The following is a 71,094-nucleotide window of genomic DNA, read 5'->3' as shown; positions in this document are numbered from 1 at the left end:
CCTTTCACCCACCGCCTCACAGCCGCTGCATGCACTCAACAGACACCCGCCACACTCGACACATACCTGCCGCCACACACACCTGCTGCCTCCCGCCCCTACGCACCGACATCACTGACCCGCCGCCTCACACCCTAGCAGGACACACGCCTCACATTTTTACATCTGTTATGTCACCAAAATATACATTGTACTGTGGTGTGTTTACAATAAACCATTTTTAAACAACATTGTATTACATTTTCGTCCATCTTTCTTTTCAACATTATTATCCAACCTTTACAACAAATAGTCATCTATTGTTCCACGATTTATAAATAATACTACCTATTACGCATTTACATCCCGGGCAATGCCGGGTCTCTCAGCTAGTTCCAAATAAATGTCATAATGTGTGACTGTAGGGAGAGGATGTCCGCATTTACTATAGGTATAGGCAGACTCTGGAATAGATAGAACATCCTTGGGAGGAGGTTCATTTTCACGCTATGTATCCTCCCAATCCACAAGATGCTACCCCTCCTCCATGTCCTGAGATCCTCCCCCAACGTCTTAATCATTCTGGGGTAATTTGCTTTGTACAATGTTTTATAGTCCCTGGTGATACCCCTAAATATTTGATAGCGGAGGGTTGCCATTTGAAATTAAAATTTATGTCTATCAATGTTTCCACCTCTTTGGGTAGATTTATGTTGAGGGATTCTGATTTGGTCTGATTAATTTTAAATCCCGAAATTTGGTTGAATTTTCCCAAAATCCCAAAGGTGTTGGGCAGAGATGTGAGGGGTTTTGACAATGTTAAAATCACATCGTCCGCGTAAAGTGCCACCTTGTGTGGCTGATCTCCTACCAATATTCATGCTATGTCTGGACTGAGTCTAATATGTGCCGCTAGGGGTTGAATACAGAGGGCGAACAACAATGGGGACAGAGGGCAACCCTGTCTCGTACCGCTACGGATGTTAAACTGTTCCGAAGGGCAGCCCTGATGTCGCACCCTTGCCGTCGGGCCCTCATATAGAGCCAGTATGGCTTTTAACAGGCGTCCCCCGAACCCAAATTCCCTCAAAGTTTCTCTTAAGTAGGGCCAGTCTATCCTATCGAAGGCTTTCTCCGCGTCTAGACTTAATACCATGGACTGGATGTTTTTCTTTTTGGCTAAATTGATCAGATCTATTATCCTCCTGGTATTGTCCGCCGCCTGCCTGCCTTCGATAACCCCCACCTGATCCGTGTGGACTAACCCGGGAAGGACGCTACCCATCCTGTTTGCTATAAGTTTGGAAAAAAATTTAACATCCGAATTGATCAGTGAAATGGGCCGGTTAGTCTTGGAGTCTGCCGGATCTTTGCCAGGTTTATGGATCAGTGAGATTGAGGCCTGAAACATTTGAGTTGGGAAGGATGCCCCTGCTAAAATTTCGTTAAACAATTTTAATAAATGAGGTGCTAGTAATTTCAGGTATTTCTTGTAATATAGATTAGAGAAGCCCCGGTGCTTTAGCGGGTTTCAGTGCATTTATTACCTCTGCTAATTCTTTTTGTAACACCTCCCTTTCATCCCTGCCCAATCTGGGCAGTTTTGTCTCTTTCAGAAATGCTTTTAGCATCTCTCCATTTTTTTTGATTGCGGGTGACCTTATGTCCATCATATAGTTTTTCGTAATAAGCTTTAAACTCTTCTACTATTTTTCTAGGATTGGATGTAAGGTCGCCCCCCGTCCCCCCCCCCCGAGTTCGGATGGCGTGAATGTGATCATTTGGAAGCTTGTTTTTGAGCTTGTTGGCAAGTAAAGTATCTGTCTTGTTTGCTTTTTCGTAAAACTTACGCCTAGACCAGGCCATCTCCCTCTCCGCCTGGGAGGATAGAAGGAGATTTAGCTTTGTTTTAGTGTCCAATAATTCGTTCAGAATACGCTCTTGTTTATTGTCTTTATGGAAGTGTGAGAGGTCCGCGAGCTTCTTCTCCAACTCTCTAATCTTACTCTCTCTTTCCCTCTTGCGTTTAGCGGACAGATTCATTAAAATTCCCCTGAGGGTAGCCTTATGAGCCTCCCACAGCATGGTTTGTGCGGACACACTCCCCTCATTCTCCCTAAAATAATCCTCAATCTTTTCTCCCACCTCCCGCTCTAGATCGGGGATTTTCAATAATAGCTCATTGAGCTTCCAATTCACTCTAGGTCTGTCTAGTGGTGTTAGTATGCATCACAGCTCAATAGATGCATGGTCGGACCATGAAATATCATGTATCTCTGTGCGGGAGACTCCTGGGACCATTCTATTTGACCCAAGAAAGTAACATATCCTGCTGTATCTGCTGTGGGGATGTGAGAAAAAGGTGTACTCCTTCACCCCCTCATGTTGTTCCCTCCAAATGTCCAACAGCTGACATTCTCTCAACCCCCGTGTTATTGTTAGTAGGTCCTGTCTGTGGGCCGTGTTAGTCTTAGTACATCTGTCAAGATCATTATTGTCCTATTCAGGTCCCCTGCTAGAATGACGTTTCCTTTCGCTACTTTGTGAGGTTTATTGAAAAAGTGGTTGAAGAAGTCCGCCGCCTGTTCGCTGCCAACGTGTTGAGGTGACCCCGAATGGATCCAGTCACTATTATGTACCTCCCATCTTTGTCTGTGTGTGTTCTGTCTGTTACTAGAGGTACTCTGTAATGCACCAGAATGGCTACTCCACGTTTTTTTAATCGGCGCTGATGCCAAAAAGCTCAATCTGACGTCTTTATCTAAACATTTTGGGAAACTATTCCTAGAAAAATGTGTTTCTTGCAGAAACAAAATCCCTTTACGTTTGTAATCTCTAAATGCCAATTTTCTTTTAGTTGGACTGTTGAACCCTTTTACGTTGTGTGAGATTAACACTAATTCATTACTCATCTTTAATCCTGTGACCTCCTTTCTGATCATTTCTGCTGTTTCCTTTGTTGTCGTCTACATTCCTGGAACCACTGCCAATCTTTCCGTGACCCCTCTTTGGGTGCAGACCTGTGGGTATTGGGGAGAGGGGGGGCACAGGGTGGAAAACATAGGGGGACAAAAACACAATATAACATGCAACATTAAACATCAGTACTCGGCGCCAGATCTCCACCCCCCTGGCCTCGAGTCCATCGCCTTCGGGCTCTCCCCGTTCGTGGTGGTCTTCTTGTGTCTTCTTGCAGCTCTTGAGCTCTTTCCCACGAACTATGACCCCAAGGACTACGCCGGGAGTCCGAAGAGCCCCTCTCTCCGTACCCAGCCTTCGGCCCATAAGAACTCTGGAGCAGGTCCCTTCCCCTCAACTCCTGCCCCGCTCATGCAACTGCCTTTTAATCAAAACCGTTGTATAACTTTTGTGTTAACCCGAGCTCCTTCTTATAACTTTTATTGTCCATAACCGCGCCTATCCCTTTAGTTCTATCTTGTCCCTTCCTTAGGACTCTCCTTTCTCTCCTGTCTGACCTTCCAATTACGAGCTATCTTATGTGTCGCTTCTGCTGTATGTTACCTCCATCTCTACGGGGATTTCCCTCACTCGGCCTCTGCTCTCTCTTATTCCTCTTCGTTTCCTCCTCCCCCCTTGTCATTCAGGCTATCCGGGTGTCTTTGTAGCCTTCCGACTCTATTACTCTTCTTTTCTCCCCTAATGCTCTCCTAATCTTCCCTGATGCCCGTTACCTCCCAAGCTCTCTTTGATTTAAATTTTTCTCCTCCTGTGCTCTCGCTGTCTTTTTGTCTTTCCCTGAAGACCCATAACCTACCCTGTTTCCTACCTCCGCTCCCTTGAGACCCGTCCCTCCCCTCTGCTTCCCATCTTCCGCTCCCCCTCTTTCTCTACTTCTATAACCCCCCTACTCCCTGTCCCCCCTTCCTTTCCTTTACCGCGCCTGTACTTGCCGCATCCTATTACTCTACTTGCTGCACTTCCACTATCCTTAACCCCTCTTTCTCATGCCATGTCCCCTCTGCGACCCTTCCCCCCTTCTTCCTGTCTTCCGGTGCTCCCTGTGTGTCCTCCGTCTCTTTCGTCACTTTCTTATGTCGTCCTCCGCTCCAACTTCCGGTACACTTGCCTCCTCCAAGATGGCGCCCGCTAATTCGCCTCCAAAAGATGACGCAGTTCCGGTCCGCCGCCATCTTGGATTTCACTGCGCGCCTACACGGAGGTTCGCGCTCTCACTCCTGTTTCCCGCCAGCTTGTACCTTCCTGGTCCTGCATTTCAGCTTGGTTCCAGATGGATTCCGATTCCCACGCCATCTTCCCTGTATGACCAGGACTTCGGATCCAGGTAAGAAAAAGTCACTTTCACCGGCTTTTCATCCGGATTCGGTCCGCGACTCCTCTTTAGTCCCTCTTTAAACGGGTGGCTGCGGCCAACGTCCTGAAGCTCTGGGAACTATTCAAACTTAGTCCCAACACCTGAACTGTGAAAACTTGTATGTTCTAATAACTGGCGAGTTTAAACTTTATCTCTGGCCATAACTTAGCTTTTCTCTCCTCCTATTCCGGCAGACTTTGTGCTATTAGACCATGTGGGGTCTAGGGACGCCTCCTCGGGGCCTGCGACTGCGGGAGCTTCCCCCAGACCTAGTTTATGTAGGAAGGAGGGTCCCTCCTCCGGCTCCATCATGGTGAAGGATCTTCCATTCCGGATCCCCATCAGGCCAAAAGGAAAAGTCCACCTATACCGTTGTCTCGTAGCTTTCTGGTGATTGGAAGCAGGTTCCTTCTTCTTGCCAACGTGGCCGGTGCCAGATCTTGAAAGACCATTAGCCGGGTGCCTTCGAATTCCACCGTTGGTAAGGGTCTTGTTTTTAACAGTACAGCCTCCCTGGCCTTGTAGTGGTGCATCCTCACTATGATGTCCCGTGGCTGCTCCGATTGAAGGGGTTTAGCCCGCAAGGCTCTGTGGCACCTATCTAGCGTTAGATAATCCTTTGGGGTATCTGGGAGCACACTCTCCAGCCGCCGGTTTATAAAATCTTCACAATCCAATACTGTCTCCGGTACCCCCCTGATCCGAGTATTCTTTCTCCGGTCCTGGTTTTCAGCGTCTTCTTGTCTGTCCTTTAAATCCTTTATTTGGTCTTGTAAGTCTGCCGGTTTTTTGTCATTTCTCTTGATTGTTTTTATGGATTGGTCTACTTTTGTTTCTAGAGCTCCGGTTCTCCCCCCCAGCCCCGTGACCTCTTTTTAAAATTCCTTTATTTCTGCTCGTAGTGGTGTTCTCAAGTCTTTATAGAGCCGGGTAAAGTCACATTGTCGTACTGGCAACTGTGCCTGGCTGTCCATCTCCTCTTCCTCTCCATCCTGCTCCGTTTCTGAGCCAGTATTCGAAATGGGCGCCATTTTTGTGTCAGCGCCGGACGAACGGGCTCTCCCGAAGTACTCTGGCAGCCCCTTCCTCTTCGGCGTTTTTACTCCCCTCTTTGACATCCTGAGAACGTTATCTCTCTTAGGTGGTGTTTGGTGTTCGGGTACTCTTGTTTTCACGGTTTTTATTAACTTATATTGTAGAGCGGGGCACAGAGCCGCTAGGCTATGCTACCATGCTCTTTGCCGTCGCACATGTGCCTCCAGCCATGTGGTTTTAAGGATGTGACGTACCTCCCTTGGAGATGACGTCACATCCTTAATTTTTTTTTTTAAAAGCTTGTCACATGGTACAGCAGCCAATCGGATTGGAGCTGTACTATCTGACTCTAACATGTGACGTCACAGGGCTTATATAAGGCCTTCTCCGTCTCATTTTAGCTTAAGATGCCGCCCGAGTCAACATCTGTTTTGGATTTAACATGGGGTGCGATTGGATAACAAAGACAGAAGATTCAAGATGGAAAAAAAGAAGATAGAAGATTTCTTTACCTGATTGTCGGAGGATGCCGTCTTTGGTCGAGAGCTTCCAGATACGCCGGGATTCGGAGGGCGAAGACATCTAAAAGGTAAGAAAAATATTGAATGTATGTCATTTTAATTTTTCAGGTTTTTTAATGTCTTTTTTTATGTTTTTGATTGCCATTTGACTGCTAATGTATATCTCTGTGCCCCTTTAGGGTATAGATCAATACAGTGACAGACAATGTATTTTTTGGCAAATGCTTGTTTTGAATTAATGGTTATGTTTTCTATTTCTGTTTATTGTTTTGAGTTAATTGTTGTGTATTTTTGGTCCTGTTGATTTTTTATTTTTTTTATTTTTATGTTGCCCATTGAGTGCTATAGTGGCTTATGCCCATATTATATGGGTATGATGTACCACTGTTCCAATCAATAGGTAGAGGGTGGGGGTACTTGTCCTGGGATCCTTATGAAGCATGTACAATGTTTAGAATATAACACATATATGATATAAATGTGTGTTGCCACTCCTCATATCCCCTGTTGAGTAATAGCATGTATATTAAGGCAGTAAGTTCAAAGGCAACTGGTTAATCCGTCATAGCACCATCATGTTGCAGCATTTTACTCACGGTTACCGAGTTGAGATGATGAAAGCGAAGGGGAGGAGGAGGGAAGTATCAGCCCGCAGTTCCAGACTGTATTCCCAGCTGTTAGGAAGGTAACATGTGCAGTATGATCTTCTTCCATGGGCTGTAGGATATCCCAGCTCCGACTAAGGTTCCGTCTGCGTCAGCTGTAGCGCTGTACTAGCGACGACGTGGTGACTGGAACCGGCGGGTGAATCACCTGGACACCGCACAGCCGTGCTAACAGGTAAGCTCACTGCAGCGTCAACGAAGAGCAGGAGATTTGAAATCCATGAAGTGATCTCCAACACAGTGTGCATCCAGGTGTATCCAGGTGTATCCAGGTGCATCCAGGTGCATCCAGGTGCATGCTCAGTAATAGAACAAATCGTAAAGGAAAAAGCCGAAGCACAGCTGGCAAAAATGAACTGGTAGAATCAAAGACCAAAATTAAAAATTTATTAAATGAAAAACATATACACAAAAGTCCTGGCAGATCCTCTAACGCGTTTCACACACAGGGCGCTTTGACAAAGCACTTCTCCTCTCCTACTGCAAGAGTGTCTGGGGGTAGAGGGATTGGGTGAAGGGGGTAGTTGCCCCAAGGGTGGGTGTTTATACCTACCTGGTGGGTAGCGGGAGTGGTTAACCCCTTCATTACCATAGCGGTTCCCACCACTATGGTAGTGAAGGGGTTAACCACTCCCGCAACCTTCCCACAAGGCCTAAACACCCACCGTGGGCCAAATACCACCTTCACCCACAAGAAATCTGGCACTGGTAGTTAACCCCTTCATTGCCTTAGCAGTTATCCGCTAAGGTAATGAAGCTGCCTGTAAATGTATTTTTATTACGTAGGATAGAAGCCGGGGGTCCCCGTAGCTGGTATTAATGTGTATCAGCTCCAGAGACCCCCGGCTTCAATCCCATGCAGGAAAAATGCATTTTTTTGTCTAAGTCCTGCTCGCAGATCCCATCGCACCCCCCATGGGCTGGCGAGAAGGGATCTGTGATAAACTCGCAATCCAAGAGCTCCGATTATCTCAGCGGAGATACTATAATAGCGTGATTTCAGTACAAATGCGACGTGCAGATGTTTTGCTGTTGCGATATTTGGCCAGGAGTGAGAAATCGCCCAAAAATGCCCCCGGTGCGATTTAACCAACTCATCGGGGCTTTAAGAATAGCAAACTAGTAACATTTTGCGATAGCTGCTCAAAATCCTCAATAACTCGCTTATCGAAGCTCCCTGAATGAGGCCCTTTGTTGTTACGAGCGCTGGTATCGCCTCCGCACACCCCTCTGGCAGAGCAGGGGTTAATACATGGAACCTGTCGCATTTAATTTTCCGCCGTGGTAACTATTCCGAATAACCAGCGATTATTTGGGATATAATGGGGATTTGCAGCGCGGGGCAGAAACACGACGTGGCTCTCGCACACACAATCCTAGTGTCACATAGTATCGCAGCAGGGGCCGCCTATCACGCTCGTCTCGGTGTCACACCTGTTTATCATGTTTCCTACATGTTACACAGATGGTGAGGGGGATAACACAATATATATAACACAATATATATAACACATTCCCAAATGCACTTTACTCTCTGTATCTCCTTCCTAAGCAGACTTATCGCTCCTTGTAACGCCTCCTATTACCCCATCCTATAACTCCTCCTATTACCCCATCCTATAACTCCTCCTATTACCCCATCCTATAACGCCTCCTATTACCCCATCCTAGAACGCCTCCTATTACCCCATCCTATAACTCCTCCTATTACCCTATCCTATAACTCCTCCTATTACCCCATATAACTCCTTCTATTACCCCATCCTATAACTCCTCCTATTACCCCATCCTATAACTCCTCCTATTACCCCATCCTATAACTCCTCCTATTACCCCATATAACTCCTTCTATTACCCCATATAACTCCTTCATTTACCCCATCCTATAACTCCTCCTATTACCCCATCCTATAACTCCTCCTATTACCCCATCCTATAACTCCTCCTATTACCCCATCCTATAACTCCTCCTATTACCCCATCCTATAACTCCTCCTATTACCCCATCCTATAACTCCTCCTATTACCCTATCCTATAACTCCTCCTATTACCCCATATAACTCCTTCTATTACCCCATCCTATAACTCCTCCTATTACCCCATCCTATAACTCCTCCTATTACCCCATCCTATAACTCCTCCTATTACCCCATATAACTCCTTCTATTACCCCATATAACTCCTTCATTTACCCCATCCTATAACTCCTCCTATTACCCCATCCTATAACTCCTCCTATTACCCCATCCTATAACTCTTCCTATTACCCCATCCTATAACTCCTCCTATTACCCCATCCTATAACTCCTCCTATTACCCCATCCTATAACTCCTCCTATTACCCCATATAACTCCTCCTATTACCCCATCCTATAACTCCTCCTATTACCCCATCCTATAACTCCTCCTATTACCCCATATAACTCCTTCTATTACCCCATCCTATAACTCCTCCTATTACCCCATATAACTCCTTCTATTACCCCATCCTATAACTCCTCCTATTACCCCATCCTATAATTCCTCCTATTACCCCATCCTATAACTCCTCCTATTACCCCATATAACTCCTTCTATTACCCCATCCTATAACTCCTATTACCCCATCCTATAACTCCTCCTATTACCCCATATAACTGCTCCTATTACCCCATATAACTGCTCCCTATTACCCCATCCTATAACTCCTCCTATTACCCCATCCTATAACTCCTCCTATTACCCCATCCTATAACTCCTCCTATTACCCCATATAACTCCTTCTATTACCCCATCCTATAACTCCTCCTATTACCCCATATAACTCCTTCTATTACCCCATATAACTCCTTCATTTACCCCATCCTATAACTCCTCCTATTACCCCATCCTATAACTCCTCCTATTACCCCATCCTATAACTCCTCCTATTACCCCATCCTATAACTCCTCCTATTACCCCATCCTATAACTCCTCCTATTACCCCATCCTATAACTCCTCCTATTACCCCATATAACTCCTCCTATTACCCCATCCTATAACTCCTCCTATTACCCCATCCTATAATTCCTCCTATTACCCCATCCTATAACTCCTCCTATTACCCCATATAACTCCTTCTATTACCCCATCCTATAACTCCTATTACCCCATCCTATAACTCCTCCTATTACCCCATATAACTGCTCCTATTACCCCATATAACTGCTCCCTATAACCCCATCCTATAACTCCTCCTATTACCCCATCCTATAACTCCTCCTATTACCCTATCCTATAACTCCTCCTATAACTCCTCCTATTACCCCATATAACTCCTTCTATTACCCCATCCTATAACTCCTCCTATTACCCCATCCTATAACTCCTCCTATTACCCCATATAACTCCTTCTATTACCCCATATAACTCCTTCATTTACCCCATCCTATAACTCCTCCTATTACCCCATATAACTCCTTCTATTACCCCATATAACTTCTTCTATTACCCCATCCTATAACTCCTCCTATTACCCCATATAACTGCTCCCTATAACTCCTCCTATTACCCCATCCTATAACCCCTCCTATTACCCCATCCTATAACTCCTCCTATTACTCCATCCTATAACTCCTTCTATTACCCCATATAACTCCTTCTATTACCCCATTTAACTCCTTCTATTACACCATCCTATAACTCCTCCTATTACCCCATATAACTGCTCCCTATAACTCCTCCTATTACCCCATCCTATAACTCCTCCTATTACCCATCCTATAACTCCTCCTATTACCCCATCCTATAACTCCTCCTATTACCCCATCCTATAACTCCTCCTATTACCCCATCCTATAACTCCTCCTATTACCCCATCCTATAACGCCTCCTATTACCCCATCCTATAACTCCTTCTATTACCCCATCCTATAACTCCTCCTATTACCCCATCCTATAACTCCTCCTATTACCCCGTATAACTCCTTCTATTACCCCATCCTATAACTCCTCCTATTACCCCATCATATAACTCCTCCTATTACCCCATATAACTCCTTCTATTACCCCATCCTATAACTCCTCCTATTACCCCATATAACTCCTTCTATTACCCCATCCTATAACTCCTCCTATTACCCCATCCTATAATTCCTCCTATTACCCCATCCTATAACTCCTCCTATTACCCCATATAACTCCTTCTATTACCCCATCCTATAACTCCTATTACCCCATCCTATAACTCCTCCTATTACCCCATATAACTGCTCCTATTACCCCATATAACTGCTCCCTATAACCCCATCCTATAACTCCTCCTATTACCCCATCCTATAACTCCTCCTATTACCCCATCCTATAACTCCTCCTATTACCCCATCCTATAACTCCTCCTATTACCCCATATAACTCCTTCTATTACCCCATCCTATAACTCCTCCTATTACCCCATCCTATAACTCCTCCTATTACCCCATATAACTCCTTCTATTACCCCATCCTATAACTCCTCCTATTACCCCATATAACTCCTTCTATTACCCCATCCTATAACTCCTCCTATTACCCCATCCTATAACTCCTCCTATTACCCCATATAACTCCTTCTATTACCCCATATAACTCCTTCATTTACCCCATCCTATAACTCCTCCTATTACCCCATCCTATAACTCCTCCTATTACCCCATCCTATAACTCCTCCTATTACCCCATCCTATAACTCCTCATATTACCCCATCCTATAACTCCTCCTATTACCCCATCCTATAACTCCTCCTATTACCCCATATAACTCCTCCTATTACCCCATCCTATAACTCCTCCTATTACCCCATCCTATAACTCCTATTACCCCATATAACTCCTTCTACTACCCCATCCTATAACTCCTCCTATTACCCCATATAACTCCTTCTATTACCCCATATAACTCCTTCTATTACCCCATCCTATAACTCCTCCTATTACCCCATCCTATAATTCCTCCTATTACCCCATCCTATAACTCCTCCTATTACCCCATATAACTCCTTATATTACCCCATATAACTCCTTCTATTACCCCATCCTATAACTCCTATTACCCCATCCTATAACTCCTCCTATTACCCCATATAACTGCTCCTATTACCCCATATAACTGCTCCCTATAACTCATCCTATTACCCATCCTATAACTCCTCCTATTACCCCATCCTATAACTCCTCCTATTACCCCATATAACTCCTTCTATAACTCCTCCTATTACCCCATATAACTCCTTCTATTACCCCATATAACTTCTTCTATTACCCCATCCTATAACTCCTCCTATTACCCCATATAACTGCTCCCTATAACTCCTCCTATTACCCCATCCTATAACCCCTCCTATTACCCCATCCTATAACTCCTCCTATTACTCCATCCTATAACTCCTTCTATTACCCCATATAACTCCTTCTATTACCCCATATAACTCCTTCTATTACCCCATCCTATAACTCCTCCTATTACCCCATATAACTGCTCCCTATAACTCCTCCTATTACCCCATCCTATAACTCCTCCTATTACCCCATCCTATAACTCCTCCTATTACCCCATCCTATAACTCCTCCTATTACCCCATCCTATAACTCCTCCTATTACCCCATCCTATAACTCCTCCTATTACCCCATCCTATAACGCCTCCTATTACCCCATCCTATAACTCCTTCTATTACCCCATCCTATAACTCCTCCTATTACCCCATCCTATAACTCCTATTACCCCATATAACTCCTTCTATTACCCCATCCTATAACTCCTCCTATTACCCCATATAACTCCTTCTATTACCCCATATAACTCCTTCTATTACCCCATCCTATAACTCCTCCTATTACCCCATCCTATAATTCCTCCTATTACCCCATCCTATAACTCCTCCTATTACCCCATATAACTCCTTATATTACCCCATATAACTCCTTCTATTACCCCATCCTATAACTCCTATTACCCCATCCTATAACTCCTTCTATTACCCCATATAACTGCTCCTATTACCCCATATAACTGCTCCCTATAACTCATCCTATAACTCCTCCTATTACCCCATCCTATAACTCCTCCTATTACCCCATATAACTCCTTCTATTACCCCATCCTATAACTCCTCCTATTACCCCATATAACTCCTTCTATTACCCCATCCTATAACTCCTCCTATTACCCCATATAACTCCTCCTATTACCCCATATAACTGCTCCCTATAACTCCTCCTATTACCCCATCCTATAACCCCATCCTATAACTCCTCCTATTACTCCATCCTATAACTCCTTCTATTACCCCATATAACTCCTTCTATTACCCCATATAACTCCTTCTATTACCCCATCCTATAACTCCTCCTATTACCCCATATAACTGCTCCCTATAACTCCTCCTATTACCCCATCCTATAACTCCTCCTATTACCCCATCCTATAACTCCTCCTATTACCCCATCCTATAACTCCTCCTATTACCCCGTATAACTCCTTCTATTACCCCATCCTATAACTCCTCCTATTACCCCGTATAACTCCTTCTATTACCCCATCCTATAACTCCTCCTATTACCCCATCCTATAACTCCTCCTATTACCCTGTATAACTCCTTCTATTACCCCATCCTATAACTCCTCCTATTACCCCGTATAACTCCTTCTATTACCCCATCCTATAACTCCTCCTATTACCCCGTATAACTCCTTCTATTACCCCATCCTATAACTCCTCCTATTACACCATCCTATAACTCCTCCTATTACCCCATCCTATAACGCCTCCTATTACCCCATCCTATAACTCCTTCTATTACCCCATCCTATAACTCCTCCTATTACCCCATCCTATAACTCCTCCTATTACCCCGTATAACTCCTATTACCCCATCCTATAACTCCTCCTATTACCCCGTATAACTCCTTCTATTACCCCATCCTATAACTCCTCCTATTACACCATCCTATAACTCCTCCTATTACCCCATCCTATAACTCCTCCTATTACCCCGTATAACTCCTTCTATTACCCCATCCTATAACTCCTCCTATTACCCCGTATAACTCCTTCTATTACCCCATCCTATAACTCCTCCTATTACACCATCCTATAACTCCTCCTATTACACCATCCTATAACTCCTCCTATTACCCCATCCTATAACGCCTCCTATTACCCCATCCTATAACTCCTTCTATTACCCCATCCTATAACTCCTCCTATTACCCCATCCTATAACTCCTCCTATTACCCCGTATAACTCCTTCTATTACCCCATCCTATAACTCCTCCTATTACCCCGTATAACTCCTCCTATTACCCCATCCTATAACTCCTCCTATTACCCCATCCTATAACTCCTCCTATTACCCCATCCTATAACTACTCCTATTACCCCATATAACTCCTTCTATTACCCCATCCTATAACTCCTCCTATTACCCCATCCTATAACTACTCCTATTACCCCATATAACTCCTTCTATTACCCCATCCTATAACTCCTCCTATTACCCCATCCTATAACTCCTCCTATTACCCCGTATAACTCCTCCTATTACCCCATCCTATAACTCCTCCTATTACCCCATCCTATAACTCCTCCTATTACCCCATCCTATAACGCCTCCTATTACCCCATCCTATAACTCCTCCTATTACCCCATCCTATAACTCCTCCTATTACCCCATCCTATAACGCCTCCTATTACCCCATCCTATAACGCCTCCTATTACCCCATCCTATAACTCCTTCTATTACCCCATCCTATAACTACTCCTATTACCCCATCCTATAACGCCTCCTATTACCCCATCCTATAACTCCTTCTATTACCCCATCCTATAACTCCTCCTATTACCCCGTATAACCGCTCACTATTATTATATTTAGATTGCAAGCTCCTTGGACCAGGAACCCCCCCCCCTCTCCCTGTGAATAACCCGGAATAAGATAAGTAACCCCCGTTCTAGGAATGGGAACCGGGATAACGGGACACGTTAACCCCTGCGCTGCCAGGCCGCCTCGCCGAAAAAAGGGGCTGAACAGTCTCCTGTGTTACACAACGCGGCCCCTCCCCCTCCCCCTGCCCCGCCCCCTTCCTCTGCCCCTACCTCTGCCCCGCCTCTGCCCCTGCCCCGCCCCCTCTGCCCCGCCCCTCCCCCGCCCCGCCCCCTCCCCTGTATACCGGCAGCTGCAGCCCAGGGAGCGCATGCAAACACCCTGCCCGCCCCTCCCATTAGCCCCGCCCCCTCCCGTGGCCCCTCCCCCTGCCCTGCCCCAGCCAGGGAGCGTGGGCAAACACCCTGCCCGCACCTCCCACTAGCCCCGCCCCCTCCCGTGGCCCCTCCCCCAGCCCCGCCCCCTCCCGCAGGGGGATGCAGATTATTGCGATGTCTCGCGCTGCCCTCAGGTCCTGCAGCTCATCGCGCCCGCGCTGCGCGCGCCCCCGCAGAGCATCGCACGGTGAGTGTCACCCTCCGGGGCTCCCCGGGGCGGGCGCTAACATAGCGCCGGTATTAGTGACGCTCGGCGGGGGCTGCGGGATGATTGCGCTGAAGCTGCGAGCGCGGAGCCCACTGAGGTGCAAACAGGGGCCGAGCGGCAAGGCACCCGGGAGTTAGGTTACCAGTAGGGCTAATTACTGCTTTGCCAGCCGGGCACTGAGGAGTATTGGCTGAAGTTATAACTGGTGCAGTGCCTGCTGTCCGGGGGGGTGCAGTGCCTGCTGTCCGGGGGGGGGGTGCAGTGCCTGCTGTCCGGGGGGGGGGGTGCAGTGCCTGCTTTCCAAGGGGGGGGGGGTGCAGTGCCTGCTGTCTGGGGGGGGGGGGGTGCAGTGCCTGCTTTCCAAGGGGGGGGGTGCAGTGCCTGCTTTCCAAGGGGGGGGGGTGCAGTGCCGGCTGTCTGGGGGGGGGGGGGGTGCAGTGCCGGCTGTCTGGGGGGGGGGGGGTGCAGTGCCTGCTGTCTGGGGGGGGGGGGTGCAGTGCCTGCTGTCTGGGGGGGGGGGGTGCAGTGCCTGCTGTCTGGGGGGGGGGGGGGTGCAGTGCCTGCTGTCGGGGGGGGGGGGGGGGGGGCTGGAGGGCCTGCTGTCCGGGGGGGTGGGGGTGCAGTGCCTGCTTTCCAAGGGGGGGGGGGGTGCAGTGCCTGCTTTCCAATGGGGGGGGGTGCAGTGCCTGCTGTCTGGGGGGTGCAGTGCCTGCTGTCTGGGGGGGGGGTGCAGTGCCTGCTGGCTGGGGGGGGGGCACGGTGTCCGGGGGGCATGGTGTCCGGGGGGGGGGTCCAGGGGGGGGTGCCTGCTGTCCGGGGGGGGGGCACGGTGCCTGCTGTCTGGGGGGGGGGGGGCTGGGGGGGCACAGTGCCTGCTGTCGGGGGGGGGGGCTGGGGGCCTGCTGTCCGGGGGGGGCTGGGGGGGCACGGTGTCCGGGGGGGGGGGGCTGGGGGGGGCACGGTGTCCGGGGGGGGGGGGTTGTAGGAAAGAGTGGCAGGAGCCTTGAGAACAGAAATAATCCTTTGTATATCTGTATCTATACAGCGCCCACAGTGTGCACAGCACTTTACAAGAGAGAGAATAAGCAAGATCGGACACCAGGAAAGCAAATCCCTGACCGCAGAGCTTACACTCTAAGCGGTATGTTGGGAGAGTTACAGAGGCAGCAGGTGAGGGGATAAGTGCAGGAGATGCCGGCTACGATGGTTTGTCAGCGCGTGTGTGGGTGTGCGTGTGTGCGTGTGCGTATATGTGTGCGTGTGCGTATATGTGTGCGTGTGCGTGTGTGGGTGTATTTCAGCTTTTAATAAATGTGCTAAGCATTCCTCCTTCTCTGGCTGGCCGTATGCCCCCCGATCCTGATCCTTTAAAAAACGGTTCCTGTGTCGTAGTTTCCCCCCCACCTCATAAAAAGGCCCCAGGACTATGATTTTTGTCTTTAGATTAGATGCAGGTAGTGATACCTTTTAGCGGACCAGTATTAAGCGTTCTTGGTAGATAACATGGCGGCTTTCCTCCCACGTTTCCTATTCCTATGTTCTTTTCAACGCTCCGCACACCGTCATCTTATCTCACATGTATCGCACATTCATTCTGCTTCTCTCCCCGTCCGATACAAACCGCAAGAGAATCACTATTTACTGTACCAAACCCTGGGGATACCACATACAGTGCTAGGGATACCACATACAGTAATAGGTATACCACATACAGTGCTAGGGATACCACATACAGTGCTAGGGATACCACATACAGTGCTAGGGATACCACATACAGTGCTAGGGATACCACATACAGTGCTAGGGATACCACATACAGTGCTAGGGATACCACATACAGTGCTAGGGATACCACATACAGTGCTAGGGATACCACATACAGTGCTAGGGATACCACATACAGTGCTAGGGATACCACATACAGTGCTAGGGATACCACATACAGTGCTAGGGATACCACATACAGTGCTAGGGATACCACATACAGTGCTAGGGATACCACATACAGTGCTAGGGATACCACATACAGTGCTAGGGATACCACATACAGTGCTAGGGATACCACATACAGTGCTAGGGATACCACATACAGTGCTAGGGATACCACATACAGTGCTAGGGATACCACATACAGTGCTAGGGATACCACATACTAGGGATAACACATACAGTACTAGGGATACCACATACAGTACTAGGGATACCACATACAGTACTAGGGATACCACAAATTGTATTAACTAGCCAAGAGTAACACTTCTATTCAATGAAATCACCAGTTTTATATTTACACACCCACACAGCACCGCTGCTTGTTATTTACACACCCACAGAGTACCGCTGCTTGTTATTTACACACCCACAGTACCGCTGCTTGTTATTTACACACCCACACAGTACCGCTGCTTGTTATTTACACACCCACACAGTACCGCTGCTTTTTATTTACACACCCACACAGCACCGCTGCTTGTTATTTACACACCCACACAGTACCGCTGCTTGTTATTTACAAACCCACACAGTACCGCTGCTTGTTATTTACACACCCACACAGCACCGCTGCTTGTTATTTACACACCCACACAGTGCCGCTGCTTGTTATTTACACACCCACACAGTGCCGCTGCTTGTTATTTACACACCCACACAGTGCCGCTGCTTGTTATTTACACACCTACACAGCGCCGCTGCTTGTTATTTACACACCCACACAGCGCCGCTGCTTGTTATTTACACACCCACACAGTTCCGCTGCTTGTTATTTACACACACACACATTGCCGCTGCTTGTTATTTACACACCCACACAGTACCGCTGCTTGTTATTTACACACCCACACAGTACCGCTGCTTGTTATTTACACACACAGTTCCGCTGCTTGTTATTTACACACCCACACAGTGCCGCTGCTTGTTATTTACACACCCACACAGTGCCGCTGCTTGTTATTTACACACCCACACAGTGCCGCTGCTTGTTATTTACACACCCACACAGTGCCGCTGCTTGTTATTTACACACCCACACCGTGCCGCTGCTTGTTATTTACACCCACACACAGTACCGCTGCTTGTTATTTACACACCCACACACACAGTACCGCTGCTTGTTATTTACACACACACACACACAGTGCCGCTGCTTGTTATTTACACACACACACAGTGCCGCTGCTTGTTATTTACACACACACACACACACAGTGCCGCTGCTTGTTATTTACACACACACACACACAGTTCCGCTGCTTGTTATTTACGTTCTTCGCACCGTTCATACTATAATATACGCACCGTTCATACTATAATATACGCAATGTTATTATATTGTATGTTATTATATTACGATATAATAATATGCAAAGTAATAGGCAGAGCGCCATAACGAGCACGCGCAGAGCGCCATAACGAGCACGCGCAGAGCGCCATAACGAGCACGCGCAGAGCGCCATAACGAGCACGCGCAGAGCGCCATAACGAGCACGCGCAGAGCGCCATAACGAGCACGCGCAGAGCGCCATAACGAGCACGCGCAGAGCGCCATAACGAGCACGCGCAGAGCGCCATAACGAGCACGCGCAGAGCGCCATAACGAGCACGCGCAGAGCGCCATAACGAGCACGCGCAGAGCGCCATAACGAGCACGCGCAGAGCGCCATAACGAGCACGCGCAGAGCGCCATAACGAGCACGCGCAGAGCGCCATAACGAGCACGCGCAGAGCGCCATAACGAGCACGCGCAGCGCGACCTAACGAGCACGCGCAGCGCGACCTAACGAGCACGCGCAGAGCGCCCTAACGAGCACGCGCAGAGCGCCCTAACGAGCACGCGCAGAGCGCCCTAACGAGCACGCGCAGAGCGCCATAACGAGCACGCGCAGAGCGCCATAACGAGCACGCGCAGAGCGCCATAACGAGCACGCGCAGAGCGCCATAACGAGCACGCGCAGAGCGCCATAACGAGCACGCGCAGAGCGCCATAACGAGCACGCGCAGAGCGCCATAACGAGCACGCGCAGCGCGACCTAACGAGCACGCGCAGCGCGACCTAACGAGCACGCGCAGAGCGCCCTAACGAGCACGCGCAGAGCGCCCTAACGAGCACGCGCAGAGCGCCCTAACGAGCACGCGCAGAGCGCCATAACGAGCACGCGCAGAGCGCCATAACGAGCACGCGCAGAGCGCCATAACGAGCACGCGCAGAGCGCCATAACGAGCACGCGCAGAGCGACATAACGAGCACGCGCAGAGCGCCCTAACGAGCACGCGCAGAGCGCCCTAACGAGCACGCGCAGAGCGCCCTAACGAGCACGCGCAGAGCGCCCTAACGAGCACGCGCAGAGCGCCATAACGAGCACGCGCAGAGCGCCATAACGAGCACGCGCAGAGCGCCATAACGAGCACGCGCAGAGCGCCATAACGAGCACGCGCAGAGTGACATAACGAGCACGCGCAGAGCGCCATAACGAGCACGCGCAGAGCGCCATAACGAGCACGCGCAGAGCGCCATAACGAGCACGCGCAGAGTGACATAACGAGCACGCGCAGAGCGACACAACTGATGTACAGACTGTAAATGATTGTGTCACATTCTGCGTGTGTTATTCTCTGTTCCTTCACATCTATGGGCTCCGAAGTGGCACAAACACCCGGTGCATGCGCCCCGCGTCGGAGAACCGGGGCGCGATTATAAAACTGCTTCAAGGCAACATTGTGTCTGTGTGTCTGTGTGTCTGTGTGTGTCGGCCCGTGTGACTGTGTGTGTGTGTGTGGCGGCCCGTGTGACTGTGTGTGTGTGTGTGTGTGTGGCGGCCCGTGTGACTGTGTGTGTGTGTGTGGCGGCCCGTGTGACTGTGTGTGTGTGTGTGTGTGGCGGCCCGTGTGACTGTGTGTGTGGCGGCCCGTGTGACTGTGTGTGTGTGTGTGTGTGTGGCGGCCCGTGTGACTGTGTGTGTGTGTGTGTGTGTGTGTGTGTGTGTGTGTGTGTGTGTGTGTGTGTGTGTGTGTGTGTGTGTGTGTGTGGCGGCCCGTGTGACTGTGTGTGTGTGGCGGCCCGTGTGACTGCGTGTGTGTGTGTGTGTGTGTGTGTGTGTGTGTGGCGGCCCGTGTGACTGTGTGTACAATGACACTGTGTGGCGGTATGTGTGCCCGTCACGTGTGTGTGTGGCATTTAACGTGTGGTGCCTGTGTGGAGTGGCACAGGTGCCTAATTCCTGTATAACGTGGGTGCCTGTGTGGAGTGGCACAGGTGCCTAATTCCTGTATAACGTGGGTGTCTGTGTGGAGTGGCACAGGTGCCTAATTCCTGTATAACGTGGGTGCCTGTGTGGAGTGGCACAGGTGCCTAATTCCTGTATAACGTGGGTGCCTGTGTGGAGTGGCACAGGTGCCTAATTCCTGTATAACGTGGGTGTCTGTGTGGAGTGGCACAGGTGCCTAATTCCTGTATAACGTGGGTGCCTGTGTGGAGTGGCACAGGTGCCTAATTCCTGTATAACGTGGGTGTCTGTGTGGAGTGGCACAGGTGCCTAATTCCTGTATAACGTGGGTGTCTGTGCCTCTGCTGAGTAGGATAGAGTAAGACACGCCCATCCCCAGTGGCTTTTGACCTAAAGTTAGTTGAGAGCAAATTGGAACTTGGACCCCAATAGGGTCAGAATCCTGAACAGGGAGAGAGCAGGAAGAAAGAGAGAGGGGGAAGGGTGGGGGGGGGGGGGGAGAGAGCAGGAAGAAAGAGGGAGGGGAGAGCAGGAAGAAATGGAGGGGAGAGGGGAGGGGAGAGAGGAGGGGGTGAGCAGGAAGAAAGAGGGAGGGGAGAGCAGGAAGAAAGGGAGGGGAGAGAGGAGGGGGGAGAGCAGGAAGACAGAGGGAGGGGAGAGCATGAAGAAAGAGTGGAGAGGGGGGGAGAGAGGAGGGGGGGGAGAGAGGAGGGGGGAGAGAGGAGGGGGGAGAGCAGGAAGAAAGAGGGAGGGGGAGAGCAGGAAGAAAGAGAGGGGAGTGGGGGGAGGGGAGAGAGAGGAGGGGGGAGAGCAGGAAGAAAGAGAGAGAGGGGGGAGAGAGAGGGGGGGGAGAGAGAGGAGAGCAGGAAGAGGAGGGGAGAGAGGAGGAGGGGGAGGGTGTTGGGGATAGCAGGAAGAGAATCCCACAGCGTGGTGTGAAAAGTAAGCAAGGAGACCTCTGCACAGGTGTGAGGAAGAGTCATTTGGGGCCGAAGCTTTGTCCCGGGGACCGGCTGTGACATGCAGATCTCACCTGAGAAGGTAACGGCCACCTTAGGACTACAGGTGGGCAAACACGTTACACCTATTGGCGAACCGTGCGAATGTCGCCCTTTTTTGGTTCGGTGTAAACGTTTGCTGAATGCTGGACTAGCGCGGACGCTGCATGTTCAGTCAATTCCCAATTCCCATCGCTTTCCGCTTCGCCCAATTCTTTAACAATTTGGGTGCAAAGAGGGGTGGGGAGCGGTGCTGGGTGGGGAGCGGTGCTGGGTGGGGAGCGGCGCTGGGTGGGGAGCGGCGCTGGGTGGGGAGCGGCGCTGGGTGGGGAGCGGCGCTGGTCCTGCCTTCCATGTAGTAACAGAGGAGGGAGAGGGGGTATGATACCTTTTATTGGCCCAACAAGTAGTTGTGTGATATTCCGGGCTGGAAAACGGCAGGTATCCTTTACAAAAACGCAGAGGTTGCGACGCAGAACCAAGAATGAAGGAGGAGGGGGGCAGCTTGGATACAAAAATATCTTTAATAGGTCACAGGCGTGCAGACCGACATGTTTCGGGCTTACGGCGCTTTCTCAGGGTCTCTTCTGAGCTCGCCTCCGTCGGGACTTTAAATACCCTGCTTTCCCGGTCTCGGCGTCCTCACGCATCAGCTGGCATGCTGGTGCGTCATCACGCATGGTAGGAACGCATAACCAATCTAAAACAACTTTATTAACAAAATACGTGGACAAAGAGACAGGGGTTGCTAAATCCTTCCATATAACACTTTTGCTACATTTTCATTTAATAATGAAAATAAAGCAGCTACAGAAATAAACTCACTGTCTCTGGACAAATAAAAACAAAGTATCCAGAAAAGCATCGCTTCTTAGAAAGACCGCCTTTCAGCGCACAAGCCCATATTCATGTAACACAGACCAGTCGAAAAAACTGTGTGATGATTGTCAATCATTATCTAAAGAAAGAGTTATCAGATATTAATTAACTCACTTGTAAAGCAATACATATCTAAAAAGTAATAACACTCAATCAATCTGTTAATAACACAATGTAATGCTGACATGGTAGGAATTATATGCAAAATGATAAATGCAAATATATCAATCAAATTTCAAATGATCACAAACCTATTTCACATATTTTTGTATCTATCTTAAATTTTACATGTTATAAACTTATAACAAGCTTTGGCACATATTCTCTCTCTCTCTCTCTCCTCTCCTCTCTCCTCAAAATTTGTACACACGATGTTTGAAACCCATATCGCAGAGAAATGCAAAATTAACATTTCTAATGAATAAGTTAAATAAACCCAAGATTAAAAAAAAAAAAACCCAAAAAAAGGGGGAGGGGGGCAGAAATGGAACGTGGCATTATATTGCAACAAACTTGCAGCTGTGCCTCATACGTTTTGGATAAGCTTTAATATAACAGCCTCTGAAGTGGGATTAACCTTGTTTGACACCCAGTCACACTGGGAAATGTAGGATAGCTCCTAGTCGTCATTGTAAAGTGGTACAGACAAAATACCTATTCTGATCTGAGAGATTTCCCAGGACTTATTTCAGGAAAGGGCAACTTTTATCAGGGAGAAAATAGAAGCACGATACATATATTCCTGATAATTATGAGGGAATCTTCCTGATGAATAAGGGTGGTTGTTTTTATTTACTCTGTGTCCTCGGCCAATGCATTGGGCGCTAAACATGTAATCCTAAACTCGTTAAAAGATGCTGTAAATTAGGTATTCCGCGCTGCGTCCCCCTTAGCGCTACGTACAAAATATGCTGCACTTTGCTAATCAATTCCCAGTGAATCTGATCATAGTATTGATGGCTTTTCTCCTGTTATTGCAGGGTTGGTACCTCCAGATGTGTCAAGCCCAGGCTCCGACTGCCCCCCACCCATTACCCAAAGGGAAGCAATACTCCAGCTCAGTCTTCCTATACACTGACCCCTCGTTCCCTGGGAGCAGCCAGGGGGCCTCCCGCCCCCTCTTGTTGCTCCTCCCCTGGCTGGGCTCGAACCGACGTTCGTACAGGAAGTACATCCAGCTCTACTTTCAGCTGGGCTTCGACGTGCTGGTGGCAGAGAGCTCCTTGTCTCACTTCCTGTGGCCCAGGAGAGGGTTGGACTACGCTGGGCAGCTTCTGGACATCCTGATGGGAGAGGACCTCTCCTCCCGCCACCTCTACGTCCATGCCTTTTCCATAGGGGGCTACACCTTCGCCCAAATGTTGGTGTGGGCATCCAATGGTCAACAAGAGCATCGGGAGGCGCTGGGGAGGATACGCGGCCAGGTGTTTGACAGCCTTGTGGTGGGAAGCATGGAGAAGATGGCATCAGGTGAGTGTGGATAACCCTTCCATAGTAACATGGCAGGTGTAGTGTATGTTAATTCAGTGCCGGATTTGGGGATTACCTCATCATCAAATTCTTATTCCTTCATTGTTCTTCAACGGTGAAGAAGTAGCACAGGACCTTTATAAGCAGGCGAACTTGGTTCGAGCCCTGGTACCACCTCTTTGGGGAACTCACTTTAAGTCCGTGTCCCAGGTAGCACAAATAGATTGTAAGCTCTTCATACAATGTACAGCTCCTACACTATAACCTCAAATCTTTACCATGTCTCCCAAGCTGGGTGTCTCCCACCTTCCTGCCGTTACAGAGAAGGACCCTCTGCAATCATTCTGTAAGGAAAAGGAATTAGTTACAGACTTGCATGAGAAAATAATAATAGTTTGTATTTGTATAGCAGCGCTGCACATAGATTTATTCCAGAGACACAGGTCCCTGCCCCGTGGAGCTTACAATCTATGATTTTGGTGCCTGAGGCACAGGGAGATAAAGTGACTTTGCCCAAGGTCACAAGGTGCCGACCTCGGGAATGGAACCAGGTTCCCCTGCTTCTCACTCCGTGTCCTTGTTCTCAGAGTTTGTTCCTTTACTCACTGAGCTGCCCCCAATGCACTTAATTGTATTCACTCTGTCCTTTTAGTTTTGCATCTCTGCTTTGTATCCCCTACTAGAAATCAGTTTTTACGCCCGTGTGTCCTTCCTGGTGAAAGTATTTTGTAGAAGTATACATGAAATCATGGTGCATGGAGGTTGACATTGGTGCTGACTGACAAACATGAGCTGCTAATCATGCACCAACAGAATGGATTGGAACATATAATAGCTGTTGCAGGGCCTGGTTCTCTAGTTTTGCCCCTCTTTGCTGCATAGCTAATCCCCCCCCCCTTTGTGTTCCCCCAGGTGTAGCTAGCATGGTCAGCCCCCCTCTCCTGCAGCAGCTCGTTCTCCGGGGGACGTTACTCTACTTCGCCCTCCTCAAAGCTCAGACCGCGGACTACTACGAGAAAGGGATCCGCGTTTTCTGGGACACCCCCCTCACCTGCCCGGCTCTCTTCTTCTACTGCATGGACGACCCCTTGAGTGACCCCACCGCGGTGGGGCAGCTTCTGACGGACTGGGAGAGACGGGGGATAAGGGTGCAGGGCAAGAGGTGGGACAGCTCCGTGCACTCTGGGCACCTCCACAGGCACCCGCAGGAGTACACAGACACCTTGAACTGCTTCATCAGGGGTCTGCAACCCAACTCCCCCAAATGCAAACTATAGATCGGGAAGAAACTCGTGTTTTTATCCCAACCGGAGAATAATTCAGTCTATAACCATATTATATTACTACAGAAAAGAGACAACAATACATTTTGGTGGCGACCGATGAAATGTTTCTTGGTTGCAATAAAATCAATCACACAAACTAATTGTGGAATGGAATCCAACAGCCGAGCGAGATGCTCACTACTCTTGTACAAGGAAACACCCAAAACCTGGAACCTCCCTGATGGAACATGCAGAGGAAGGAAGAACGACGATTCCAAGCTACTACAGGCAACAAGCGGGATCGTGGAACGAATTCCCAGCCACGGCGGGAAGCAGTGCGAAACGCGCGAGTATTTACAAGTAATTGTAAAGGTAACGAGACTGAATTTAAACTGTCTGTACTAGAGGTTTGTCTAGGGCAGGAGTGGCCAACTCGTCCTCAAGGGCCACGAACAGGTGAGGTTTTTAGGTTACCCTGCTTCAGCACAGGTGGCTCAATCATTGACTGAACCACCTGTGCTGAAGCAGGGATATCCTGAAAACCTGATCTGTTGGTAGCCCTTCTGGACTGGAGTTGGCCACTCCAGGACGATGAGATGGGACCAGCAAAGCAATGTATAGCCAGGGGATAAGGGGCCGAAAATATTGATTTAGTTTATTGGTAATATCAGATTAAAGACTAAAGGCGTCACACATAGTGGGGTCAAAAAGACAGAGTTTTGTTTAAAACCAAAAAAGTTGATAAAATATTTTTAAGAAATCACTGTTTCCTGTGTACATTTGAGTACATTTCTATTTTCTTCTAATATACTGGGTGAGTGTTGCTCTTCCCCTTTATCTCTTTGGCTAATAGCAGAAGGCTTAAGAAAAATATAAGGTGTGGATGAACTGTATGTATGTATGTATGTATGTATGTATGTATGTATGTATGTATACATACGGGGTTACAGTCTGAATACAAAAGATCAGGTTCTAATAAAGCTTGTGGGTACTATAGAAACAATACCTTTGGAAAAGCTGCCTGTCCCCCCCTGGATTTACCTGCTCCCCGTTCCTCCGCCGTTAGCTCACTTGGGGCCTGGAAGGGACGGACGGAGATTCCCCTTTCTGTGCGGTGCTGGCTGGGGTCTGCTTTCCCATGTCCTGGCCGAGGGTTATCCGTGTGGGACCGGTATAATTGCAGCAATAGATGAGTGTTTCAGTGACCCAGAGCAAACCAATAACCGCACCCTCATTTCTGATAGCGGCACCCCCTCCCAAATGTATCAAAGGTGTAATGTCTCCTAGGGGCAAAGTGTACTAATGGCAGTGACAGGGTTAAGGGGTCAGTCCCTCCTAGGGGCAACGTGTACTAATGGCAGTGACAGGGTTAAGGGGTCAGTCTCTCCTAAGGGAAAAGTGTACTAATGGCAGTGACAGGGTTAAGGGGTCAGTCCCCCCAGGGGCAAAGTGTACTAATGGCAGTGACAGGGTTAAGGGGTCAGTCCCCCTTAGGGGCAAAGTGTACTACTGCCAGTGACATGGTTAAGGGGTCAGTCCCTCTTAGGGGCAAAGTGTACTAATGGCAGTGACAGGGTTAAGGGGTCAGTCCCTCCTAGGGGCAAAGTGTACTAATGGCAGTGACAGGGTTAAGGGGTTACATCTGGGGGATTAAGAAAGGTTAGATCGTGCTAAAAGACTTGTACCCAAAAATCAATAGAGTATATAAAAGCAATGAATTAATATTAGTAGGGTGTAATACACATAATCCCAAAGTACAATGTACAAAGTACAAAGTAAATTATCAAATAGCATTAGTACTAACACACAGTGGTCCGTTAAATAATTATACAAAAAGGAGTGCAGAGAAACAACTGTGTTAGAGAAAATCACTTTATAACATATAGTGTCAAATTACAAACGTACATATAGTAAAATTACATTGGGGGGGCGTGCTTCCCCCACCCCACTGATGGATGTAAGGACGGGACCCAAAACGTGCCCTCTAGGTCAGCTCCTACCAGAACATCAATCGTCCACCAGACCGAAAGAAGCTGGACCAAACTCTCCCAGAGTACACCGCGAGTCACATAAGAGCAGCGCTCTCTCAATTCACAGGGGGGAGGAAACAGCGCAGTGTCCTGATGTGTGATCTCACAACGTCCTACGCTTGGACAAGGATCCCTGTTTCGCGTTACGCACGCGTCTTCAGGAGATGACTCTCCATTCTCTAATTTTTTGGGCACGGCTGTCACCCAGAAGGTCCAGCAATGTCTGGGAAACTTAAGAAGCAAACAACCCAGGATGTATCCCGATATTTTGGTGGAAACTCAGCGCTCCGCGGGGCCGAGTACAGACATCTAAGATGGCGACGGAATACGTGCGCCTCCCGACACAGAACGAGAACAATCGCAACAGTGGCCTGCAGCCAGCACCCACAGGGACAGCCACTACCTAGACCTGGTTGTCACTGAAAACTTTTTTCTCTCTAATTTCTCCATTTCCCTTTCCTCTCTCTGACCATCACCTCATCTCATTCTCTCTCTCTTGCTCTCGCTTCTCCCCCTCTCCATCTACCCCTCGGTTATGCAGAAACCTGTGCTCTATTAACCTACCAGCTTTTGATTCCACTTTACGCTCCTCCCTCTCCTCTCTCAGTTCTGCTGTTCAGACCCTGACAACCTGGTCAGGAACTACAACTCTGCCTTATCCTCCTCTCTTGATCTACATGCAGCGCTTTCTCTCTGCCGTCCTCGCCCTTCTAACCCCAGACCCTGGCTAAATTCCCACACGCACATGCTGCGTTCCTGCACTCGTTCCTCTGAACGCCTCTGGAGGAAATCTCACACTCTCGCAGACTTCCTTCACTACAAATTTATGCTATCCTGTTTCAGCTCTGCCCTCTCAGGCTAAACAAGCCTACTTTTCTTCACTAATCAACACACACAAGTCTAACCCACGCCGACTCTTCCCTGTCTGTGACTCCGTACTCAGACCACCCTCTGCTGCCTCTTCTTCTTCCTCCATCACACCTCAGGACTTTGCCAACTACAGGCATACCCCGGTTTAAGGACACTCATTTTAAGTACACTCCCGAGTAAGGACATATCGCCCAATAGGCAAACGGCAGCTCACGCATGCGCCTGTCAGCAAGTCCTGAACAGCAATACCGGCTCCCTACCTGTACCGAAGCTGTGCGCAAGCGGGGAGACTATAGAGCCTGTTACAAATACGCTATTTACATCAGTTATGCTCGTATATGACGATTGCAGTACAGCACATGCATCGATAAGTGGGAAAAAGGGGGTGCTTCACTTTAAGTACATTTTCGCTTTACATACATGCTCCGGTCCCATTGCGTACGTTAATGCGGGGTATGCCTGTGTTACATAGTTACATACATGCTCCGGTCCCATTGCGTACGTTAATGCGGGTATGCCTGTGTTACATAGTTACATACATTCTCCGGTCCCATTGCGTACGTTAATGCGGGGTATGCCTGTGTTACATAGTTACATACATGTTCCGGTCCCATTGCGTACGTTAATGTGGGGTATGCCTGTGTTACATAGTTACATACATTCTCCGGTCCCATTGCGTACGTTAATGCGGGTATGCCTGTGTTACATAGTTACATACATGTTCCGGTCCCATTGCGTACGTTAATGCGGGTATGCCTGTGTTACATAGTTACATACATTCTCCGGTCCCATTGCGTACGTTAATGCGGGGTATGCCTGTGTTACATAGTTACATACATGCTCCGGTCCCATTGCGTACGTTAATGCGGGGTATGCCTGTGTTACATAGTTACATACATGCTCCGGTCCCATTGCGTACGTTAATGCGGGTATGCCTGTGTTACATAGTTACATACATTCTCCGGTCCCATTGCGTACGTTAATGCGGGGTATGCCTGTGTTACATAGTTACATACATGTTCCGGTCCCATTGCGTACGTTAATGTGGGGTATGCCTGTAGTTACATACATTCTCCGGTCCCATTGCGTACGGTAATGCGGGGTATGCCTGTGTTACATAGTTACATACATGCTCCGGTCCCATTGCGTACGTTAATGCGGGGTATGCCTGTATTTCACGGAAAATTACTATATACAAATACCTACCTATGGCTCACTATTCTTCTTTACCAGCATAGGGGACTTTTCCCATACACACACTGTGTGCTGTTTCCAGAGATGGATTTATCTACTCTTGAAACAAATGTTGCCATTGAAGTAACCATTTTACCCAGAGTGTGTGTGCCGGTTAGAGCTGCTACTAAAGGTTCAGACGGGACACTAATTACTCCCGCGAGTAGTTACAGGGATGTGGTTTTTATTGCAACAATAATGTCGAGTGAGTAATCATCTGACAATGACATATTTTAGCAGACCACTTGCTCAGGCTGATTACCAACAGCTTGTGCTAATATTATCCCTTTAGGGGCTGCCCTCTTTCCCACACAGGGTTAAGTGTGGGCTGTGTGTGGGGTGGATACAATCCAAAACTGGTGCTACAAAATGATAAGCAGTAGTACTGCAACAATAAAGGATAATTGTATCAGTCCTGCCGCTGAACACAGTCCAATGAAACCATAGGCATATAAGGGGTTAGCAGTGTGCCAGCAAGGTGTCAAAACTCAGGAAGAGGGCAAGTCGTGTGGTAGGGAGCAGGAGACCTATGCACGGAACTCCATAATGAAAGCTCCGCCACTAACCCTGGCGTCCCAAGCACAACTCGTAAGCCTCTGGGGGGCGCGGTACTCACGAACTTGACCCGTCGATATCGCCCCTCAGATGCCGCAATGTGAAGACTTGTTTCAGTAGCAGTGTCGGCGTGCTCCAGCCTCCGGAAATGAATGAAGAAAGGTGAGTATGGCGACTCACAGCTGCCGCAGGGTAAGCAGAATGCGCAATCAAAATGATGTAAAAAACGTTAATATGCACTAGGCATAACAAATGCCACAAGAATACTCTTGTCAAAGAGCAGACAAAGTCCTTACACAGGACGAAACGCGTCAGAGTATTCTTGTGGCATTTGTTATGTTAGTGCATATTAAAGTTTTTTACATCATTTTCTGATTGCGCATCCTAATTACCCTGCGGGCGGCTGTGAGCCGCCATACTCGCCTTTCTTAAGTGTGGGCTATCCTGCTCCCCCCCCATTATTTTATATCACAGTGTATATATACCCTTCACCCTTTTATATATTTTTTTGTGTTACTAATAAAGTTTAATTTTTAACTGCAACTTTATTCAATTGAATAGCCTATGAGGGGACACTGTTACCCTTGGATTAAAATTTTCCAGCCTAATCTATGTTCCCAGTGAGTGCAAAATAAGGGATCCTTTTGGTTGAATCTCATCAACCACTTTTACACGCATATATTTCAAGGAAAAGGCGGAATCCATACGTCAGGACATGCCCTCTGTATCCTCCTCCCATCCTACACCTCTTCCCAACTCTCCTCCTGCCTTCCTTGAATCTTTTTCCGCTGTCACAGAGGAGGATGTGTCACTGCTGATCTCCTCTTCTCCCTCTACCACTTGCCCTCTTGACCCCATTCGCTCTAATCTCCTAAAACCTCTTCCTACTATAATCCCTACGCTTACACACATTTTTAACTCCTCCCTCTAATCTGGTACCTTTCCCTTCCCCTTCAAACATGCAACAGTTATACCATTACTCGAACACAGCAAGCTTGACCCTACCTGTCTTTCTAACTATCGACCTGTCTCCCTCCTGCCATTTGCCTCTAAACTCCTTGAACGTCTTGTGTTCTCTCGCTTGCTCCATTTTCTCAACACCTATTCTCTCGTAGACCCTCTACAATCTGGCTTCCGCACTGCTCACTCCACGGAAACAGCCCTCACTAAAATAACTGATGACCTCCATGCTGCCAAAGACAGAGGTCATTACACTCTGCTCATATTACTGACCTCTCTGCAGCATTTGACACCGTGGACCACCCTCTTCTCCTTCACATTCTCCATACTCTTGATATCCATAACAAAGCTCTATCCTGGATCTCCTCTTACCTCTCCCATCGTACTTTCAGTGTCTCTTTTGCTAACACCTCCTCCTCCTCCTCTATCGATCTCTCTGTGGGGGTTCCCTAGGGCTCTGTCCTGGGACCCCTTCTCTTTTCACACTCACTCTAGGTGACCTAATCACATCTCTTGGGTTCAAATATCTCCTCTATGCTGATGACACAAAATGTACATTTCAACCCCCGACCTTACACCTGCTGTACAGACCAAAGTTTCTGAATGTCTCTGCTCTATCATCCTGGATGGCCCTCCGACGCCTTAAACTCAACATGTCAAAAACCGAACTCCTCATACTTCCTCCCAAACCTGGCCCTACTACCTCCTTCCACATTACTGTTGGAAGTACTATCATTCACCCAGTAGCATAACCATTTCTGCTACAATTTGTGGCAGGAAGGCCCCTCCCCCCACACCAGCACAGGCCCCTCCCCCCACACCAGCACAGCCTCTCCTCCCATGCCCCGGGACCTGGTCTGCGTGCTGTACATTTGACAGCCCTGCGCTATATAATTGGTAGGTGAAACTGAACGATCTGTACTACGTGTCTGCCGTGAATGTGCCGCAGTCGGCATGTAATTGCTATACTAAATCGAACAATCTCTGGTGTATTGATCAGATGGGAGTATGGTTTCCTGTGGGGGGGATAACATTTAGACTGTGCCCAGGGGCGGATTTCAGACAGACATCGCCCCGCTGCCCTTTCAGCATCGTGACATGTTTCCATGACAACACGATGCCATGTGATGTTGCGGCGTCATTGGATGTGGAGACTCTGCTGGAGAAGGTAACAGACCTTTACAGAGGCCCCACGCGCTCCTTCCGTGACCAGATGTCCCGGTTTTGCCGGGACAGTCCCGGTTTAGTGTCCTCTGTCCCGGTGTCCCGAGATCTGACAATATAAAATATGAAAATATGGTCACCCTACTTACACCTTCTGTACAGATCAAAGTCTCTGAATGTGTCTCCACTATATCATCCTGGATGGCCCTCCACCGACTCAAACTTAGAATGTCCAGGACGGAGCTCCTCATACTTCCTCCCAAACCTTGCGCTATAGTCTCCTTCTACATTACTGTTGGTAGTACTATAATACACCTAGTATCACAAACACGTTGCCTAAGCCCTGGGACATAGTGCTTTGATCCTGGCGGAAGCGCGCTGAGGCTCAGGGAAAGCGGGTGCTTTCCCTGGCCTTACACAGCGTGCCGTCCGTGGGCGTGTCTGGGGGCGGGCCAGTGACGTCACGGAGCTGATGGCGAACCGCTCACGTGAGCGGCCCTGCGCTCCGGCGAGCGCCAAATTTCAAAACTCTGTCAGACACACGCTTCCCCAAGCGTGCGGACGCGTGCGCGAGCCCCTGCTAAAGCCGCTCTCATTGCGGCTGCAGGGGCTCAGTGCCGAGCAACAGCACGGCTCAGCACGGGTCAGCGCATAAGTGCTGACCATGCCCGAGGCCCAAGGGTCACATTTGTCTCCTGCCTCCCATTCACAATGTTGCTAAAACCTGTTGTTTTTTCCTCCATAACATTACAAAGATACGCCCTTTCATCTATCGCTTTACTGCTAAAACTCTGACTCAGGCCCTCATTCTCTCCTGTAACCTCTTGCTGTCATATTGAAGTGAGTTGCAGGGGGAAGATGCCAGGAGGACGCCAGAGGATGTCGGGAGGGCGGCAGAGGATGTCGGGAGGATGACAGAAGTGCTATATTAAATAAACAATAATAATAAATCAGGCGCACTTATCAGAACACCTTCCTAATGTCTCTGTAAGTTCTCCCTACTTACCAATTAGATTGTAAGCTCTTCAGAGCAGGGACTCCTTTTCATATTGTTGCTTTCATGTCTAAAACGCTTATTCGCATTATGTGTTATATTATTATATCACATGTATCACTGCTGTAAAGCGCTATATGAATAAAGAAATACATAATATGTCACTAATATATTATACATATTAATATTATACCGCTAATATACATATTTATATTGTACTATTAATCTATTATACATATGATATAAATCACTAATATATACACATATTTATATAATATCACCAGTATATACACATTCACATTGCTGTACATGACTGATATATACATATATGTGCATTATAATATAGAATATAACTCATGGGGATAAGCAGGGCTCCTGTTACATCTGTGTGCAATGCTTCCCCAGCAGCGGAACCACAGTGTGCGGGGGCGAGGTGCGCGTCGGAGCTGTTTCATGAGAGGACTTCCGGGTTAGGCAAAATGGCGGCGCCCAGAGAGTAGCGTGGTACCTAGTCAAGCGCAGAGACGGACCGGAGCAGCAGAGCTCCCCCTCCCCTCTATCCCCGGAGCAGTAGAGACCCCCCTCCCATTTATCCTCGGAGCAGCAGAGACCCCCCCTCCCCCCTTAGCAGCAGCGATCCCACCTCACCCCCCATCTCTATCCCCGGAGCAGCAGAGCACCACATCTCTGTCTCTGGACATCCCCCCCTTCCCCCGGAGCAGCAAAGACCACCCCCCTCTCTATCCCCGAAGCAGCAGAGACCCCCCCCCATCTCTGTCCCCAGAGCAGCAGAGACCCCCCCCCCACCCTCCTCTATTTCCAGAGCAGCAGAGACCCCCCCACCCTCCTCTATTCCCAGAGCAGACCCCTACCTCTCAGCACTGTGATGTCCGGATTGACGCTGTTTGTGCGCGGTCTCCCGCAGAGTGCGAGCAGTGAGCGGCTGGAGCAGATCTTCAGTGAGAAAGGCCCCGTCAGACAGAGTTTCGTGGTGCGGGAGAAAGGTCAGAGCGGGGGGGATATATAGATGTCTGTGCCGAATCGCCGCCTGTCTGCACTGCATTTCCGCCTGTCTCTGTGTCTGTCTGTGCTGCATCGCTGAATATCTGCGCCGCATCACGGCCTGTCTCTGCGCTGCATCGCTAACTGTCTCTCTCGTCTGTGTGAGACGCTGGGGGTGCTGTATGTTCACATCAAGGTGTGCGTTTTGCTAATTGCAGACACCTGTCGTGTATAAATCTGCTGCCTGCCTATAATAATCCTTCTTGTGTCTGCCAGAAATATGTTGTGAATGTGATCAGTTACAGCACCTCAACTGACCGTGCCACCCGCGCTCTCCCTCAGGTGCAGAGAAATGCAGAGGCTTCGGCTACGTCACGTTCTCCATGCTGGAGGACGCGCAGCGAGCAGTGAAGGAAGTCAAGGAGTACGACGGGAGCAAGATCGAGGTCGTGGTGGCGAAAAAGAAGCAGCGGGATAAAGGCAAGAAGACAAAAAACGAGGGTAAGATTATGGTGTCGAGGGCAAAGTGGAGCAATCCTGGGGCAAAACATTTGCACCAACTGTATCAGACACAATTCCTATTGATCCCATTCACATTTCCTCCGTTAAAATATCTGGTGCAGTTTTTCTGCCCCCGGATTGCACCGCTTCATACATAGACTGATAGATTGCTAGCTCCTTGTGACAGGAACTCCTTCCCATTGTCGCTTTGTCTTCACACACCGTGGCAAGAAAACGTTTGTGAACCCCTCAGGATTTTCACATATTTCAAACCTAAAATGTCATTACATCTTAATCTAAGTCCTAATAACAGATGAAGATAACCTCATCAAACAAATGACACAAACTATGATACTTTATCAACATTTATTTATCTACAAATGATTCAACATTCAATATTCACGTGTGGACAAAGTCTGTGGCCCTTGTGGCCGCGGATATAGTAGGTGCGCGCATGGCGTTGTGCGATCCGTGGCCTGAGCCACAGCGACCGGGAGGCGTGGCCGTGACGTCACTTGCGCAGATCGCCCTCATTGGCTGAACTGCCCACGTGACTCGGCCGTCGTGCGACAAACACAAAATTGTTTCTCTTGTGAAAATTCAGCCGCGTGGTCGCACGCTCTGTGGCCTTCCTCCGAGGTACGGACTTCTGTTTGTGCGGTCGCGCTCTCTATGGCCTGCATCAGCGGTACAGGGGTGGTGGGGGACGGCTGACATGTGGCACTGGACAGTCCGCAGGGATGAGGAGGGGGGGAGGCGTGCGGGAGGGGGTGTGCAGGTAAAATGGGAAGGGGAGGGGTGTGTGGGGTAAAAAACTTCTATGTCTTGACTCAAGACTTCAGTTCTGTGAGTTGACCTGTAACATTTATGGTAAGAATAGTTTTCATTGTTGAACCGTTAGAGGGGGGGTGACGGGGGGCGGGGTAGGGCTGACACACAGCAGCGGTCGGTACCTCAGAGGTGAGAGCAGGTGTAGAGGCGGGAAAATGTCCTTGGGTGAGAGTCAGAGGTGAGAGCAGGCTGCAGTCCCAAATCTCCAAGCTAAGCGTACTCCCAAAGCTTAGTGAGTGTGCTGGTGTCCGTGACGTTAGTGTGGTAATTGGTGTCCGTGACGTCGGCGAACCCCGCAGGCCAATGACAGCCCCGGGGGGCGGGCCGTGGCCAGACAGACCAATCAGATTGTCCAGAGACACGGACAAACAAACTTTTCAGTTTTATATATATAGATAGATGAATTACAGTGTACCTGAATATAAGAGTTTACAGTGTGAGCAGAATAATCTAACGTGAATATAACACCCGAGATCACCTCTTGATATAATGTAACCCTCTTCTCTCTGTTACTTTCCTGCAGACCCCAGTGAAGCCCCCAAGAAAGTGCAGAAGCCTAAAGATGTGAAAAGCCCATATAGGAAGGCCAGGCTGATTGTCCGGAACCTGAGCTTTAAGGTACGGTATACGTGCCGTTACACGGGCAGCCACCCATGTGATCTAAAGACAGGGACGTGTGTAATAGGTTAAATACAGGCGGCGGACATCCATAAGTATTTATCATTTCTAAAAAAAACTTTCATGATAAAGCAGAGTCGGAGGATTTTTACAAACTTTATGTAATATTTTTTAGCGATGAGACTGTTTGTCATTTGTTAACCACAGGTAAATAGCGCTGTCATTTGTTTGCAAATGAATTCCGAGACCGTCGTTAGTCAGACAGATAAATATACGCAGCTTATTTGCTTGAATTCTGTGTCCTCGGAGAAATTCATGAGCGCCTTTATTTTGGGGCCAAATAAGTAAAACGGGGACTTTAATGCGGATCGGGTGTTTCTAAGCACGCAATGAGACTGCGTCCGCAGTGCGAGCAACGGGGCGAACAAAATATAGTAGCTCTATCGGGCCGGCCATAGTGCAGGTGAATGCGCGCACTACTTTTGAACAGACACAAATTATTTCAGTTTTTTTCGTGCGACGGCCGCATCACGCGAGCGGTTTAGCCAATGAGAACGAGCCAGCCTCGTGACGCCACGGCCTCCCCGTCCACAGATCACTCAGACGACAGGCGCTGTATCCGAGGCCGCGCACTATAAATGGGTTAAACCCCTCTCCGGACCCTCTCTGTGGGTTTGACCCTTTAACCGTCTCCTCTCTATAAAGGGCTCTCTGATTTCTCCTGTATTGTGGCACCCGGGGGGGTAGATCCCAGGGTCGCACACTGCTGCAGCGGCCTTCACATTGGCAGAAGATAGTCTGTGTATTTAGTGCCCCTCTGGCAGACGGCGATCATGTGACCTCGGCGACCCTTGACATGGAAATGGTAGCGAAGGAAACCGCCTCTTCCCTGGGAACCCGGGACAGGATCTCTCCTGGGGCCAGACGCCACGACGTGGCCACGAACGTCACGCGGCCCCTGCTGGGCCGGACCCCAGGATGTAGTTGCTACGTCTTAGGGCACCCAAAGGGTTAACGATGAAACGAGTCCGCCCTGTGCGCCCCGGAGGCCGCGCGGCGGCGGGTGTCCTCCCGACGCCTGTTATTTCTCGTGTTCTTCCATTCGGGGCAGTTTGAGAAACGATGTATTTCTATGTACAACAAACAAATAAATATACCACGTTGGGCGCGCAGTCACGTGTCGGAGAGGCCCGCAAACCTGCCCTTCCCCATTATCTCTTAGTATACAGTGCTTACACTGCACACCCGGGGATTCTGGGTAATGACATGCAAATGAGCCCTCACAGTGTGTCACTTTTTGCTTATTGACCATTTTAACATGGGACCCCTAAAAGATTCTGCTTATCGCAATAAACACCTTTTCAGCACAGCATGGGTTAAAGAAGTGCAGAGCCAGTAACCCTGCTCACAGACAGCAGTTTCATCCTGTGAGGCTGGTTCGTGGCTACAAGCAGACACACAATAACACACAATAACACACAATAAGTGGGACCCTTTGCTGTATTTCTCAGTGCTCTGAAGATGATCTTAAGAAACATTTCTCTACCTTTGGATCTGTGCAGGAGGTTAATATCCCCACAAAGCCAGGTATGTCTGCTCCTATTCCCCCCCCCCCTGCTCCTATTTCCCCCCCACCCCCCGTGCTGCTCCTACCGTGTGACGGTAAGACCCCCTCCTCTCCCCCTGCAACCCCCCCCCGGTGCTGCTCCTACCGTGTAATAGGGAGACCCCCTCCTAAAAACCTCTCCCACCCACCCTCCCGGTACCTCTCCTACCATGTAATAGTGAGACCCCCCCTCGCCCTAACTCCTATGCTGCTCCTAACGTGTAATAGTGAGCCCCCCCTCCTCCCCCCGTGCTGCTCCTAACGTGTAATAGTGAGCCCCCCCCCCCCCCCGTACTGCTCCTGACGTGTAATAGTGAGACACCCTCCTCCCCCCGTGCTGCTCCTGACATGTAATAGTGACACCCTCCTCCCCCCCCGTGTAGATGGGAAGCTGCGAGGTTTCGCCTTCGTGCAGTATAAGAACATGCTGGAGGCCGGCAAAGCGCTGACCGGCACCAACATGAAGAGTATAAAAGGTGAGGCCATGTCGCTGCTCCCTCCTGCCGGTGCCGTGCCGCTGCTCCCCCCCCCCCTGCCGGTGCCGTGTCGCCCCTCCTCCCCCGTACCGTGCCGCTGCTCCTCCCCCCCCATCTGCCATGCCGGTGCTCCTCCCCCCCCATCTGCCATGCCGGTGCTCCTCCCCCCCATCTGCCATGCCGGTGCTCCTCCCCCCCATCTGCCATGCCTGCCGGTGCCGTGCTACTGTTCCCTCCCCCCCCCCTGCCGGTGCCGTGCTGCTGTTCCACTCCTGCCGGTGCCGTGCTGCTGCTCCCCCCCCCCCCCTGCTGGTGCCGTGCTGCTGTTCCCCCCCCCCCCCCTGCCGGTGCCGTGCTGCTGTTCCCCCCCCCCCCTGCCGGTGCCGTGCTGCTGTTCCACTCCTGCCGGTGCCATGCTGCTGCTTCCCCCCCCCTCCCTGCCGGTGCCGTGCTGCTGTTCCGCCCCCCCCTCCCCCTCTGCCGGTGCCGTGCTGCTGTTCCCCCCCCCCCCCCCCCTGCCGTGGACTGGGCAGTGGCCAAGGATAAGTACACAGCCACGCAGGGAGCTGCCACCACCGGTACGTGCTGCTGTTCCCCCCCTGCCGGTGCCGTGCTGCTGTTCCCCCCCTGCCGGTGCCGTGCTGCTGTTCCCCCCGTGCCGGTGCCGTGCTGCTGTTCCACTCCTGCCGGTGCCGTGCTGCTGCCTCCCCCCCCCCCCCCCCCTGCCGGTGCCGTGCTGCTGTTCCCCCCCCCCCCTGCCGGTGCCGTGCTGCTGTTCCACTCCTGCCGGTGCCGTGCTGCTGCTCCCCCCCCCCTGCCGGTGCCGTGCTGCTGTTCCCCCCCCCCCCCTGCCGGTGCCGTGCTGCTGTTCCCCCCCCCCCCCCTGCCAGTGCCGTGCTGCTGCTCCCCCCCCGGCCGGTGCCGTGCTGCGGTTCCGCCCCCCCCTCCCCCCTGCCGGTGCCGTGCTGCTGTTACCCCCCCCTGCCGGTGTCGTGCTGCTGTTCCCCCCCCCCCTGCCGGTGCCGTGCTGCTGTTCCCCCCCCCCCCCCCCCCTGCCGGTGCCGTGCTGCTGTTCCCCCCCCCCCCCCTGCCGGTGCCGTGCTGCTGTTCCCCCCCCCCCCCCCCCCCCTCTGCCGGTGCCGTGCTGCTGTTCCCCCCCCCCCCCCTCTGCCGGTGCCATGCTGCTCCCCCTCCCCCCCTGCCGGTGTCGCGGCTCCCCCTCCCCCCCTGCCGGTGCCGCGGCTCCCCCTCCCCCCCTGCCGGTGCCGCGGCTCCCCCTCCCCCCCTGCCGGTGCCGTGGCTCCCCCTCCCCCGGGCTCTCTCCCACGTGCTGCTCCCCCCCTGCTGGTGCCGCGGCTCCCCCTCCCCCCGGCTCTCTCCCACGTGCTGCTTTGTTGGTGGGTGTAAGACTGAGTTCCTAACCTGGCCTCTGTATGATGCTTTCTGTATTCAGGTCGGACAGTGGCCGTGGACTGGGCAGTGGCCAAGGATAAGTACACAGCCACGCAGGGAGCTGCCACCACCGGTACGTGGAACATCTTTATACCTATCCCGCTACTAAAGGGTTAATATACCACCCTGCTGGGTTATTGTGGCCCAGACATGCTGGGATTAACCCCTTCAGTGCAGGGACCAGCAACTCAACCTAGATCTCCCTCCAAAACTTGGGCTGCCGGCCTCCGGTCACTGAAATGGTTAAATAATTGTGCTCCCGGCGAGTGTTCCTCCGGCTTTGGTTTTGTTTGGGAGAAAGTGAAACAGTTTGTCAGAGCCCCTCGCGGCGGCCAGTCAGAGCCCCTCGCGGCGGCCAGTCAGAGCCCCTCGCGGCGGCGGGCCAGTCAGAGCCCCTCGTGGCGGCGGCCCAGTCAGAGCCCCTCATGGCGGCGGCGGCGGCGGCCCAGTCAGAGCCCCTCGCGGCGGCGGGCCAGTCAGAGCCCCTCGTGGCGGCGGCGGCCCAGTCAGAGCCCCTCGCGGCGGCGGCGGGCCAGGCAGCGCGTTAGCGGAGAGTAACATGACTCCGCACATCGATGAACAAGCAGCTCTTTATGTATTAGATATTTCCCACGGTTTGAGGGAAACCTCCTGCCGTGGGGACACAGACCCAGGTGCGAGGCGTGGGTGTGAGGCGTTGGGTGTGAGGCGTTGGGTGTGAGGCGTGGGTGTGAGGCGTTGGGTGTGAGGCGTGAGTGCGAGGCGTGGGTGCGAGGCGTGGGTGCGAGGCGTGGGTGCGAGGCGTGGGTGCGAGGCGTAGGTGCGAGGCGTGGGTGCGAGGCGTAGGTGCGAGGCGTGGGTGTAGTATCAACAGAAATCAGCAGCAAACCAGTAATTACACTGAAAATATTGTGTTAAACTCACAGAGGTTAGTGTTTTGTGTCTGAGATTAACCAATGTTTCCACCCATCCGGGGGTCTTCGTCACACGGCATTGAAGCCCTCCCCACCTTCTCTGGGCATTGTCACGGAATCTGAATACCTGGTCAGTTCATGTAGCAAAGGGGTCTCATTTCTAAGAAGAGCGTTGAAACCCCTCAGGATTACATTGAGATATTTACTTATTAAGAAGACCGAACTCCTTATCTGTGCGATTTATAAAGTGTAAATGTATAGAGATTCACTCATGGTGAATGCAGGTTCTAGGTGTCACAACGCTACTGGATTGTAACACAAGGAAAGATCCCAGTCTAGAACATATATACAACGATTTCCTGATTGGTAACTAACTCATCACTAGATAGTTCTAGAGCTAAAGGTCAGTGATACAATGTTTTTTTTTTTTTTTTTTTTTCAATTTTTTTATTGTTTTTCACAAAATACACACATTTCATACATTTCGTTATACAAACACTGGAGGAGTACTAACTGTCATGTACAACACAGTAAATATTCAGGAATCATTGTACCTGTTCAAGTTAAATATGTGACTAGTTGTGTTGAGTATTACCTATTCACATACTCCCCCATTAGGTGCATTAAAGTGGAAGCGGCCGCTTCTTTGTGCGCATCTTTTATTATCAGGAAAGAAAAAAGAAAAGATAGGGGGAGAGAGAGGGGTGAAAGGAGAGGGGGAGGAAAGTAGAGTTGGGGAGGGAGAGAAGGGCAGGGGAGGAGGGGGGGGAAGGGGGGGGGGACCAGCCCAATTGGCCCCTTAGTTTTTTCCGATAGCTTTCGTAGTAGTCTGTTACACCCCTGGCCATATTTCCCATGTCTTATGGAACTTGTCCATTTTTTGGGTTAGTTTCGCTGTAAGGAGCTCCATTGACTTTATTTCGCGGAGTCTTCGTAGTATTGCCTGTTTGGATGGTGGATTTATTTTTTTCCAGGCCGCTGCCACACAACAGCGAGCTGCCGTGAGTACGTGTATTGTCATTTTGTATTCTGCCGTCTCTAGCTCGTCAATTGGTTTAGCCAGCACCATGGTCAGCGGGTCCATCTCAACCTCCACCCCCAGGTATTCTCGGATTAATGATTTGATCATGACCCAGAACACCTGAATCTTTGGATAATTCCACCAGATGTGAGCCATATCTCCTCTTTGTCCGCATCCCCTCCAGCACAAATCTGGGGTCCCGGGGAAGATCTGGCTCAACCTACTCGGGGTTAAGTACCATTGAAATAGAATTTTATAAATGTTCTCTTTGGTGGTGGTGCATATTGATGTTTTGGAAGCTGCCTCCCAGATATCCTCCCAGTCTTCCCTATCGATCTCTATGTTCAAATCTTCCGCCCACTTGAGCATATAATTGTGTTGGGAACAACCTGCTGTTCTTGCCAGGCCCAGATACACTTCCGAAATCAACCCCTTACAGTAATATCCTTTCCTGCATAGGCGCTCGGAATTTGTTAATGGTTGAAATGTTAATTCTTTGGAAAGAGTTTGCAGGTAATGCCTGATCTGCAGGAAGCCAAATATTGGCAGGTTCACTGTTTGTTGTTTTTTCTCCAATTCCTGAATCGATAGGATCTTTCCGTTTCCTATAAACTGCTCTGCTACCATTATCTTTAACTTTTTTAATTCACTGAGTCTCTGTGGGAGCAAGCTTGGGGGGAACTCCGGGTTGTTAAATATGGGCGTTAGTTGTGAGGGTGAGGCCGTTAGGTTAAACCTATCTTTATTTTTAGTCCATATTCTCCATGTACATTTCATTGCTCCCAGCTGTAATGTTTCTGAGAAGGTCTCCCTACCCCTCTCGGTCCACAGGGTGGCCGGGAGTGAGAGAGGTCTCGCATAGGCAGACTCAATCCCAATCCAACAGCTTGTGGTTGGTTCGTTGTTCCACATTATAACTTGTTTGAGTTGGGCCGCCAAATAATATTTCATGATATCCGGGACTGCCAAGCCTCCGCTTTCCTTTGGTGCTAGCAAGATAGTTCTAGCTACCCTGGGTCTTTTATTTTGCCAAATAAATTCGAAGATTTTGTTTTGCATATTTTTGAGTTCACCTAGTGGGATATCAATGGGGAGAGTCTGAAAGTAATACAGAAGTCTTGGTAGGATGTTCATTTTTACCGTGGCTATTCTTCCTAGCCAAGATATCTGATATCCATTCCAGCTTTGAAGGTCTTTTTTGAGTCTCGCAAATAGGGGTGGGTAATTGTATTGAAATAGTGTTTTGTACTCCCGTGTTATTTGTATTCCTAGGTATTTGATTTTTGTGGAGCTCCACCTATAATTGAAGTTTATTTGCAGTAATTTGGCCTCGGGGTGGGGTAGGGATATATTTAATGCTTCCGACTTATCCATATTAGTTTTGTATCCCGAGATTTTGCTGAATTTGTCTAGTTGTGAGTGTAAATTCGGGAGTGAGGTCAAGGGGTTGGCCAGAGTCAGGATAATGTCATCAGCAAAGAGGGATATCTTATAGTTTGTCCCCCCAATTTCAATACCATTTATATTTTTATCCTCTCTAATTGTTGCTGCCAAGGGTTCGATAGAGAGGGCAAATAGAAGCGGAGACAAGGGGCATCTTTGTCGAGTACCATTCTTAATGTTTATAGGGTTTGCGTCTCCTCCTGGGAGCTTCACGACGGCCGTGGGACTTTTGTACAGAGCTCTGACCCCTGTCAGATAGTGGCCCTTGAATCCGAATTTGATTAATGTTTGATCTAAGAAGTCCCATCTGATCCTATCGAATGCTTTTTCCGCATCCAGACTCAATAGGATGGCCTTCGTGGATGAGAGATGTACATGGTCGATTATGTTAATGATTTTCCTGGTGTTATCTGAGGCCTGCCTGCCGGAAATAAACCCGACTTGATCTATGTGTATTAGGCTCGGAAGTATGGGGGTTAATCTGTTGGCCAAAATTTTACTGAAAAGTTTTAGATCCGAATTAAGGAGGGCTATGGGGCGATAACTACCGCACTGTAGTGGGTCTCTCCCTTCCTTTGGTATAACTGCTAGATTGGCCTTAGACATAGATGCTGGGATGTTTGTTCCCTCCAGAAACTCGTTGAACATATCAAGGAGATATGGAGCTAAAATTAGCTTGAATGTCTTATAATATTGATTGGAGAACCCATCTGGGCCTGGCGTTTTGCTAGGTTTTAGTTGGGAGATGGCATTTAAGAGCTCCTCTTGGGAGATTTTTTTGTTTAGTTCTGCAAGATCCCCTTCTGAGAGGCTTGGAAGGTTACATGAATCTAAATATTTAGCTATAGCTTCCTCGTTAGAGGATCTATCTTTTGGGAACTTTAGATTATATAATTTAGAGTAGAAGTCTGAGAATTCGGCTGCTATCTGTTTCTCGCAATATGTTTTGGCACCTGTCTTAGTTTGTAAAGCTGTTACTTGGGCTTTCGTTCTCAGACCTCTTAGCTTGGATGCTAATAACCTGTCGGCCTTATTCCCTTTATCGTAGTATTTTTGCCTGGTCCACCGCAGCGCCCTCTCCACCTCATCGAGTTGTATCTGTTTGAATTCAGATCTGGCTTTGTCTAATATTTTGAGTAATTTTTTTGAGGGATTAGTTTTATGTTTTTGTTCCAGTAATTGGACCTTTCCCGCCAATTCGTTGTACAATTTCTGTCGTGCTTTTTTCTTGTATGAGGCTATGGAAATGATATTCCCTCTGATTGTAGCCTTATGGGCCTCCCATAGCATCGCTGATGACTCTACGGAGCCCTTGTTCAGTGTAAAGTATTCTCTGAGTTTTTGTTTAATTTCTATTTCTACATCTGGTTGGTTTAGCAGAGAATCATTTAGTTTCCAATTGTATTGGCTATTTTTATAGAAGGGGAGGGAGAGCGTCAGCGAGACCGGGGCGTGGTCCGACCAGGATATTGATCCTATATCTGACTGGGAGGTTGCCTGGAAGATATCCTTAGTACCCAGAAAATAATCAATCCTTGAGTAGGTCTGGTGCGGGGGGGAGAAGTAGGAGTAGTCCCTCTGACCCTGGTGCTGTGCTCGCCAGATATCCATTAATGCGAACTCTTTCAGTATGTTACGGAATTCCCTAGCATTTTTCTCCGTAGCACGAGAGAGGGGGGTATCTAATGTACTCATCCTGTCCTGGTCGGGGTTTACAAGCATATTTAGGTCTCCGGCCAACAACAGTGTAGTTCTAGGCTGGGGAGCTAGGCTGTCACAAAGTTCTCTCAGGAAGTCAGCTTGGGCCTCGTTTGGGGCGTATATATTGACCATAGTAATATCCACCCCGGACAAGGTGCCTTGGAGGATAAGAAAACTGCAGATCCGGAAGGCAGATTCTTTTTTTAAAGAGAATTTAACATTTTGTTTGAACAAAATAGCTACCCCTCTCTTTTTGGTTGGACAGGATGCATAGTAGGTCTGAGGGTAATATCTCTGGAAGGTATTGGGGGGGGTTGTCGTGTTAAAGTGAGTTTCCTGTAAAAACAGGATGTCTCCCTTTGTCTTTTTGAGCTCCTGAAGAGCGAACCTTCTTTTAAGTACTGAGTTTAGTCCTCTGACATTTAGGGATATTAGTTTGTGTTGTGTTGTGGGCCATTGTTACCTGGATAGTATTTCAGGGCTTCTGTCAGTCCCTCCACTTTCCCAAGGTGGTGGGCGTCTCTACAGTCATACCTTGTCTTGACCTCTGTGTGGCCTTTTTGTGGAATCTTGGTTTCTGGAGACCCTGGTTGTCTGCGTATGTGCTCGTCCCTGCTGGGTGTGAGTGGATAGAAAAACAGGGTTGTGTTCATTTTTATGTGCGACTTTTCTTTTGTATAGAGTACCTGGTGCTGACGAGAGCTGGTTCTGCAAGAGCGTCTCCTGTGTTCTCTGGGCACGCGGATGGCTGGGGGGGCATGGGGGGGATGGGGGAGGAGAGGGGGGTGAGAAAAGAGTGGAAAAAGAAAAGAAAGTGGGCTGTCCAAGAGCCCAGTTTTAGAGACCCTCATCTCTCTAAGGATGAAGGTAGTAGGCCTATTGCCTCTGGGAGACTTCCCTGAGCGCCGCTCTCTGAGAGCCATCAGGGAGGCCAGAGAGCCCTCCTTCAAAAGACATTGCAACTAAACATATTAAATCACATAAAACTTGTCTAACCCTATAACTTCCGGGTCTAACGTTATGGGACCCTTAACTAATTGCTTTCCTAGCCGAATGCTTATATGCCATGCTAACCTCTGTTTGGCATAGGGGTAGGGGTGTTCCCCGGCTAGGGTAGGGGGGGGGGGCAGAAGTGGAAGGGGGGATGGGTATGACCAGGGGGGGGAGGAAGGGAGGGGGGGGATAAACTGGGCCGAGGGAGGGAGCACGTGGGGGTAGGTGGGGGGGGGGTATATAGGGGATGGGAAGGGAGGGCGCTGGGGGAGGAGGAGGTCTATATAAGTATCACCCCCTTGGGTATCTTTCCAGGAGCCCTTTTTCTTGTTGGCCTCTATGGTAGGAAGCCCAAGACCTCTGTTGGGATCCCCCTTTCAGAGGCTTCTCGTTTCCTCCCCTGGTGAGCCCCCCAACTGTGCCCACCAACATTTGCTAAGGGTACAGGGCGCACCCCGGGAGGAACCGAGCTGTTGTGGGTGAACCCCCTGGCGTAGGGGTGGCTCCAGGTAAGTATTTAGAATATTTAGCTAACACTGGATACACACGAGGGAGTTTCTTCATATAGCTTCAGTCCCCATATGTCTATCTTTGGGCTTGCTGTCAGCCTCTGTCTATTTTGGCCGAGTCTGACTCCGCCGAGACCGCCGGACCAGCCCCCAATCCATCACGGCGGGGGGAGGGGGGCCGGGTAGGGAACGAGGGGAGAGGAACGGGGGGAGGGGAGAGAAATGTGGTTCCCCTCTCCCCCAGACAATCATCCCCCCCCCTTCCGCACAACCAAAGCCCCTCCCGCCCCACCAAACATCATCACCCCCCGTCTACATCAGGTCTGCTGTCCGCCGCTCCCTGCTCTCGTCCTGAGACTCTTTCTCACATTCCCGGCATAAGCCAAGAGCGCCGACACTCCGAAGGAGAGCGACTTCATCTCACAGCAGGTAAGTGGAGATCCACCGGGGGGGTAGACAGGGGAGCTGTTTCTCTCTTTTATCCAGGGGGAGGGAGATCCGGGGGTAATAGAGGGCGCAGTCCCGCCGCCTCCGTCGGGTCGGGACAAGTTCTGAGTCTTGATTCTTAATCTTTCCCCACTTGGTTTCGCTGGGTGGCGATTCTCTGGGAAGTTCGCGGTACCTTCTCAGTTGGTCTTTGGTTCTGAGCGCCGTCAGCTTCTTCATGGTCAGATCCTCCGCTCTCCTGCGGGATGCCCAGGCCTCTCATAAATCTCGGGATTTCTTCCGGGTAGGATAGAGTGTGGTATTTCCCTCCTGATTGCACAACGATTTTGAATGGGAACCCCCAGCGATATTTTAAGTTGTTTTCTCTCAGTTTCTGCAGGAGGGGTTTTAACTCTCTTCTCCTGTCAACAGTTTTCCTCGAGAGATCACTATAGATTTCGTAAGGCTCCCTTGTCTCTACTGGCTGCTAATAATTTCTCCTTCGTAGAGTAGTAGTGGAATTTAATCAGGACATCTCTGGTCCTCTTGGGGTCAGTAGATTTTGGCCCCGGGGCTCTGTGGGCCCTATCCATCTCCAGTTTATCAGGGGATAAGTCTGGGACTAGGTGGATAAATAAGTCTGTCAGGTAAGTGCGGAGCTGGTCCGTCTCCACGGACTCCGGGACATACCTTATTCTCAGGTTCTGCCTCCGGTCGCGATTTTCTTGATCTTCGGCACTTCGGCACTTTCCTTTAATTCCCTTATTTCCCAGTGTAACCGGTTTATTTCGTCCTCTGCGGAGGATTGGGCCTGCTCCAAGGCTTCCACCTTATGGTTCAGAGTGTCCGTCTTAGCAGCCAGGAGGTTCATATCACTCCTTAAGGTGCTGTGTTCTACCTGGGTCTTCCCGCGTGCGAGTCAGGCCGCCGTCTTGCGAGTCCTCGCAGCTCCCTGCGGCACGCTGATTTGGGGTAAAGTAGCTCGCGACTGTTTGCTGGGCTGCTTTTTTGCCCTTGCCGCTCATGCTCTGTATGTTCCCCTGTCTGCTTACGGTCCCCACTTTATTGTTTTTATTCCCTTTTATTTAAGGGGGTGGGGGTGTGAGAGGATTGCGGGGCTTCTGGGGTGTTTCTGGGGCTGCTGAGTAGTTGTTTATTTATTTATTTATTCGGGGGGGGGAGGGGGCAAGCGGAGACCGGGACCGCAACGGGGAGATGCTGCTGCAGCTTCGGCTTCCCTTCGGGGCCGCGGGAGGCCGCCGCGGGCTCACTTCAGTGGCAGCACACACAGGGGGGGAATCCCCAAGCCCCGCAGTGAGAGCAGACTCCGCGGGACACTCGGAGCTTAGCCCCGACGCCTCTCCTACCTCCCGCCCGCTCCTCCAGGCGATTCCGCTGACCTTGAACTTTCAAATCAGGGGGGGACTTCTACCGGGGGTCGGGGCTCACAGCAGGCCTCCCAGAGCGCCGGCAACCCCTCTCCAAATCGGCAAAAAAGATGCTTCTTGTGCCCAGCTGCTCTTAGGGGTTCAGGATTGTAGGTTTTGAGGGTGATTTGTTCACTTAGTTGCTATGATTATAGATTATATGGTGGAGGGGCTCTGGAGCCAATCTCTCAGGCAGCCATTCCCCTTGACGTCACAGGAAGTCTCCAGTGATACAATATTTAATGTAACAAAGTTGATTAACGTGTGTAGTGGTTTCCAACCTGAGTCCCTGGGAACCATGAGGTTCAGCCAGAGGTGGGAGAGGAGATCTGGTTTCCAACCTGAGTCCCGGGGAACCTGGGGATCAGCCAGAGGTGGGCGAGGAGATATGGTTTCCAACCTGAGTCCCGGGGAACCTGGGGATCAGCCAGAGGTGGGCGAGGAGATATGGTTTCCAACCTGAGTCCCGGGGGAACCTGGGGATCAGCCAGAGGTGGGCGAGGAGATATGGTTTCCAACCTGAGTCCCGGGGAACCTGGGGATCAGCCAGAGGTGGGCGAGGAGATATGGTTTCCAACCTGAGTCCCGGGGGAACCTGGGGATCAGCCAGAGGTGGGCGAGGAGATATGGTTTCCAACCTGAGTCCCGGGGAACCTGGGGATCAGCCAGAGGTGGGCGAGGAGATCTGGTTTCCAACCTGAATCCCGGGGAACCTGGGGTTCAGCCAGAGGTGGGCAAGGAGATATGGTTTCCAACCTGAATCCCGGGGAACCTGGGGTTCAGCCAGAGGTGGGCAAGGAGATATGGTTTCCAACCTGAGTCCCGGGGGACCTGGGGTTCAGCCAGAGGTGGGCGAGGCGATATGGTTTCCAACCTGAGTCCCGGGGAACCTGAGCTTCAGCCAGAGGTGGGCGAGGAGATCTGGTTTCCAACCTGAGTCCCGGGGAACCTGAGCTTCAGCCAGAGGTGGGCGAGGAGATCTGGTTTCCAACCTGAGTCCCGGGGAACCTGGTTTTCAGCCAGAGGTGGGCGAGGAGATATGGTTTCCAACCTGAGTCCCGGGGAACCTGGGGTTCAGCTAGAGGTGGGCGAGGAGATGTCCGAGGAGATGCCTGAGACCAAAATGGGTAAAGAAGAATAAAACATCCAACAAGACCTAATCATTTTATTTTGACATTTATTTCATAATTAAAGTTTCTGTAATATTAGTGTCAGTTACATTATATATAATAGAGCGGGGGGGGTGGTGTCTGAGTGTTGGGGGAGGGGGGGTGGTGTCTGAGTGTTGGGGGAGGGGGGTGGTGTCTGAGTGTTGGGGGAGGGGGGATGGTGCCTGAGTGTTGGGGGGATGGTGTCTGAGTGTTGGGGGGATGGTGTCTGAGTGTTGAGGGAGGGGGGGTGGTGTCTGTGTGTATTTGTATTCTTATGTATTCCCCATGTTTCTGTACAGGAAAAAAGAAAAGCAGCGAAGATTCAGAGGTTGCTCAGGGAGAGGAGGAGGAAGGGGCATCAGAGGAGAAGGAGAAAGAGGTCGAGGAGCAGGAGGAGGAGAAAGGGGATGTGGAGGAAGAGTTGGAGGAAGAGGAAGGGGACACTGAATCGGAGGAGGAGGAGGAGGAGGAGGAGGAGGAAGAGCAGAAACCAGTTAAACCAAAAACTAAAGTCCAAAAAACGTGAGTGTGAGAAGTAATCAGTTGGGTGTTAAGAGGGTCGGAAAACCTTCATCAGTAGGAAGTGCTCCCCCCCCCCCCCCCCCCCGGGCAGTGTAGGCAGTACTCCCCCCCCCCCCCCCCCCCCGGGCAGTGTAGGAAGTGCTCCCCCCCCCCCCTGGGCAGTGTAGGAAGTGCTCCCCCCCGGCAGTGTAGGAAGTGCTCCCCCCCGGCAGTGTAGGAAGTGCTTCCCCCCCCCCGGCAGTGTAGGAAGTGCTCCCCCCCCCCGGGCAGTGTAGGAAGTGCTCTCCCTCCCCCCTCCCCCGGGCAGTGTAGGAAGTGCTCCCCCCCCCCCCCCCCTGGGCAGTGTAGGAAGTGCTCCCCCCCGGCAGTGTAGGAAGTGCTCCCCCCCGGCAGTGTAGGAAGTGCTTCCCCCCCCCCCGGCAGTGTAGGAAGTGCTCCCCCCCCCGGGCAGTGTAGGAAGTGCTCTCCCCCCCCCCCCCGGGCAGTGTAGGAAGTGCTCCACCCCCCCGGGCAGTGTAGGAAGTGCTACCCCCCCGGCAGTGTAGGATGTGTTTCCCCCCCCCTGGTCAGTGTAAGAAGTGCTCCCCCTCTGGTCAGTGTAAGAAGTGCTCCCCCCTGGTCAGTGTAAGAAGTGCTCCCCCCTGGTCAGTGTAAGAAGTGCTCCCCCCCCCCCCTGGTCAGTGTAAGAAGTGCTTCCCCCCCCCCCCTGGTCAGTGTAAGAAGTGCTCCCCCCTGGTCAGTGTAGGAAGTGCTCCCCCCCCCCCCTGGTCAGTGTAAGAAGTGCCCCCCCCCCCCCTGGTCAGTGTAAGAAGTGCTTCCCCCCCCCCGGTCAGTGTAAGAAGTGCTCCCCCCCCCGGTCAGTGTAAGAAGTGCTCCCCCCCCCTGGTCAGTGTAAGAAGTGCTCCCCCCCCCCCGTCAGTGTAAGATTCCTCTGGTGATAGTGGGGTCTTGGTAGGATTTCTTATATGGCCTGTTTGCATAATGTGGTGGGGCACTGGGCCACGTGTGGGGGGCACTGGGCCACGTGTGGGGGGCACTGCCTGGGCAGAGAACTGATTAATGATGCCGTGGCCCTTTATCGGAGGGGTAAGCACCGTGGGGGGGGGGATGCCCTGTTGATGTCTCAGTGATTGTTCCTCCTGTGATAATTTTAGTCCTGTGAAGAAGTCCCAGGCTCCCGAGGCCTCCAGCAGTGAGGAGGAGGAGGAGGAGGAGGAGGAGGAGGAGGAGGATGAGTCTGGGGACTCGGGGCAGGAGAGTGACATGGAAGAGGAAGGGTCGGCCTCGGAGGATTCGGACGGCAGTGACTCGGGCACAGAGAAGCAGAAGAAAGGTGGGACAGTAAAACGCCTGCGCCGGGGGGAGCCGGGCACACTATGCAACCAGTTATTCCCTGACCCCGCAGAACCCGTCTCCCTGACCCCGCGGAACCCGTCTCCCTGACCCCGCAGAACCCGTCTCCCTGACCCCGCGGAACCCGTCTCCCTGACCCCGCGGAACCCGTCTCCCTGACCCCGCGGAACCCGTCTCCCTGACCCCGCGGAACCCGTCTCCCTGACCCCGCGGAACCCGTCTCCCTGACCCGGCGGAACCCGTCTCCCTGACCCCCGCAGAACCCGTCTCCCTGACCGCAGAACCCGTCTCCCTGACCCCCGCAGAACCCGTCTCCCTGACCCCGCAGAACCCGTCTCCCTGACCCGGCAGAACCCGTCTCCTGACCCCGCAGAACCCGTCTCCCTGACCCGGCAGAACCCGTCTCCCCTGACCCGGCAGAACCCGTCTCCCTGACCCCGCAGAACCCGTCTCCCTGACCCGGCAGAACCCCGTCTCCCTGACCCGGCAGAACCCGTCTCCCTGACCCGGCAGAACCCGTCTCCCTGACCCGGCAGAAACCCGTCTCCCTGACCCCGCAGAACCCGTCTCCCTGACCCCGCAGAACCCGTCCTCCCTGACCCCGCAGAACCCGTCTCCCTGACCCCCGCAGAACCCGTCTCCCTGACCCCGCAGAACCCGTCTCCCTGACCCGGCAGAACCCGTCTCCCCTGACCCGGCGGAACCCGTCTCCCTGACCCGGCGGAACCCGTCTCCCTGACCCCTGCGGAACCCGTCTCCCTGACCCCGCGGAACCCGTCTCCCTGACCCCGCGGAACCCGTCTCCCTGACCCCCGCGGAACCCGTCTCCCTGACCCCGCGGAACCCGTCTCCCTGACCCCGCGGAACCCGTCTCCCTGACCCCGCGGAACCCGTCTCCCTGACCCCGCGGAACCCGTCTCCCTGACCCCGCGGAACCCCGTCTCCCTGACCCCGCGGAACCCGTCTCCCTGACCCCGCGGAACCCCGTCTCCCTGACCCGGCGGAACCCGTCTCCCTGACCCGGCGGAACCCGTCTCCCTGACCCGGCGGAACCCGTCTCCCTGACCCGGCGGAACCCGTCTCCCTGACCCGGCGGAACCCGTCTTCCCTGACCCGGCGGAACCCGTCTCCCTGACCCGGCGGAACCCGTCTCCCTGACCCGGCGGAACCCGTCTCCCTGACCCGGCGGAACCCGTCTCCCTGACCCGGCAGAACCCGTCTCCCTGACCCGGCAGAACCCGTCTCCCTGACCCGGCAGAACCCGTCTCCCTGACCCGGCAGAACCCGTCTCCCTGACCCGGCAGAACCCGTCTCCCTGACCCGGCAGAACCCGTCTCCCTGACCCGGCAGAACCCGTCTCCCTGACCCGGCAGAACCCGTCTCCCTGACCCGGCAGAACCCGTCTCCCTGACCCGGCAGAACCCGTCTCCCTGACCCGGCAGAACCCGTCTCCCTGACCCGGCAGAACCCGTCTCCCTGACCCGGCAGAACCCGTCTCCCTGACCCGGCAGAACCCGTCTCCCTGACCCGGCAGAACCCGTCTCCCTGACCCGGCAGAACCCGTCTCCCTGACCCGGCAGAACCCGTCTCCCTGACCCGGCAGAACCCGTCTCCCTGACCCGGCAGAACCCGTCTCCCTGACCCGGCAGAACCCGTCTCCCTGACCCGGCAGAACCCGTCTCCCTGACCCGGCAGAACCCGTCTCCCTGACCCGGCAGAACCCGTCTCCCTGACCCGGCAGAACCCGTCTCCCTGACCCGGCAGAACCCGTCTCCCCTGACCCGGCAGAACCCGTCTCCCTGACCCGGCAGAACCCGTCTCCCTGACCCGGCAGAAACCGTCTCCCTGACCCGGCAGAAACCGTCTCCCTGACCCCGCAGCTCATACTTACTTTTCATGGCATTTTTGTAGGTAGAAAGAAGAGAAAGGATTTACCCTTCGGATGTGAACGAGGGGAGGACTTTGTTTATCAGGTGGGTTTTCTCCCTGTCCCAGAGGTGATAATGTTGTATATATCCCTGTATCCCAATAATTCAGTGTCTGTCCTATCCTACATGTTACTGGCTGTGTCCCGGCGTCCTTCCTTATCCCAAAGTCCTGCGCAACAAACAGAACAAAACTGTGTGTGTGTGTGTGTGTGTGTGTGTGTGTGTGTGTGTGTGTATATACACATATACACATATACACATATACACATATACACATATACACATATACACATTGTGTATGTGTATATCCCAATATTATACCCCAAGGGAAAGTGTTTTCTGCCAAATGAATCCTGTTCTCTTTTCTAAGAGGGCGGACGCTGTAATTCTGCATCTTTTCAGCCCCTTGTTATCCGCAAACCTTCCTTGTTGGCTTTGTGGTTATTAATAACTTCGGGAATAGCTGCGGGACGCGCGTTTGCTGTGGGAAAGGCGGTGACACAAACAGTCATGTAACGAAAGTAATAACGATCACAAACTCTTCATAGTATCCGACCGCCAGAGAAACAAGGATGTATTTAAACATGTTTCATTCAATGAAACGTGCTTGTTTTTAGTTGCATGTTCTACAAGTCGACGTGGTCCTGTAGGAGTGCAAGTCTTGTAGGTTGTGATGCATGTTACTTCAAGTATTTTTCAAGCTCTGTACACATGAAGAAGAGACCTGTGAGGTTAGGAAAGCTAAGTACATGTGAAGAAGACTTGTGAGGTTTGGGGAGCTCCGTACACATGAAGAAGAGACCTGTGAGGTTAGGAAAGCTCAGTACATGTGAAGAAGAGACCTGTGAGGTTAGGGTAGTTCTGTACATGTGAAGAAGAGACCTGTGAGGTTTGTGAAGCTCTGTACAATATAATTCCACATGCAAAGAACTGTTAGCCCCTTAAAAGGTATCACAACCTACAATGAATCTTTATCAATCACTTTGACTTAATGCAGTAAGACGATCCCCGCTGTTATCTCACTGTAAGGCCTGGTCCCCGCTGTTATCTCACTGTAAGGCCTGGTCCCCGCTGTTATCTCACTGTAAGGCCTGGTCCCCGCTGTTATCTCACTGTAAGGCCTGGTCCCCGCTGTTATCTCACTGTAAGGCCTGGTCCCCGCTGTTATCTCACTGTAAGGCCTGGTCCCCCGCTGTTATCTCACTGTAAGGCCTGGTCCCCGCTGTTATCTCACTGTAAGGCCTGGTCCCCTGCTGTTATCTCACTGTAAGGCCTGGTCCCCGCTGTTATCTCACTGTAAGGCCTGGTCCCCGCTGTTATCTCACTGTAAGGCCTGGTCCCTGCTGTTATCTCACTGTAAGGCCTGGTCCCCGCTGTTATCTCACTGTAAGGCCTGGTCCCTGCTGTTATCTCACTGTAAGGCCTGGTCCCCGCTGGTATCTCACTGTAAGGCCTGGTCCCCGCTGTTATCTCCCTGTAAGGCCTGGTCCCCGCTGGTATCTCACTGTGAGGCCTGGTCCTCGCTGTTATCTCGCTGTAAGGCCTGGTCCCCGCTGTTATCTCCCTGTAAGGCCTGGTCCCCGCTGTTATCTCCCTGTAAGGCCTGGTCCCTGCTGGTATCTCCCTGTAAGGCCTGGTCCCCGCTGTTATCTCCCTGTAAGGCCTGGTCCCCGCTGTTCTCACTGTAAGGCCTGGTCCCCGCTGTATATCTCACTGTAAGGCCTGGTCCCCGCTGTTATCTCACTGTAAGGCCTGGTCCCCGCTGTTATCTCACTGTAAGGCCTGGTCCCCCGCTGTTATCTCACTGTAAGGCCTGGTCCCCGCTGTTATTTCACCTGTAAGGCCTGGTCCCCGCTGTTCTCACTGTAAGGCCTGGTCCCCGCTGTTATCCCACTGTAAGGCCTGGTCCCGCTGTTATCTCGCTGTAAGGCCTGGTCCCCGCTGTTATCTCACTGTAAGGCCTGGTCCCTCGCTGTTATCTCACTGTAAGGCCTGGTCCCCGCTGTTATCTCACTGTAAGGCCTGGTCCCCGCTGTTATCTCACTGTAAGGCCTGGTCCCCGCTGTTATCTCACTGTAAGGCCTGGTCCCCCGCTGTTATTTCACTGTAAGGCCTGGTCCCCGCTGTTCTCACTGTAAGGCCTGGTCCCCGCTGTTCTCACTGTAAGGCCTGGTCCCTGCTGTTATCTCCCTGTAAGGCCTGGTCCCCGCTGTTATTTCACTGTAAGGCCTGGTCCCCCGCTGTTATCTCCCTGTAAGGCCTGGTCCCCGCTGTTATCTCCCTGTAAGGCCTGGTCCCTGCTGGTATCTCCCTGTAAGGCCTGGTCCCCGCTGTTATCTCCCTGTAAGGCCTGGTCCCCCGCTGTTCTCACTGTAAGGCCTGGTCCCCCGCTGTTATCTCCCTGTAAGGCCTGGTCCCCGCTGTTATCTCACTGTAAGGCCTGGTCCCCGCTGTTATCTCACTGTAAGGCCTGGTCCCCGCTGTTATCTCGCTGTAAGGCCTGGTCCTCGCTGTTATCCCACTGTAAGGCCTGGTCCCGCTGTTATCCCACTGTAAGGCCTGGTCCCGCTGTTATCTCACTGTAAGGCCTGGTCCCCGCTGTTATCTCCCTGTAAGGCCTGGTCCCTGCTGTTATCTCGCTGTAAGGCCTGGTCCCCGCTGTTATCTCGCTGTAAGGCCTGGTCCTCGCTGTTATCCCACTGTAAGGCCTGGTCCCGCTGTTATCTCACTGTAAGGCCTGGTCCCGCTGTTATCTCACTGTAAGGCCTGGTCCCTGCTGTTATCTCGCTGTAAGGCCTGGTCCCCGCTGGTATCTCGCTGTAAGGCCTGGTCCCCGCTGTTATCCCCGCTGTAAGGCCTGGTCCCCCGCTGTTATCCCGCTGTAAGGCCTGGTCCTCGCTGTTATCTCACTGTAAGGCCTGGTCCCGCTGTTATCTCACTGTAAGGCCTGGTCCCCGCTGTTATCTCACTGTAAGGCCTGGTCCCCGCTGTTATCTCCCTGTAAGGCCTGGTCCCCGCTGTTATCTCGCTGTAAGGCCTGGTCCCGCTGTTATCTCACTGTAAGGCCTGGTCCCCGCTGTTATATCACTGTAAGGCCTGGTCCCCGCTGTTATCTCACTGTAAGGCCTGGTCCCCGCTGTTACTCACTGTAAGGCCTGGTCCCCGCTGTTACTCACTGTAAGGCCTGGTCCCCGCTGTTATCACACTGTAAGGCCTGGTCCCTGCTGTTATCTCACTGTAAGGCCTGGTCCCCGCTGTTATCTCCCTGTAAGTAAGGCCTGGTCCTCGCTGTTATCTCACTGTAAGGCCTGGTCCCGCTGTTATCCCACTGTAAGGCCTGGTCCTCGCTGTTATCTCACTGTAAGGCCTGGTCCCCGCTATTATCTCCCTGTAAGGCCTGGTCCCGCTGTTATCCCACTGTAAGGCCTGGTCCCCGCTGGTATCTCCCTGTAAGGCCTGGTCCTCGCTGTTATCTCACTGTAAGGCCTGGTCCCGCTGTTATCCCACTGTAAGGCCTGGTCCTCGCTGTTGTCTCGCTGTAAGGCCTGGTCCCCGCTGTTATCTCACTGTAAGGCCTGGTCCCCGCTGTTACTCACTGTTACTGTCCTGCTGCCTGTGAGTACCTGGCAGTACTGGCTCTGACCTGCGGACCTCTCCTCTCCCCCCGCGGCGCCCCCTGCAGGAATCTGTCCTTCAACGCTGAGGAGGAGGATCTGGAGAAGCTGCTGCTGCAATTCGGGAACCTCAAATATGTCCGCATCGTGCTGCACCCCGATACGGAGCACTCCAAAGGTGAGTCCGGCCGGCGGGTCCCACTCACACTCCAATCCCCCGCCCCCGAGTGAGTGAGGGAGAGGAGGAGCAGCTGGGGGATCAGTTCCCAGTGCATTACTCCTCCTCCCCGACTCTGTGTATCAGGGAACGTGCAGGTCACCCCAGTTACAGCATTTAACTTGTACCCCTCCAATAGTGCCGATCTGTGCACTATCGCACGGAAACTCCCATTTAAGTCGATGTGATGGTGCACAGATCGGCACTATCCCTGGTAACCCTTTAGCTGCCGGAGCGGCATGTTGGCGGAGCGGCGTGTTGGCGGAGCAGCGTGCCGCAGGCCCCTCTGGCAGCTAAAGGTTTAATGACCAACACGTAATGCGCCAGTCATTGCATCGCCGCAGCGGGGGGGGGGATCCTGTTCTGCGGAGCAGCGGGGGGATCCTGTTCTGCGGAGCAGCAGGGGGGATCCTGTTCTGCGGAGCAGCGGGGGGGATCCTGTTCTGCGGAGCAGCGGGGGGGATCCTGTTCTGCGGAGCAGCGGGGGGATCCTGTTCTGCGGAGCAGCGGGGGGATCCTGTTCTGCGGAGCAGCGGGGGGGGGGATAATCTCACATTTTTAGCAGCAAATACAAATGTTCCCGGTCTGATCCCTGGAGGTGCCCCAAATTGCCGACATGTCTCTTGCACGTGACGCTGCCGCAGGAAGGCGCCGTATGTAAATAAGGCGTCTCTTGCACGTGACGCTGCCGCAGGAAGGCGCCGTATGTAAATAAGGCGTCTCTTGCACGTGACGCTGCCGCAGGAAGGCGCCGTATGTAAATAAGGCGTCTCTTGCACGTGACGCTGCCGCAGGAAGGCGCCGTATGTAAATAAGGCGTCTCTTGCACGTGACGCTGCCGCAGGAAGGCGCAGTCAATGTTCCAAAATTGACAAACGGGGTTCAGTTGATAAGTAGTTTATTTTAATACATAGTATAGTATGATCATACCCATTCAAAAGTCTGCACGACTCTCTCTGCCAGGCAGCCTCTTTATACATTCTTGGTTCCTTTGTCTCACACAGTTACTAGGCCGATTATACTAACCACTCCTTAATTCTTAAACCAATCATATTACAGCTCATTAAACCTGGTTAGAACTGGCCTCAAAACAGCTATGAATAGGTTCCTGATACCAACACTCTCCAGGAATGTGGGTGTTACTTTAGGCCCAGTCGTAAATCAACTTAGAAGTGAAATCTCTCATACACACCACATACATTCTTACACACAAAATGGAAACTGGACATCACTTTCAATCCTTCTCCAGAGACCCCCCCAGTCCATTTCAAAAATATATCAACAGTATCTTCATTTTAGCAATATTATTTTGTCAGCGCAGTATGTAAATAAGGCGTCTCTTGCACGTGACGCTGCCGCAGTATGTAAATAAGGCGACTCGCTGCATAAATACACGTTGATAAGTAGGTAGACAAAGCAGAGCGGCTGTGCGCTTGCGCTCATTAAACCCCGGGGGGACGCGGCATGTTTAGCGCTAGAGGTCCGTGTCCTGTTTATACTAATGACTATATCCTAATTATACGCTTTTTATTTAAAGGGGCCCCGCATATTCTTTGCCACAAAAAAGATCAGTCCAGATATAGAACATTGTCCGTGATAGATCACCAGAGATCAGTCTCTGTAACGCGGTGAGAAGAGGGGTCCCCCAGCCAGAACTCCCGCTCCAACGCGTTCCGACAACGGTCTCCTGGGACTCCAGTCATCAGTTGCCGATCTCTGGTGATGTATCGCGGACTGTTCTATTTCTGGGCTGATCTTTTTGTGCTACGTTTTACACCGTCGCAGGATTCTCCGGGCTGTCTCGCTAGCTATTTCTTGTACTATTAGCTCAGTATATCTTTCCTGTGTTTCCTGTGTGTGTGCAGCTGGATGCAACCTCTCTCAGTGCCCCGCCCTTGTGTTACATGTGTGTGTGCAGCTGGGTGCAACCTCTCTCAGTGCCCCGCCCTTGTGTTACATGCGTGTGGTTGCTACATTTCTGATGTAAAGGGCGGTTACTTCATATTATCCTCACTGATTGCATATCCGGCTGCTTATTTGTGCCCATGTTTGGTGATATTAACCTATATGGTATGTCCAGTGTTCCCTTGGCTGTCCCCTTGCTGATTAGAGGAGGTTGTTTGAAGTCCCCTCCGTTTTAATCTTTTCCCCTTGTTTTTATTTAATTAATACATTGTCTATTATTTTTGATACACCTGTGTGCTCCTGTATGGATATCTTTTCTGTTGTATGTATATATGTTTATATGTACATTATACACGCACGCGCGCACATATACATACACACATATACACATACACACACACACACACATACACATACATACATACACACATACATACACATACATACATACATACATACATACATACATACACATATACATACATACACATACATACATACATACACATATACATACATACACACATACACACACACACACTGTTATTCCTATAATAAGTAATATAAATCCTGAGTAGATGGTGTATTGAGGGGGAGGGGAGATATTGGGCCCTCGCGCTCTGTCCTGTGCGTGCGTCTATTCTCCTGTGCGCTGTGTATTTCAGGCTGCGCCTTTGCTCAGTTTGCGGATAAAGTGGCAGCGGACAAGTGCCTGGCAGCTTCCAAAGACCAGTCAGAGGTAAGCGGGCTCAATCCCTTATGGGTCAGAGCAGCACCGGCCAGTGTTACCGAGAGCAGCACACACGGTCAAAACTCATATTCCAGTGATGTCACCCAGTCGCCCCCACCCACATACCGGTCGCCTCTTCATGACCTCACCCAGTCACCCCCACACACATACCGGTCGCCTCTTCATGACCTCACCCAGTCACCCCCACACACATACCGGTCGCCTCTTCATGACCTCACCCAGTCACCCCCACCCACATACCGGTCGCCTCTTCATGACCTCACCCAGTCACCCCCACCCACATACCGGTCGCCTCTTTATGACCTCACCCAGTCACCCCCACCCACGTACCTGTCGCCTCTTCATGACCTCATCCAGTCGCCCCCACCCACATACCTGTCGCCCTCTTCATGACCTCATCCAGTCGCCCCCACCCACATACCTGTCGCCTCTATGACCTCAGCCAGTCGCCCCCACCCACATACCTGTCGCCTCTTCATGACCTCATCCAGTCACCCCCACCCACATACCGGTCGCCTCTTTATGACCTCAGCCAGTCGCCCCCACCCACAAACCTGTCGCCTCTTCATGACCTCACCCAGTCGCCCCCACACACATACCGGTTGCCTGTTTATGACCTCACCCAGTCGCCCCCACCCACGTACCTGTCGCCTCTTCATGACCTCATCCAGTCGCCCCCACCCACATACCTGTCGCCTCTTCATGACCTCATCCAGTCGCCCCCACCCACATACCTGTCGCCTCTATGACCTCAGCCAGTCGCCCCCACCCACATACCTGTCGCCTCTTCATGACCTCATCCAGTCGCCCCCACCCACATACCTGTCGCCTCTTCATGACCTCATCCAGTCGCCCCCACCCACATACCTGTCGCCTCTCTATGACCTCAGCCAGTCGCCCCCACCCACATACCTGTCGCCTCTTTATGACCTCATCCAGTCGCCCCCACCCACATACCTGTCGCCTGTTTATGACCTCATCCAGTCGTCTCAGAATTGCAGTGCTGGATTTATTTCTGCCCCGCTCGGTGGTGTGTGAGGAGCAGCACTACTGTTGGTATACTCTTCCATACCTGGGGTGGTCCCCGATCTCTTACTATAGGGGTCGCTCTGCTTCAGGAGATATTTGCCTTCCGAGTCCCTAGCGCCCCCTCTAAAAATAAAGGTGATGGTGACGGCGGCGGCAGCAGCGTGCAAACGGCATCACTGCGGATATCGGAAGCGCTGAGCGCCGTTCCCATTTATTAGATATATCTATATATCGCGCAATTACTAAATGTGGGTGGGTTTTCTGGGTATGCACCTTAACCCTGGCTGTGCTCAAAGCTGTGACCATGCAGCAAGCTTAAGCCTATAGGGAACCATGTTAAAAATGGTTTTGAAGCAAAAGGTGGCACTGTGTGCTCATTTGCATGTCATTTCCCAGAATTCCTTGCTACAGTGAAAGTGCTGGGTGATAATGATGAAAGGCGGGGTTGCAGACCTGCCTAAGACATGCAGATGAGCTTACAGTAATATATCCATTTGCTACATGCTTTGCTGTGGAGGGTATTTGTCACTTTTTTTACTCACCATAACTTAACTAAGTATATATATATATATATATTGCTGTCCTACTTAATATAGATAATATATATAAACTATATATCCCCCCCACTGATCCTCCCTCCTCCCACTGATCCTCCCTCCTCCCACTGATCCTCCCTCCCCCCCCACTGATCCTCCCTCCCCCCCACTGATCCTCCCTCCCCCCCACTGATCCTCCCTCCCCCCCACTGATCTTCCCTCCCCCCACTGATCCTCCCTCCCACTGATCCTCCCTCCCACTGATCCTCCCCCCCACTGATCCTCCCTCCCCCCCACTGATCCTCCCTCCCCCCCACTGATCCTCCCTCCCCCCCACTGATCCCCCCCCCACTGATCCCCCCCCCCACTGATCCTCCCTCCCACTGATCCTCCCCCCCACTGATCCTCCCTCCCGCTGATCCTCCCCCCTCCCACTGATTCTCCCCCCTCCCACTGATTCTCCCCCCTCCCACTGATCCTCCCGCTGATCCTCCCCCCCACTGATCCTCCCCCCCTCCCACTGATCCTCCCCCCCTCCCACTGATCCTCCCCCCCTCCCACTGATCCTCCCCCCCTCCCACTGATCCTCCCCCCCTCCCACTGACCCTCCCTCCCCCCACTGATCCTCCCCCCCTCCCACTGATCCTCCCTCCCTCCCACTGATCCTTCCTCCCCCCCACTGATCCTCCCTCCTCCCACTGATCCTCCCCCCCACCACTGATCCTCCCTCCCCCCCACTGATCCTCCCTCCCCCCCACTGATCCTCCCCCCCACTGGTCCTCCCTCCCCCCCACTGATCCTCCCCCCCTCCCACTGATCCTCCCTCCCCCCACTGATCCTCCCCCCCCTCCCACTGATCCTCCCTCCCCCCCACTGATCCTCCCTCCCCCCCCACTGATCCTCCCTCCCCCCCACTGATCCTCCCTCCCCCCCACTGATCCTCCCCCCCCCCACTGATCCTCCCCTTCCCCCCACTGATCCTCCCCCCCCCACTGATCCTCCCCTTCCCACTGATCCTCCCTCCCCCCACTGATCCTCCCTCCCCCCCACTGATCCTCCCTCCCCCCCACTGATCCTCCCCCCCTCCCACTGATCCTCCCCCCTCCCACTGATCCTCCCCCCCTCCCACTGATCCTCCCCCCCTCCCACTGATCCTCCCCCCTCCCACTGATCCTCCCCCCTCCCACTGATCCTCCCCCCTCCCACTGATCCTCCCTCCCCCCCACTGATCCTCCCCTCCCCCCCACTGATCCTCCCCCCCTCCCACTGATCCTCCCCCCCTCCCACTGATCCTCCCCCCCTCCCACTGATCCTCCCTCCCACTGATCCTCCCTCCCTCCCACTGATCCTCCCCCCTCCCACTGATCCTCCCCCCTCCCACTGATCCTCCCCCCTCCAACTGATCCTCCCCCCCGCTGATCCTCCCCCCCGCTGATCCTCCCCCCACTGATCCTCCCCCCACTGATCCTCCCCCCACTGATCCTCCCCCCACTGATCCTCCCCCCTCCCACTGATCCTCCCCCCACTGATCCTCCCCCCACTGATCCTCCCTCCCACTGATCCTCCCCCCACTGATCCTCCCCCCACTGATCCTCCCCCCACTGATCCTCCCTCCTCCCACTGATCCTCCCCCCTCCCGCTGATCCTCCCCCCTCCCGCTGATCCTCCCCCCTCCCGCTGATCCTCCCCTCCCGCTGATCCTCCCCCCTCCCGCTGATCCTCCCCCCTCCCGCTGATCCTCCCTCCCTCCCGCTGATCCTCCCTCCCGCTGATCCTCCCTCCCGCTGATCCTCCCTCCCTCCCGCTGATCCTCCCTCCCTCCCACTGATCCTCCCTCCCTCCCACTGATCCTCCTTCCCCCCCACTGATCCTCCCTCCCCCCCACTGATCCTCCCTCCCTCCCACTGATCCTCCCTCCTCCAACTGATCCTCTCCCCTCCCACTGATCCTCTCCCCTCCCACTGATCCTCTCCCCTCCCGCTGATCCTCTCCCCTCCCGCTGATCCTCTCCCCTCCCGTGATCTCCCCCCACTGATCCTCCTCCCTCCCACTGATCCTCCTCCCTCCCACTGATCCTCCCCCCTCCCACTGATCCTCCCTCCCTCCCACTGATCCTCCTCCCACTGATCCTCCCTCCCTCCCACTGATCCTCCCTCCCACTGATCCTCCCTCCCACTGATCCTCCCTCCCACTGATCCTCCCTCCCAATGATCCTCCCCCCACTGATCCTCCCCCCCACTGATCCTCCCCCCCACTGATCCTCCCCCCACTGATCCTCCCCCCCACTGATCCTCCCCCCACTGATCCTCCCTCCCACTGATCCTCCCTCCCTCCCTCCCACTGATCCTCCCTCCCGCTGATCCTCCCCCCACTGATCTCCTCCCTCCCACTGATCCTCCTCCCTCCCACTGATCCTCCCCCCTCCCACTGATCCTCCCTCCCTCCCACTGATCCTCCCTCCCTCCACTGATCCTCCCTCTGCAACTGATCCTCCCTCCACTGATCCTCCCTCCCACTGATCCTCCCTCCCAATGATCCTCCCCCACTGATCCTCCCCCCACTGATCCTCCCCCCCACTGATCCTCCCCCCACTGATCCTCCCCCCCACTGATCCTCCCCCCCACTGATCCTCCCCCCACTGATCCTCCTCCCTCCCACTGATCCTCCCTCCCACTGATCCTCCCTCCCTGTCACTGATCCTCCCTCCCTCCCACTGATCCTCCCCCCCACTGATCCTCCTCCCCCCACTGATCCTCCCCCCACTGATCCTCCCACTGATCCTCCCTCCCCCACTGATCCTCCCTCCCCCCCACTGATCCTCCCTCCCCCCACTGATCCTCCCTCCCCCACTGATCCTCCCTCCCCCCCACTGATCCTCCTCCTCCCACTGATCCTCCCTCCTCCACTGATCCTCTCCCCTCCCACTGATCCTCTCCCCTCCCACTGATCCTCTCCCCTCCCACTGATCCTCTCCCCTCCCACTGATCCTCCCCCCCCGCTGATCCTCCTCCCTCCCACTGATCCTCCTCCCTCCCGCTGATCCTCCCCCCTCCCACTGATCCTCCCTCCCACTGATCCTCCCTCCCTCCCACTGATCCTCCCTCCCACTGATCCTCCCTCCCACTGATCCTCCCTCCAATGATCATCCCCCCACTGATCCTCCCCCCACTGATCCTCCCCCCACTGATCCTCCCCCACTGATCCTCCCCCCACTGATCCTCCCCCCACTGATCCTCCCCCCCACTGATCCTCCCCCCACTGATCCTCTCCCCCACTGATCCTCCCTCCCTCCCACTGATCCTCCCTCCCTCCCACTGATCCTCCCTCCCTCCCACTGATCCTCCCTCCCTCCCACTGATCCTCCCTCCCTCCCACTGATCCTCCCTCCCTCCCACTGATCCTCCCTCCCTCCCACTGATCCTCCCTCCCTCCCACTGATCCTCCTCCCTCCACTGATCCTCCCCCCCACTGATCCTCCCCCCACTGATCCTCCCCCCACTGATCCTCCCCCCACTGATCCTCCCCCCCACTGATCCTCCCTCCCCCCCACTGATCCTCCCTCCCCCCACTGATCCTCCCTCCCCCCCACTGATCCTCCCTCCCCCCACTGATCCTCCCTCCCCCCACTGATCCTCCCTCCCCCCCACTGATCCTCCCTCCCCCCCACTGATCCTCCCTCCCCCCACTGATCCTCCCTCCCCCCACTGATCCTCCCTCCCCCCACTGATCCTCCCTCCCCCACTGATCCTCCCTCCCTCCCGCTGATCCTCCCCCCGCTGATCCTCCTCCCGCTGATCCTCCCCCCTCCCACTGATCCTCCCCCCTCCCGCTGATCCTCCCGCTGATCCTCCCCCCCACTGATCCTCCCTCCCGCTGATCCTCCCCCCTCCCACTGATCCTCCCCCCTCCCACTGATCCTCCCGCTGATCCTCCCCCCCCACTGATCCTCCCCCCCTCCCACTGATCCTCCCTCCCCCCCACTGATCCTCCCCCCCTCCACTGATCCTCCCCCCTCCCACTGATCCTCCCTCCCCCCACTGATCCTCCCCCTCCCACTGATCCTCCCTCCCTCCCACTGATCCTTCCTCCCCCCCACTGATCCTTCCTCCCCCCACTGATCCTCCCTCCCCCCACTGATCCTCCCTCCCTCCCACTGATCCTCCCTCCCTCCCACTGATCCTGCCTCCCCCCCACTGATCCTCCCTCCTCCCACTGATCCTCCCCCCCCAACCACTGATCCTCCCTCCCCCCACTGATCCTCCCCCCCCCTCCACTGATCCTCCCCCCCCTCCCACTGATCCTCCCCCCTCCCACCCACTGATCCTCCCCCCTCCCACTGATCCTCCCTCCCTCCCACTGATCCTTCCTCCCCCCCACTGATCCTCCCTCCCCCCACTGATCCTCCCTCCCTCCCACTGATCCTCCCTCCCTCCCACTGATCCTCCCTCCCTCCCACTGATCCTCCCTCCCTCCACTGATCCTGCCTCCCCCCCACTGATCCTCCCTCCTCCCACTGATCCTCCCCCCAACCACTGATCCTCCTCCCCCCACTGATCCTCCCTCCCCCACTGATCCTCCCTCCCCCCACTGATCCTCCCCCCCTCCCACTGATCCTCCCTCCCCCCCACTGATCCTCCCCCCTCCCACTGATCCTCCCTCCCCCCCACTGATCCTCCCTCCCTCCCACTGATCCTCCCCCCCTCCCACTGATCCTCCCTCCCTCCCACTGATCCTCCCTCCCCCCACTGATCCTCCCTCCTCCCACTGATCCTCCCTCCTCCCACTGATCCTCCCTCCCCCCACTGATCCTCCCTCCCCCCCACTGATCCTCCCCCCCATCCCACTGATCCTCCCCCCCATCGATCCTCCCCCCTCCCACTGATCCTCCCTCCCCCCCACTGATCCTCCCTCCCCCCACTGATCCTCCCTCCCCCCCACTGATCCTCCCTCCCTCCCACTGATCCTGCCCCCCCCACTTATCCTCCCCCCTCCCACTGATCCTCCCCCCCTCCCACTGATCCTCCCTCCCACTGATCCTCCTCCCTCCCTCCCACTGATCCTCCCCCCTCCCACTGATCCTCCCTCCCGCTGATCCTCCTCCCTCCCACTGATCCTCCCTCCCACTGATCTCCCTCCCACTGATCCTCCCCCCACTGATCCTCCCCCCTCCCACTGATCCTCCCTCCTCCCACTGATCCTCCCCCCACTCACTGATCCTCCCCCCACTGATCCTCCCTCCTCCCACTGATCCTCCCCCCCTCCACTGATCCTCCCCCCTCCCACTGATCCTCCTCCCTCCCACTGATCCTCCCCCTCCCACTGATCCTCCCCCCTCCCACTGATCCTCCCCCCTCCCACTGATCCTCCCCCCTCCCGCTGATCCTCCTCCCTTCCACTGATCCTCCCTCCCACTGATCCTCCCTCCCTCCCACTGATCCTCCCTCCCTTCCTCTGATCCTCCCTCCACTGATCCTCCCTCCCACTGATCCTCCCCCCCACTGATCCTCCCCCCCACTGATCCTCCTCCCACTGATCCTCCCTCCCTCCCACTGATCCTCCCTCCCTCCCACTGATCCTCCCTCCCTCCCACTGATCCTCCCTCCCTCCCACTGATCCTCCCTCCCTCCCACTGATCCTCCCTCCCTCCACTGATCCTCCCTCCCACTGATCCTCCCTCCCTCCCACTGATCCTCCCTCCCTCCCACTGATCCTCCCTCCCTCCCACTGATCCTCCCTCCCTCCCACTGATCCTCCCCCCCACTGATCCTCCCTCCCCCCCACTGATCCTCCCCCCACTGATCCTCTCCCCTCCCACTGATCCTCTCCCCTCCCACTGATCCTCTCCCCTCCCACTGATCCTCTCCCCTCCCACTGATCCTCTCCCCTCCCACTGATCCTCTCCCCTCCCACTGATCCTCTCCCCCCACTGATCCTCCTCCCTCCCACTGATCCTCCTCCCTCCCACTGATCCTCCCCCCTCCCACTGATCCTCCCACTGATCCTCCCTCCCTCCCACTGATCCTCCCTCCCTCCCACTGATCCTCCCTCCCTCCCACTGATCATCCCTCCCTCCCGCTGATCCTCCCTCCCGCTGATCCTCCCTCCCGCTGATCCTCCTCCCGCTGATCCTCCCTCCCGCTGATCCTCCCTCCCTCCCGCTGATCCTCCCTCCCGCTGATCCTCCCTCCCGCTGATCCTCCCTCCCTCCCACTGATCCTCCCCCCACTGATCCTCCCCCCCACTGATCCTCCCCCCACTGATCCTCCCCCCCACCGATCCTCCCTCCCACTGATCCCCCCCCACACTGATCCCCCCCCCACACTGATCCCCCCCCTCACTGATCCTCCCTCCCCCGCTGATCCTCCCTCCCCCCGCTGATCCTCCCTCCCCCGCTGATCCTCCCTCCCGCTGATCCTCCCCCCGCTGATCCTCCCCCCCGCTGATCCTCCCCCCCGCTGATCCTCCCCCCGCTGATCCTCCCCCCCGCTGATCCTCCCCCCCGTTGACCCTCCCCCCCGCTGATCCTCCCTCAGAACGGAGGTCTGACGCTGACCGGCAGGAAGCTGATCGTGGACCTGGCGGTCAGCAGAGGGGAAGCAGAAAAACTGCGGGACAAGAAGGTCAAAAAACCAACAGGCACCAGGAAATCTGTACCTGGCCAGAGAAGGATGTGAGTGCGGCCGCGAGCCTGTCCTGCCATCATATGCACAGCGCCGTACCCTGTGTGACCCCCGGGCTCCCCCCATCATATACACAGCGCCATACCCTGTGTGACCCCGGGCTCCCCCTATCATATACACAGCGCTATACCCTGTGTGACCCCCGGGCTCCCCCCATCATATACACAGCGCCATACCCTGTGTGACCCCCGAGCTCCCCCCATCATATACACAGCGCCATACCCTGTGTGACCCCCGGGCTCCCCCATCATATACACAGCGCCATACCCTGTGTGACCCCCGAGCTCCCCCCATCATATACACAGCGCTATATCCTGTGTGACCCCCGAGCTCCCCATCTCATACACAGCGCTATACCCTGTGTGACCCCCGGGCTCCCCCCATCATATACACAGCGCTATACCCTGTGTGACCCCCGGGCTCCCCCCATCATATACACAGCGCTATACCCTGTGTGACCCCCGGGCTCCCCCCATCATATACACAGCGCTATACCCTGTGTGACCCCGGAGCTCCCCCCATCATATACACAGCCTATACCCTGTGTGACCCCCGAGCTCCCCCCATCATATACACAGCGCTATACCCTGTGTGACCCCCCCAGCGGTCCCCCATCATATACACAGCGCTATACCCTGTGTGACCCCCGAGCTCCCCCCATCATATACACAGCGCTATACCCTGTGTGACCCCCGAGCTCCCCCCATCATATACACAGCGCTATACCCTGTGTGACCCCCGAGCTCCCCCCATCATATACACAGCGCTATACCCTGTGTGACCCCCGGGCTCCCCCATCATATACACAGCGCTATACCCTGTGTGACCCCCGGGCTCCCCCATCATATACACAGCGCTATACCCTGTGTGACCCCCGAGCTCCCCCCATCATATACACAGCGCTATACCCTGTGTGACCCCCGAGCTCCCCCATCATATACACAGCGCTATACCCTGTGTGACCCCCGGGCTCCCCCATCATATACACAGCGCTATACCCTGTGTGACCCCCGGCTCCCCCCATCATATACACAGCGCTATATCCTGTGTGACCCCGGGCTCCCCCCATCATATACACAGCGCTATATCCTGTGTGCCCCCGAGCTCCCCCATCATATACACAGCACTATATCCTGTGTGACCCCCGGGCTCCCCCATCATATACACAGCGCTATACCCTGTGTGACCCCCGGGCTCCCCCCATCATATACACAGCGCTATACCCTGTGTGACCCCCGGGCTCCCCCATCATATACACAGCGCTATATCCTGTGTGACCCACGGGCTCCCCCATCATATACACAGCGCTATACCCTGTGTGACCCCCGAGCTCCCCCCATCATATACACAGCGCTATACCCTGTGTGACCCCCGGGCTCCCTCATCATATACACAGCGCTATACCCTGTGTGACCCCCGAGCTCCCCCATCATATACACAGCGCTATACCCTGTGTGACCCCCGGGCTCCCCCATCATATACACAGCGCTATACCCTGTGTGACCCCCGAGCTCCCCCATCATATACACAGCGCTATACCCTGTGTGACCCCCGAGCTCCCCCATCATATACACAGCGCTATACCCTGTGTGACCCCCGAGCTCCCCCATCATATACACAGCGCTATACCCTGTGTGACCCCCGGGCTCCCCCATCATATACACAGCGCTATATCCTGTGTGACCCCCGGGCTCCCCCATCATATACACAGCGCTATATCCTGTGTGACCCCGGGCTCCCCCCATCATATACACAGCGCTATACCCTGTGTGACCCCCGGGCTCCCCCATCATATACACAGCGCTATACCCTGTGTGACCCCCGAGCTCCCCCCATCATATACACAGCGCTATATCTGTGTGACCCTGAGCTTGACACAGAAAGAAGAGAATGATCACAGTCGGAGAGGGGGGAGGATGTGGGAGGGGGGAGGATGTGGGAGGGGGGAGGATGTGGGAGGGGGGAGGATGTGGGAGGGGGGAGGATGTCTCACAGTGCTGCTGCACCAGATTATTCCGGGGGCATCTCCCGCGCGTTTCTGTGGCCGTGTGTTTTCTTGGTGCAGTGTTTTTGCCCCAGGAGACTTGGATAAGTAAAGTTAATGCCGCCGGTTCCTGCCGCTGTAATGTAACGGAGACGGGGGACCTCTGATCCATTCAGTCTGTCATTGTGACTGTGCGGTGACACACACTGTGACTTTGCGGCATGCAATGTGGTGGTAGTAATTCAGGGTGAGGGGGCGCGGGGGCCGGGTGAGGCGGCGCGGGGGCCGGGTGAGGCGGCGCGGGGGCCGGGTGAGGCGGCGCGGGGGCCGGGTGAGGCGGCGCGGGGGCCGGGTGAGGCGGCGCGGGGGCCGGGTGAGGGGGCGCGGGGGCCGGGTGAGGGGGCCGGGGGCTGGGTGAGGGGGCCCGGGGGCTGGGTGAGGCGCCACGAGGGTCGGTGGCGCAGATTTGTCTCATGAGAGCTGTAGTCCCCTGTTTTCTAACCGTTCTTCCCTGTAAGACCCTCGCAGCGCGTTCAGGCGGGAGGGGCTGTGGGGCGGGAGGGGCTGTGGGGCGGGAGGGGCTGTGGGGCGGGAGGGCTGTGGGGCGGGAGGGGCTGTGGGGCGGGAGGGGCTGTGGGGCGGGAGGGGCTGTGGGGCGGGAGGGGCTGTGGGAGGGGAGGGGCTTTGGGAGGGGCTGCGGGAGAGGAGGGGCTGCGGGAGAGGAGGGGCTGCGGGAGGGGAGGGGCTGCGGGAGGGGAGGGGGCTGCTGGGCGGGAGGGGGCTGCGGGAGGGGCTGCGGGAGGGGCTGCGGGAGGGGAGGGGGCTGCGGGGCGGGAGGGGCTGCGGGGCGGGAGGGGCTGCGGGAGGGGCTGCGGGAGGGGAGGGGCTGCGGGAGGGGAGGGGGCTGCTGGGCGGGAGGGGGCTGCGGGAGGGGCTGCGGGAGGGGCTGCGGGAGGGGCTGCGGGAGGGGCTGCGGGAGGGGCTGCGGGAGGGGAGGGGGCTGCGGGGCGGGAGGGGCTGCGGGAGGGGCTGCGGGAGGGGCTGCGGGAGGGGCTGCGGGAGGGGAGGGGGCTGCGGGGCGGGAGGGAGGGGCTGCGGGAGGGGCTGCGGGAGGGGGCTGCGGGGCGGGAGGGGCTGCGGGGCGGGAGGGAGGGGCTGCGGGAGGGGCTGCGGGGCGGGAGGGGGGCGGGAAGGTGTTCACGGAACCGCACGGCTCGGTAGAGAATGATCCGTGGTGACAGACAGAAGCTGCTTGTGGCCCCACGTGTTGTACGTCCCGCTGAGTGTTCCCAGCACACGCGTGTCTATCACCGGCGGCCTGTACACGTGTGCACGGCTCCAACACGTGTGGTGTTTTTTATTTTCACAGTAATCCGGGAGGGAACCTCGGCGGCAGAAGGGATAAGTGCGGACGATCTCGCCAAACGGTCACGGGTGAGTGCGGGTCAGGCTGGGCGCTGTGGCACATGGCGTGGCTTAGTGCCATCATCACTACCTTTGAAGTGGATGACACGTTTTTACCCCCTCTTGACGACGTGGGATCTCTTTATCTCCGTGGGCCACAGGTAGATTGTATGGTTCACAGTCCCACACGTGTGCCTGAGAAATTCTGTGTGGCCACGAGACACGTCTTAAACACGGACACGTCTGGGATGCAGAGCCCACGTTTCCAGTCTCTCCAAGTCCTTCTGGAGAGAAATTACATCCTGCTCTGATTCTATTACCTTACACAATTTAGTATCATCAGCAAAGATGGAGACTTTGCTCTCGATCCCAACCTCAAGGTCATTAATAAACAAGTTAAAAAGCAGGGGTCCCAGTACCGATCCCTGAGGTACTCCACTCACGACTTTAGCCCAACCTGAAAAAGTTCCATTTATG

General features: G+C 53.3%; 2 protein-coding genes across 5 annotated transcripts; both read left to right on the top strand.

Moving 5' to 3' along the window:
- The first annotated feature begins 14,869 nt into the window (after positions 1–14,869).
- LOC142486009 (transmembrane protein 53-like) lies at positions 14,870–25,596 on the top strand. 4 transcript variants are annotated; one of them, XM_075584672.1, is made up of 4 exons: positions 14,870–14,983; positions 16,050–16,174; positions 23,099–23,573; positions 24,486–25,596. In XM_075584672.1, exons 1-4 carry the CDS (start codon positions 14,896–14,898, stop codon positions 24,848–24,850), a joined length of 1,053 nt encoding a protein of 350 aa, XP_075440787.1. In that variant the 5' UTR covers positions 14,870–14,895; the 3' UTR covers positions 24,851–25,596. The 4 variants fall into 4 exon arrangements, with proteins under 4 accessions (XP_075440787.1, XP_075440786.1, XP_075440789.1 ...); XM_075584671.1 differs by having other exon boundaries at positions 23,084–23,573; XM_075584674.1 differs by lacking the exons at positions 14,870–14,983; positions 16,050–16,174 and adding an exon at positions 21,138–21,267 and having other exon boundaries at positions 23,084–23,573; positions 24,486–25,595.
- A 7,510-nt stretch (positions 25,597–33,106) lies between these two features.
- Positions 33,107–58,972, top strand: LOC142486008 (RNA-binding protein 28-like). Its single transcript, XM_075584670.1, has 11 exons — positions 33,107–33,648; positions 33,989–34,147; positions 35,502–35,596; positions 37,108–37,183; positions 37,586–37,678; positions 39,132–39,203; positions 48,994–49,216; positions 50,371–50,549; positions 52,481–52,542; positions 56,180–56,289; positions 58,899–58,972. The coding sequence occupies exons 1-10, from the start codon at positions 33,531–33,533 to the stop codon at positions 56,198–56,200; spliced, it is 1,098 nt and encodes a 365-aa protein (XP_075440785.1). The 5' UTR covers positions 33,107–33,530; the 3' UTR covers positions 56,201–56,289; positions 58,899–58,972.
- The last annotated feature ends 12,122 nt before the right edge of the window (positions 58,973–71,094 follow it).

This window comes from Ascaphus truei, unplaced genomic scaffold, assembly GCF_040206685.1.
Source record: "Ascaphus truei isolate aAscTru1 unplaced genomic scaffold, aAscTru1.hap1 HAP1_SCAFFOLD_704, whole genome shotgun sequence".
In the NCBI taxonomy this organism is placed as follows: Eukaryota; Metazoa; Chordata; class Amphibia; order Anura; family Ascaphidae; genus Ascaphus; species Ascaphus truei.
The sequence above is the reverse complement of the archived record's forward strand: the minus strand, read 5'-3'. Positions and strand labels throughout refer to the sequence as shown.

What these genes read in the sequence shown, in the direction of transcription:
- LOC142486009 (XM_075584671.1), top strand. Translation starts at nt 14,896, where the DNA reads ATGCAGATTATTGCGATGTCTCGCGCTGCCCTCAGGTCCTGCAGCTCA. An exon ending in GAGAGTTACAGAGGCAGCAG is followed by an intron (nt 16,175 to 23,083) that starts GTGAGGGGATAA and finishes CTGTTATTGCAG; the next exon opens with GGTTGGTACCTCCAGATGTG. An exon ending in CATGGAGAAGATGGCATCAG is followed by an intron (nt 23,574 to 24,485) that starts GTGAGTGTGGAT and finishes GTGTTCCCCCAG; the next exon opens with GTGTAGCTAGCATGGTCAGC.
- LOC142486008 (XM_075584670.1), top strand. Translation starts at nt 33,531, where the DNA reads ATGTCCGGATTGACGCTGTTTGTGCGCGGTCTCCCGCAGAGTGCGAGC. An exon ending in TTTCGTGGTGCGGGAGAAAG is followed by an intron (nt 33,649 to 33,988) that starts GTCAGAGCGGGG and finishes GCTCTCCCTCAG; the next exon opens with GTGCAGAGAAATGCAGAGGC. An exon ending in AAAACTAAAGTCCAAAAAAC is followed by an intron (nt 49,217 to 50,370) that starts GTGAGTGTGAGA and finishes TGATAATTTTAG; the next exon opens with TCCTGTGAAGAAGTCCCAGG.